The 72,089-nt window shown below is 37.7% G+C and overlaps 3 protein-coding genes and 1 pseudogene across 3 annotated transcripts; 2 read left to right on the top strand and 2 right to left on the bottom strand.

Moving 5' to 3' along the window:
* Positions 1–1,127: 1,127 nt before the first annotated feature.
* LOC143587272 (uncharacterized) lies at positions 1,128–3,754 on the top strand. The gene is made up of 2 exons (XM_077068607.1): positions 1,128–1,249; positions 2,555–3,754. The coding sequence occupies exon 2, from the start codon at positions 2,592–2,594 to the stop codon at positions 3,600–3,602; it is 1,011 nt and encodes a 336-aa protein (XP_076924722.1). The 5' UTR covers positions 1,128–1,249; positions 2,555–2,591; the 3' UTR covers positions 3,603–3,754.
* A 4,365-nt stretch (positions 3,755–8,119) lies between these two features.
* On the top strand, positions 8,120–17,464 carry LOC143587271 (vesicle-associated protein 1-2-like). Its single transcript, XM_077068606.1, has 8 exons — positions 8,120–8,326; positions 8,397–8,467; positions 9,587–9,668; positions 9,748–9,863; positions 9,949–10,113; positions 10,199–10,240; positions 10,312–10,389; positions 17,154–17,464. Exons 1-8 carry the CDS (start codon positions 8,275–8,277, stop codon positions 17,256–17,258), a joined length of 711 nt encoding a protein of 236 aa, XP_076924721.1. The 5' UTR covers positions 8,120–8,274; the 3' UTR covers positions 17,259–17,464.
* Positions 17,465–28,623: 11,159 nt separating this feature from the next.
* Positions 28,624–30,775, bottom strand: LOC143587270 (scarecrow-like protein 6 pseudogene; annotated as a pseudogene).
* Positions 30,776–57,004: 26,229 nt separating this feature from the next.
* LOC143587281 (protein RGF1 INDUCIBLE TRANSCRIPTION FACTOR 1-like) lies at positions 57,005–71,428 on the bottom strand. The gene is made up of 5 exons (XM_077068611.1): positions 71,414–71,428; positions 70,447–70,626; positions 70,118–70,192; positions 69,873–70,013; positions 57,005–57,346 (listed from the first exon to the last, which is right to left on the bottom strand). The coding sequence occupies exons 1-5, from the start codon at positions 71,426–71,428 to the stop codon at positions 57,155–57,157; spliced, it is 603 nt and encodes a 200-aa protein (XP_076924726.1). The 3' UTR covers positions 57,005–57,154.
* Positions 71,429–72,089: the final 661 nt, after the last annotated feature.

Below are 72,089 nucleotides of genomic sequence, written 5' to 3'. Positions count from 1 at the left end.
ATTTATAGCCGAAGGTAGGTTTCCAAGCAGGTACGGCCAGCTGTTTAATATTCCTTTTCCACCAACTATAGGCTATGTTCGTGCCACGATGGGAGTTGGTGGGTAGGCAACGGCTGATATTGACATTTTGTACTGGAGCGTACTCCTCCTCGTACTATTGTCGGTGAGCTGTCACCCTGTGATTGGTTCATGGGTCGCTTTCGTCAGATCTTGTCCATTTGTCCATACCTTGGTAGGTTATAGTACAAAAGATCCTCTAGAAGCGTACGGACTGGCTCTTTTGGGCGGGAATATTCCCGCCCTGCTCATTCCTTCTTCAGGTGACATTACTGAAGTATTAAGAGTTAGTGCCTTATGCGTGTAGCCTTACTGTTAATGCGGGTAGCCTTCCTTCTTGGCTTGTACCCACAGCTGCGGGGACAGGCAGGGTACTGTACCAAGGGAGGCTTTCCTGCGGGAACAGCTGGCTTACTGCGTGTAAGGTCTTCATCTCTCTGAGCATGGTGGGTCCTGTGGATCCAGTTGGTCTTTGCGCAGACGTACCTCTTCCAGGTGAGTCTTGCGGGTCCAACTGGGCTTTGCGGGGACCTACCTCTTCAACGGGGCAAATGAGCCAAGCTTCTCGCTAGCTAGTTAAGCTCGGACTGATAAAATGCTCGAAACAAGCCCTATTTTTTGAACCCGAACCTTAAATGAAGCTTGTTTAGTTATCGAGCCCAAACATTGTACATGAAGCTCGTTTAGGCTCGCCAAGCCTTAACGAACCTTGTGCACTTATAAGTTTTACCTCCTTCCGGCTTCTCTTTACTATTTCACATTCCATAGTCGTTGTTTAAGGTATTACATGGGCTCGATTCGAGTTTAGGCTCGTTTAAGGTTTTTAATTTATATATTAAAAATAAAGGAAAAAACTTTTATTTATAAGTAAATTTATATATAATGAACGAATCGAGTTATAAATTAATAAATAAATAATAATAATAATAACTCACGAGCCTAACTCGAGTTATAAAAAAAGACTCGAAACAAGCTCAAGCTCTCATAAGTCAAAACGAGCCGATCTCGGACCTAGAGGATAAACTCTGTACTTTATATTATTATTATTATTATTATTATTATTATTATTATTCTCTCGATTGTCTTCTCTGCATCAAACTGAATTAAACAGAGGCGAGTTTATGCGCTGAGGCTGCATAGTAAACTATTAACGCATAAACTCAAATTCCTTTAGTTCTAATCGATTTACCAGGTAATTAATTTCATCTGTTATTCAAAACCCTAATTTTATTATTATTATTATTATTATTATTATTATTTGAATAATATTGAAAACGAATAGATATATAAGTTAATCAGACTCTGGAATCTGTTTGTGGGTTTGATTTGATTTGATTTAATTTAATTTGGTTCAGATTTAGGGTTTATTGGACATGTTTTAGCTTCAAAATTAATAGTATCATTTCTGAAACTATTAACAAGATTATAACACTACATATGAAACTGATGGTGTTTAATATTGCCAATTTAATATCAATATTGTATTTGATTACCTAGTTGTGTTATGTTTGATCTCATGATTCATAGCTTTTTTAAGTGATTATTATTCTCATCTGAAAAATCAAAGCAGACCATCACTTCTACTCGTAAAAGTCCCTTAACAGTTTTTTGCGCGTAAAAGTCCCTTAACATTATTATTATTATTATTATTATTATTATTATTATTATTATTATTATTATCTTGCACATAAAAGTCACGCCACGTGTTAAATTTGAACAAAATTGTGATCTTTTTAAACTTATTATAGCCGAGCTAAGCTCATTTTGATTTACAGAGCTTGAGCTCGGCTCGTTTCGAACTCTTTTTATCAAGGTTGCAAAAGTCGTTAGGCGGACCCCAGGCAGCCGACTGTGGAGTTGGGAGTACTCGACCTTGGTCGGTGAATACTCGGGGATGGCTAACCGAGAACTCGGCTTAGGCGGGGATTACTCGTTGAGTACTCAGCGTCTAGGCGCGAATTTTACAACCATGTTTTTTATAAAGCTCGTTTCGAGGTCCTTTTCTAAAGCTCGAGCTTGGCTCGTTTCAAGATCTTTTTCTAAAGTTTGAGCTCGGCTTATGAGTCGTATTTTCAAGCTCAAGCTCAGCACGGGTTCAACTTGTTATTAAGTTATATACAAATGATATCTATTGTTATTATAATGTAGTTTGTAAATTAACGAGTTCATGATTTTATCTAAGCATAACTAAGAAATGTTAACATGTTAAGGGACTTTTATGATACAAATAGTAAGCATGTTGATTATTTATGCGCAGAATATTGTTAAGAGACTTTTACGGTTAAAAATAGAATGTATGTTGGTTTTTCATCTGAAAGAAGTTGTTAACGGACGTTTACGAGAAAAAATAGAAAGTATGTTGGTTTTATATGGTATTTAGCCTGCTATAATTTGATCAATGTTGGCCTAACAAATCAGAAAATCATGATCGCCGCCGCCTTTTAATTCTTTTGTGTTTCAATGTGTTGACATATCGTTTAAATCTTTTGTTTTTCAGTTTTCTGATAAGTTTTTACATTCAATCAAACCATAAAATGGCTTCGGTTGTACGACCTCCATCTACAATGGCATCAATGGTTCTTTCAAAAAGTCACTCTACAAACCATAAATTTTATAAACCTACAAACTACAGGCTTACCTTTCCTCATTTAGCCACAAAACACCATACTATTTGTTGCACAAATGCGACACCATGGGACCCACCTCCCGTGACGTATGCACTAAAAGACGACACCACCAAAGGCGAGTTTTTAACTGGCCCCACCACTTTATTCGAAACCATTGATTCCGATGAAACCAAGTCAGCCTCAGCCGAATCTTTAACAACAGATACGAAACGAGTCTCGAAACTCGGCTACATTAGATGGCCTATGTGGCTCATGGGCCCGTTGGTACTTTTAGCCACGGGAATGGTTCCGACTCTTTGGTTACCAATTTCTTCAGTCTTTTTAGGACCGAATATAGCGAGCCTGTTGTCGTTGACTGGGCTCGACTGCATATTCAACCTCGGTGCATCACTGTTCCTGTTAATGGCTGATGCATGCTCACGTCCAAACACCCCGGATCAAGACCCGTGTCTTAGCCAACCACCTTTGGGCTACAGGTTCTGGAACATGGTTGGAACGGTATCCGGTTTCATCATTCCTTTAATCATGTTTTTCGGTTCTGAAAATGGTCTTTTTCAACCTCAACTCGCGCCAATTTCTTTCGCGATTCTTTTGGGCCCGTATCTTTTGCTTCTTGCAGTGCAGATGCTGACGGAGATGCTGACGTGGCACTGGGAGTCGCCTGTGTGGCTTGTGACACCGGTTGTGTACGAAACGTACCGTGTGTTGCAGTTGATGAGGGGTTTGAAGCTTGGGGCGGAGCTTGGTGCACCGGCTTGGACGGTTCATGTGATTAGGGGTCTGGTGTGTTGGTGGGTGCTGGTTCTCGGTGTGCAGGTTATGAGGGTTGCTTGGTATGCAGGTTTTACAGCTCAACTTTATCAAAACGGTTCGTCGAATGATGCTAGTGAAGTTGAAGTTGAAGTTTCTTCTGGTTGATGATGAGATGGTTATATGATATATCAGTTTGAATGTTATATTACTAATTTGGTGTTTGTTTATAAAGTAAAACAATAAGGTATAATTGTACAAACTTTTAGCAGCATTTTGTTAGGGAAAAAAAAGATGATAATTACTGTGTATACATGACTTAGAAGATGGATTTTCATTTGTTATAAGTTTCTCATGTTATATTGTTATATGATGAATTCACCATGTTTTTATACCATTTCATAAGTTAATAACTTTTCTTTTAATATATATAGAGAAAGATGTTGAATATAAAAGCAATGATTTTAAAACAGGATTGACATAAATAATTTAATAATGAAAAATATTTTACAAAACATTAAAATTTCAAATATTCAATGGAAGCTCTAATGTAATCATTTAAATAATAAATACAAACAAATAACCCAAGTTTAAATAAACATAACATAATCCTGACTTAGGTTATGTGTTGTGGTTCAGTAAACAATGGCTACAACGGATAAACTGAGCCACATAACTCGTGAACATCGCTACAGGTGTCAAGCGAACGGTGGCTTCAACGGAATAAGCGAGCTGGTTAGCGGCGATAAGCAAAAAGTGAAGGGAAAGGGGCGCGAATGGCTAGCGGACCGTCGGACCACAACGGGCTCAAGCGAAGGGTGGCGCGAACGATAAGAGGTGACGGCTTGGGTCCAGTCATTGTCATTCGACACAATAATAGGATGAGCCTTAGTGGTGGCTTCAACCACAACACATAGCGTTAAGTGAACCTAACACAGGTTTGAGCATATATAAGTGACTTATAGAACATCCAAAATAAGCACCAGGAACATTCAGATCATCTTGATCTTCATTTATATCTTTGTCTACAGTTTTAAAAAATGGCAAATTATAACACAGTAAATAGCAAATTGCATGCTCACTATGTGAGTACACGTCACTTAGAAAACATAAGATTATTTCACATATTCGCTTGGCTATTTCGTAAACGGGCTACTGGGACCTTGTTAGCGTCTTGTCCGATCGTTTAAAACATTGTATAAACCAATTTTAAGTAAACAACCACTATAACCTTTGTACATTTTATTTTAACTGTAATTGCTATCGTAGTATCGTGTTTTCGTAACCGCTCATTATATGATCATTTCAATTCTCATTATATTTGTAAACCAATGCATACACGTATATTATATGATTGCTTGAAGTCTACCAGTTCTTTTTAACTCTCATTATCTCTAGAAGTTATTACATATAAATGTATTTTACGATTCTTTTTCTTTAGAATTAATTTTTATATTTGTGCGTGCGCGCATATGATCAACCTATTTTTTATTTATAAACGAAAAAAAATTCCCCTCGAGTTTTTTTTTTCACATGTAAACACATGGTACATCACCAACCACTTATTTATTTAGTGATAATGTCCATTTAATCCAATAAATTAAAGCAAGTAGTCTTTAAAGGTGAATAAAAAAAATAAGAAAGCAAGATAAACAGTTAAATAACTTTATTGTATTTTACCAATAAAATTGAAGGTGTATGCATTTATATGATTTTAGTGAAATTAATAACGCTTTATACTATCATCATATAAGTTAATCATTAAAAGATGGAAATATGTTCCTTTTTTCAAATAAAAAGGTGGAAACATTTTTTCAATAGCCCACCCCTAAGGAAAAACAAGCCCACTAAATAATTGTTTTTAAACATGTGAAAGGCAAATAAAAGTATAAAACTTAATAATCGCATATTCAAATCTTGCTAATTAAGATTAAGTATAGATATCTTAAATATATATAAACGAAACAATCCTACATTCCCTCAACCAATCGGATTGTTTTTATTTTTAAATGAATGTTTCGTACGCATTTGACCCGAATTCACGGGCATGCCGTATGAGTCTCACCAAACCCAGATAACCCTTAAACCGGTTATAACATCTTATTAACTAAAAAATTAATATCACCAAATATTTGATATGAATATCCATATAAAACAGAAATATACTAAAAATTAGTATCCGAATTTAAAAAATATTATTTATAATTAAGATAGAATTTTATAGTAAAAAAATAATAGGGTCATTGGTCTCACCAAAACCAAATAGCTTTTAAACTGGGTTATAACATCTCATCAATTTGTGAAACCATTTCATCAATTTGTGAAACCATTTCATTATTAAATCCTAAGTATATTATTAACTTTCTAACAATAAATAAAATTGAAGTCCCAAAAAATATATAAATATTAGAAAAAAAATAATGTAAAACAAAACCGTAATACGGGAGTTAAAAACTAGTGTGTATTTACGATAAATTGTCTTAAGTATTAAAAATTTTATTATAATATTTGATATCTTTAAAACTTTGTATTTAGTTATCTAATCAACCTTTTTAAAATTGGTTTTTAGCACATAAAAGTATCTATCTATCTATCTATCTATCTATCCTCATATATAATTGCCTACTGACACTCTCAGGTTGCTCTCCCTCTCTTTCGAAGCCACCACATTAATTAACCCGCTTTGAAACCATTAACCCATATATATGATAATGAGTTATAAACATGTTATATATTTGTTAAATAACACTTTAATCATCAAACAATATTATGCGGGTCATGGGACAAATCGATGTTTGTCTTAGAAGAGTCAAAAACAAATTTACAAATATGAAAACCTTTAAATATACTCAACGTCAAGCCGAAAAGTGAATATGTTTAATTGATTAACAAGTTGATTCTACTTTGAAGAGGCAGATTGGTTATTTGTCTTAAAGCTGAAAAGACAAAGATACCTTCTATCTAAAGAGGCTGAACAAAATGATTTTACTCTGAAAAGATAAATATGTTATTTGTCTAAAAGCTGAAAAGACAAATATATTGTTTATCACCAAAGAGTCAGAAAACGTTTATAAAAAATGTTATAGCACAAGATAGAAAATAAAAGTACTCAGACTGAGTACACATGTGTATGGATCAAAACATAACTGACAAATAGCAAACATGTTATGCGTCACTCTCAAACCATATTTCCAATTGGCACAGTTCCCGAAAACATTGTTGACTTATGTGTGTATGTTAGTGGTACGCCCCAGAGCAGAAGCCCTACTGAGTTGTTCAGAAAATTATATTTGTGTTTTAACAATGTTTCATAATATATTTTAGAGTCAACGATTCACCAGCATATCGTTGACGTATTTTTCAACCCATTTTACAGGAAATCAGACAGGTTAGACCAGACAAACAAGACATAATAGAAGATTGGAGATATAATCATAAGATGTTATTTGATGACTCAGATATCTGAAATTAAAATTAATGTAAATTGTATGTTTCTCATATATGTTTTGTATTATCAAACGGGTATTTATATCCCGACATTTTTATAAAATAATACTTTATAAGACTTCCACTAAAAGAATGCAACTTTGATATATTTACAAAACGGTACCAACTATTGGTCATATGTCTTGGTCACCATGGCCGGGTGTAACAAGTCGCTACGAGCCATGTTCAGTGAAAATAATGGCGACACTTTTCAAACGAACAAATGGAATCCCAAACAAACAAATGATGACCATAACAAGTAAATGAAGACTAGAATGATGAACTCGACCCCTTAATCAAACTAGCAAGATCATGATAGCCCTGTTCATTGAAAACAAAGGCCCACGAGTCAGTGCTAGCCCCGTTCAATGAAAACATAATCAACACTTTTCAAACGAACAAATGGAATCCCAAACGAACAAATGATGACCACGACGAGTAAATGAATACTAGAATGAGGGACTCGCCCCTTTAATCAGCCCATGTGACCATGACAACCATATTCAGTGAAAACAAAAGCCCACGTGATGATACGAGCCCTGGTCAATAAAAACATAACCACACTTTTGAAATGAACAAATGAAGCCCAAACGAACAAATGAAGACCATGACAAGAAAAAGAAGACAAGAATAAGAGACTCACCTCCTTAATTAACCCACGAAACCATGATAGCCCCGTTCAGCGAAACAAAGCCCGCGAGTCGTTGCGAGCCTTGTTCAGTGAAAACAAAAGCGACAATTTACCAATGAGCAAATGGAATCCAAAACGAACAAATGATAACCACAACGAGTAAATGAAGACTAGAATGATGGACTCGACCCCTTAATCAAACCACACACACCCTCTCTCTTTCTCTCTCTCTCTCTTTCTCTCTCCCTCACACACACACACACACCCTGGCTCGATAAAGAAAAGGACTCGAGCTCAAGCTAGCTCGTTTAAATTCGAGTTCGAGCTAGCACACACCCTGGCTCAGCTCGATTACATTTTACAACCCTTAAGCCTTGCTTATTTTTAATGGTTAACAAATCTTTTAAACGGACTACTGACTAAATTTATCACATCGAATACACCCGTTTTTGATCCGGAGAAAACTTAAACCTAAAGCCAACGCCCTGTAAAGACTCGTTTAAACCGTAATTAACAAATAAAACCTGATAATAAAAGACCAAACAAACAACACGATAATCTCTCTCTCTCTCTCTCTCTCTCAATCAATCAAAACGCACACATTTCAAAACCGAGATCTCTTTCTGTCATTGACACTTGATTCTCCGTCGCCGTTAAAGGAATATTCCTTATTATTCGCCGGAAACGGTTACTCAGTTAATTAAGTTAAAACAGACAGACAGAATGAGTACCGGCGAACTGCTCAGCATTGAGCCTCAGGAGCTTCAATTTCCATGTACTTACTTACTTACTTGTATTATTATTATTATTATTATTATTCAGATCTGATTTTGTGAATTTGATAGTTGAATTGAAGAAGCAGATCTCGTGTGCCATGCAATTGACGAATAAGACCAACAATCATGTGGCCTTCAAGGTATTAATTGTTATGATTTTCATGTGAAGTTGAATTAGACACTATATGTATGTATGTATGTAGGAATATAAACTTGTTAGGTTATAAATTAAGCAGTTGAAGGTACTGTTATTGTGACTAAGCAGTTAATACGGAAAAATATCGGATATCGATCAGGTGATATTTGAGATATCAGTTTATATCAGTAATTTTAATATTATGCAGAATTTATATAAATAGCACTTTAACACTAACAATTCAGTATAGGAATATAGATTTCTTAGGTTATATATTAACTATTAAGCATTTGAATTAAGGTGGTGTTGTTGTAATTAGTACTAATTTGTTTAATTGTTATGATTTTGATGTGAATTTGAATAGTCGATTTATACACTGTATGTAGAATTATAGGTTTTCTAGGTTATATATTAACTATTACGCGTTTGTATTAAGGTGCTGTTGTAATTAGTACCAATTTGTTTATTTGTAATGATTTTGATGTGAGTTTGAATAGTTGAATTAGACCCTGGGCTTAGGTCAGGGTACTGTTATTGTGACTAAGCAGTTAATGGCTTAATGCGGAATAATATTGAATATTGGTCGAGGACCGATATTCGGTTGGATCGCGGCGGGATATCGGTAATTTTAATATCATGCAGAATTTATATAAATTATATAGATATATAGCACTTTAACACTAACAATTCAGTATACTCTTCTACTATTAACAAATTATCCTTTTGCAACTTCCAAAACACTAACATTTGTAGCAAGTTGGAACTTATTAAGACTTAAAACACAAGCATTTAACACTAAAAGTTGAAAATTAAGACTTAAAACACTGATATCGGGAATACAAGTCAATATCGCTGACATTATCGGCACAGATATTTTGACCGAAATTAAGACACTGTATGTAGGAATATAAACTTGTTAGGTTAGAAATTAAGCATTAAAATCAGGCTGTTTTGGTTTGGTGATGCAGTTTTCAATGTTTGGATCGATCTTATTATGAAAATTTGCAGGTTTAAGTTCAAATAATCAAAATATGGCTTTATTGAAGTAAAATTTAGTAAAGCTTACTAGATGTAACTATCTCAAGTAATCAATCTTCAAGGATTCTAAATCTTGAATTTTCAGGTGAAAACCACGAATCCAAAGAAGTACTGTGTTAGGCCTAACACTGGGGTCGTTTTGCCTCATTCTACTTGCGATGTCACAGGTTCGCATTTTGTATTCAACTTTAAATATTTATCTGTTTTAATTTTTACCAAACTGACATTGGTTTTCTATATGTATAGTTACAATGCAAGCTCAAAAGGAGGCTCCTCCTGACTTGCAATGCAAGGACAAGTTTTTGCTACAAAGTGCAGTTGCAAGTCTGGGAGCCACCACTAAAGATATTACTCCAGAATTGGTATTTGCTTAAGTTATAGAATAATTTTTCAGACTTTTCATGTCGTGAATGGAATTATAAGGTTTAAACATATTATTTTCAACAGTTTAACAAGGAATCTGGAAATCAAGTGGAAGAATGCAAATTAAAAGTTAGTTATGTTGCTCCCGCACAACCGCCTTCACCCGTAAGAGAAGGATCCGAGGAAGGTTCCTCTCCAAGGGCATCAGTTTCAGAAAACGGGACCGTAAACGCAATCGACTCTACTGCTGTGAGTTTGTTTTTGTTTTTTTAATTTTTAATAGTTTTTTGTTGTTTTTATGGTACTTATAAAAGTGTGAAATTTATTTCTGCAGGTTCCGAGAGCACATGTTGAATCTAATGAGAAACCTTCAGAGGTTATTTTTTGAGCTATTGTATTTATCGTTTATCTGTTATATATATTGTTCATGTGTTTGTGTGTTTTCAGACTAGGGCTCTTGTTGCTAAGCTAACAGAGGAGAAGAATTTTGCTGTTCAACAATCTAACAAGCTTCACCAAGAACTGGTACTTAAACCTTTACTTAAACTTAATTATGCATTATTAATACTTCATTAATTTGTATCTAGCTTGATAGCATTTAGTTAGATCATAACATTGATATGATTCAAACCTGACTACGTTCAGAATTTATAATCAGTTATTACATAGCTTAGTAACCACCAGTCATTAGCAGAACTTGAAAGTTGAAATCCGAGCTAAAAAAACCGCAATTCCTGCTGCTCTTGACCCCATATGCCAATCTGAGCTTTGATTTTAGACAAATCAGTTCTAACTCTTCTATTGGCTATATGGACCATTTGAAGTTCACATGGATTTGAAAACCAGTAGGATCACAACATTTTGAAATTTTTTGCCATCGAAATTCATTTGAACATCCCATGTGATGTTCTGAAAAAAGATTCGGTCCGCTATTTTACTCATGGAACAAAAGTGATATTCTTCCCCTGCTCCATATAAGATATGCTACCGATCACAGTCCACACAACCACTTGCCATACTCTTTTGATTCAATAATCAATACGAAGCCCATCTTTGATCTTTATTTCTCATAAGTCATAAGAAATAATATCCATAGCCAAACACAATTTAAGTTGTTTCAACGTCCATCCCCTGAATGCTTTTTCCCATATACTCACTAGGTTGGATCGGATTAAAACGAGGTCTTTAGGGAAAGATTAGGGGTAACTAGTATTTCAAATAAAATTAGGGAAGGGGGTTGAGGTGGTTTGGGCATGTGAAGAGTAGACAAGAGTCTGCACCAGTTAGGGTGGTAGAAACCCTTGCTGTAGAGGGGAAGAGGAGTAGAGATAGACCCAAACTGACTTGGAATGAGCGTATTAGGCATGATTTGATAGAATTAAACCTCTCTGAGGACATGATCCAAGGATAGGAGTTCGTGGAGACGTAGAATTAAGGTTAAGGACTTTTAGGAGGGTATTCGTGGTCTTAGCTTTGTCTAGGGGCCTAGATCTTACTATAGCGTAGGTAACTGCATGCGTTATTGCTCATCTCGTTTCATGTATATATGTTACATATGTTTTACTTAACCCTTTCTATTTTTCTTCAATTGTTGGCAACTTCATATATATATATATATATAAAATATATATATATATATAAGGTTTGCCTGCATCCCGCTCTCCCCATACCCTACTAGTAGTCGGGGGTCTCTCTGGAAGCAGCCTCTCTATCCTCAAGGATAGAGGTAAGGTTTGCCTACATCACACTCTCCCCATACCCTACTAGTAGCTTTGCTATGGGTGGGATTTACTTGGTATGGTTGTTGTTGTACATCTCTTTAAATATCCCAAGTCCCAATATCATGATCAATCGTATGTTTTAAAAAGTGTGAGCGACACCGAGGCGATAACGTCCCTGGAGCAGCAGCGTGAGGCGGAGCGCACGTATCATGTATGTGAGGCGCGATTATTTAGTAAAAGGTTTCTAAATTGTTTAAAACACACATTTCGTATACAAAACACATTTATGTGTCTATAACAACTAAAAACGCTACATAGTGTGCATCACTTTTGTACCAAAATCAATGCAATTAAAAGTACACATGACAAAAAGGATAAGAAGGATAAAAAATTTAGGGTCTAATAACTAATTTAATAATAACTTAGCCTTAAAGGATGAAAGTCTTGGTCATCACTGTTAGGTGTGGGGGCTGCGACCCTAGGGGCATCAGTTAGCAGCCGGCACTAATTATCTTTATTAGGTAACTGTTCACAGTTAGGATGCCCTAATCTTTACTTTATAAATGATGAGTTATTGACACATCACGCATCATGTAATTGTACTCTTTAACACCTCAATAATATTGACTCGCTAGTGCACCCGTGGATGTAGGTCGTATAACCAAACCACGTAAACTTCTTGTATTCTCTTTCGTCTATTTCATTTACTATTTATGTTTTGTGTTTCTTGTGACGCTCCACATCTGAAGACAGCCGTCTTCGATCAACAATAAGCCAATTGTGGTCTGTCTGATTCCGATCAGACCTGCGCAGATCGGCTGCTACCACAAACAACAGCAGCCGATTATCAGCAGATCGCTGCTGCCGTTTCTGTGTTTTAATTGTTCGACCAGATCTGTTCGGTTAATAGTGGAAGCTGTTTTTTGATCAGCCATATAATCATTCCTAACAGTTACACATTCATTTCATCTCCACGTGTGCACCCCTCTTTGCTCACCTTCATCCCTATCTTTGTATACAAACCGCCATTTTCAAGCTTTCAATCTACCCAACTTTCTTGTATTTCGTTTTATTTGTTAATTTAAACAATACTGCCCACATAAAGTTGCCAGAAGTTCATAGTTTCATACACATCGCATATAAGCTCCAGTTATTTTGTAAGATCTAGTTTTGGTCCTTTTTAGATATTCATTACCCATGTAAAAGTGTTCCTAAACTCACGCCGTGTCTAAGGGGCTTCAAGGCAGCCGCCTCCAATACAACTATTGCTTGGACTCTTCGGAAGCGCACTCTCCCTGGCCTGAGGTCGCCTTGTGCATAAGCGCACTTTTTACAACACAAGATCTATCAGTTCAATTGCTTCTTCAACTAGGACAAAGAGACACCTAAGTTACTCAGAACCAAGTAACCAAAATATCAGAATCCTTCCATCCTCAAACCTAGCACCCCTTTGGCTGCTTGAGATGACTTCAGTCACTTCACGAATATCAGTTACACCAGAAACTTTTGAGAACGCTCCATTATTTTTCCTCTATTAAATTGCCGATTAAATGTGATCACCGAACTGATAGTAACAGTCACCCCGACTGTTTGGTTGTTCCAACCAGATTGATTTACACGTCATGGGAACACCCCACTCTCTCAAGAACACATCGTTTTTCTTGATTCTCCTTCAACCGGCTACCAGAAACATGCCTGCAAACACCCCGTGTAGCTACCGTCTTCTCTTGGTACCCTGTCATTTCTCACCTTCTAAGCTACTTAAACAAAACTTCTTTCAATCGCTCGATCTCATCCACAAGCCCTGGTTCGTGTTAGGATTAAACGCACACACGAAACTGAACACACACACGAAAGCAGTAAACGAACACGAGGATTTAACGTGGTTCGGTCTAAACTGACCTACGTCCACGGGTGGCAACTAGGTATATCTTTATTGAGTGACAAATATTACAAGTACATAATGTTGTTTATATAGAGACTGAACTAGGGTTAGTAAATTATTATGCAAGAAATCTAAACCGGGCCGGGCTTGGGCCCGACCGCCCACACCCGTCTCCTCTTTTGACTTCATATAATAAACCGGGCCAACAAGGCCTACGAACCCAACAATCTCCCACTCGGAGGCCTTGAGTACTCTCGTCTGCACTCCTGATTGTACTTCTGTAATCTGAACATTAAACTTCTTCTAGTTGCCACCGCCTTCTCATCAATTAACCTGAAGGCCCGTTGAAGCTCCCCGGAACTCCAACACGTCAGTCACGGCTGAAACTGCCCCTGACCCATTCTCTGTCCCTACCGGCTCCCACTGTAACGAACTACCGGATCCTGAGATAACCTGAGAACAAACACTCTCCATATTCAGCAAGTAATTCATTGGAGAGACTTTTACAGCTGGAATACTGGTTTTCTTAATCCACTGTCGACCTGGAACTGTAACTGAAACACGACCTGTGCTCCCACTGTCACGATGTCCCCCAACTGATTTAACCTTCCTAGCTCGTTCATCCTGAATCTTCACTTTGGCTCTGGGTTTGTTACTTGCAAAACGAACCTTCTTCTGCCCACGAGATTCTGTGAACCGGATTTTGTCTTTCACCAAAACTGGATCCACTCCTTTCGATGACATGCCGACCATATACAATGAACCCATTTTCGTGCCACGAGCAACCACAAGATTCCCTTTGACTACTTTCCACTGCCCATTCCCGAACTTAACATCGTGCCCTTGGTCATCCAACTGCCCAACTGAAATCAAACGTTTCTTCAAACTTGGAATAACCCTCACGTCTTTCAAAGTCCAAGAAGTACCGGCTGAAGTTATCAAATCAACGTCTCCCATACCCGTAACCTCTAAAATATAATCATTCGCTAGTCGAACCTTTCCAAAATCCCCAAATTTAAGATTCTTCATCGTTTCACTACAGTGAGTGGCATGAAACAATGCACCAGAATCCATCACCCAAGCATCAACGCTACTCTCAACACTACAAACCAAAGCCTCATCACTACTGACCCCGTCATCTGTGTCGTCTTCTGTAACGTTCACCTCTTTCTTACCATTCAGACACTGATTCCTGAAGTGTCCTTTCTCTTTACAACCCCAACATTCAATATCCTTACGAGTCTTAGACTGACTCCTCTTCCTGCTCCCACTGCCTCGCTGTTTTCCCCTACCTCTACCTTCTGTGACTAGCATATTGCCTGATGATTCACCTGAACTTCTGCGTCTTGAATCTTCTCCCAGAATCAGATCTCGAATCCCATCGAAAGTAATATTTGTAGACGAACTACAAACTGCAGTCACTGTTTGCGACCAACTGTCGGGCAAAGAGGATAATAACAAGAGGCCTTGAACTTCATCATCAAACTTAATGTCAACTGACACTAAGCGGGACAAGATCGAATTAAGATTATTGATATGAGTTGTAACTGACCCACCCTCTTTCATTCTTGTTGTCACTAGCTCTCGGATAAGATAGACTTTATTCGCTGCCGAAGGCTTCTCATACATGTTGGATAGCGCCTCCATCATACCACGTGCTGTGGTTTCTTTCATGATGTTAAAAGCCACATCTTCCGACAACGACAATGTAATACAAGCCCTAGCTTTCTTGTCTAACTTCTTCCAATCTGCTTCTGACATCTTTTCTGGTTTTTCATCCTCAAGCACTACATCCAAGTCTTTCTGACAAAGTAGTGCCTCAATCTGCATCTTCCACCAACCGAACTTCTGTTCGTCAAACTTCTGTATCGAAACCTTTCCGTCTTCTGCCATGACAATGACTAAAACGAAAAACTGGATAAAAACAGAGACAGACACAACAATGGCACGAGCCTGAACTTAACGGCTGTTCAACTGAACTCTGTTAGATAATCAACCTATTTTAAACCGCAGCGGAATACGAACTGTAAATCAGAAAACTGAAACTTTAAATACTGAAACGATAAAACCTGACAAACACGGTTGGCACTGGTTTTGATTTCTTTAACGCTTCTTCTGATTGACACAGTTCTTCAACAAAAAATAGGATCTTGATTTATTGTTCTTGGCTCATTCTTGCACCAAAGCTCTTTAATTTATTCAATGACCTCAACTTAAAAAAAACTCTAATTGTGCTACTGCTCAATTTTGGTTTGCTAGCACAAAAAGAAAATATCTCAGCCAAATAAATAAAAAGAAACTGATCTTGATATCCAACAATTATTTGTAGCCCATAGCACAACTGTATTGTGCACAAATATTGTAAAGAAACCCCTCCTGGTCAAACCTCCATTCACGATCAGAAAAGAAAAAAATAAAGAAATAAATTTGGTCTCCTTCCTCACCAAAACCTCAACCCCACGTCTTCTGGTCTCAAAAAACAATAATACGCAGAAAAAACCAATCGAGACACTTGGTAATATCGGCCTAACTGCCGGTATTTACCCTGTTCGATTTTTGTTGCTGGCGAGAAAATCTCTTGTCGGCGGCGGCGGAACCCTAGCAACTGCTAGCGGTGACGCGGCGGCGTAAGAGACGACGTGTTCTTCGTGTGATCCGAACCTAAGCTCTAGATACCACTTGTTAGGATTAAACGCACACACGAAACTGAACACACACACGAAAGCAGTAAACGGATTGCGAGGATTTAACGTGGTTCGGTCTAAACTGACCTACGTCCACGGGTGGCAACTAGGTATATCTTTATTGAGTGACAAATATTACAAGTACATAATGTTGTTTATATAGAGACTGAACTAGGGTTAGTAAATTATTATGCAAGAAATCTAAACCGGGCCGGGCTTGGGCCCGACCGCCCACACCCGTCTCCTCTTTTGACTTCATATAATAAACCGGGCCAACAAGGCCTACGAACCCAACAGTTCGTTCTTGATCAGCCCCATGCGAACCTTTCAATCATTAAACTCGACCTCAACAGTTCCTTAGTAGGTTTATAACCAAAAACCAACTTATGTGTGTTTACCTCGCAATCCGATTGCGTAGATCCTTTGTCAACTCAACCAAATCCACTGTTCTTTTCTGGAGAGTGAAACCTCGACCTCTGGTACTATAAATCGCGAAACCAGGGATTTGGTTCACCTATGTGTTCAATATCAGGGAAATCGAACTTCTCTGCTGCTAGGTCTCTCAGAAACAGAATTTCTCAACTTCCTCTCCTTTACTCTTCGCTATTCGGCTGGATTTAATCAGTCCACATGTTTCTTCTTTAGATGATTCAGCCATTGTTTCCTCTTCTCTGATACTAATTGCTGGCAAAACAATGTATAAAACGGTGAACAGGAAAACGCAGGAGAGTTTTGAAGCTAAAACCGGCTTCGACTCTTTAATATCAAACTTAACTACTCAAGAACCGCATAAAAATGTGTACAAAGGTGAATATATATATTAACAAAGCTTGAACGACACGGTAACTCTAAAAAGACAAGATATATCAAATCTTCACTATAAACTAAAAAACAATAAACTTTAACTCGAAATTATCCCCTCCAAATCGTGATTAAAAAATATAATTATCTTTCCATCTTCATTGACATTTGTGTAATTTATTTTTACTCCTATTGTAGGAACTGCTGAGGCGTCAAGGCAACAAAAGCCGTGGTGGTGTCCCGTTCCTATATGTTGTTCTTATCGGTTTGCTCGGGATTCTGTTGGGTTATTTGATGAAATAAACATTGAATTCAAATCCATGGAAGACCCTGTTTTAGTTGTGATATGAGAAGACTATGGTCAGAGTGAGAAATGGTTTTTCTTTTCTTAATTTTATTTTATTTTACATGTTGTGTAATTTTGGGTAACATAACATTCATTTCTGTGTCCAATGATTTGTTAAGGTCATATGTTGGGTTTCTTATATTTGGTACAAAGTTGTGTCTAATTTGTTTTTCATTTTTTATTTCCTTAGAATTTGCCTGTTTTTCCTTTTAATTTTGATTTTATCATATTTGAATTGCATAACAAATTACATTCTTCATACACACAATGTGTATTGATCAAATACAAATGACTTTCATCGCGAGAAATATATAAATTACCAGAATAATTATGTTAGTGTAATAATTATTACTATGTAACTTTTAAACTAGAGTAATTATTATTACACAATTTTATTTTTATAACATAATTACTTTAGTTTAATAATGTAATTACACTAGTAAATTTTATTTGTATTGGATCTCAATCATTTTCTAACGTCTTTGCTATTTTAAAGGAAAAAAAAACAAATGTTATCGTTATAATAGGCCTCAAGAAAATATTATAACTGCAAAAAATATATAAAAACTTAAATGTAGAGGTAAGTATTATTTTTGTCTCAAAGTTCATGCAATTGAGTTATTGTTAATGTTTCAAAAACTGGTTTATACTTGCTGGTAATACTGGTTAAACCGGACGCCGGGCAAGTGGCCAATACGTTATGGCTCGGTAAATTGGATGAACGGCGTATAAATTGCACTGGCGGTTTTAGCAGTCATACCGGTTCATACCAGCGTACCGGTTTGATTCAAAATGAAAACTTCTGGTATAGGTATAGAGTTCTGATTAAAAGCTTTAACCTAGCAGTCAATCCATAAACGATTTACCCGGTTCTTACCTCGATCCGTAAGCCCCAAAAACATTGGTTCTTGTCTTCATTCTTCAATTTTTATAGGTTTGTATGATTGTAGGCCCCCCAAAACCAATAATTGTCTTTGTTTCTTTCTCAAACAACCATAGATCCGATATTCCAATACATCGTTTTGACTATTCCTACGAAAGAACTAATGAGTAATGAACATCGTGTTTTGTTTGCTAGTGCATATAAATACATAATCTTTTGATCATTTGAATGCCAATCTTTGCTGTGGATGATTTGGAATTTCATGCACGTAAAAAGTGATCAAAGATCTGTTCAGATATTGAATCTTAGATCCACCATGTGCAAACACATGGCTTTTGTGGCAAGAATTAATTTTCAATTTATCATATAGACATGTTTAATTAAAGCGCGTAACAATAATATTATCAACAGAGACTAAATTAGGAGTGTTTTCGGTTTGGTTTTAACGATTTTTATATTATTCAGTGAGTCAAATCATTAGTAACAGTTTCTAATCTGTGTAAATCAAGCTGTTAAAATATTGAAACTAAACCAAACCAAACTTCATATTTCATGATTTTGGTATAATGGATCTTCGATCAAAACATGTGTTGAGTTGTTTTTTTTTGAACGGTGATGGCAATTTGGGCTCAATGACATGTCTCTTCATAGCCCAGGTATGTTCCTACCTCAGACGTGATTTCTAACGTCCATAATTAGTTTGACGCTCTAGGATGACGCCAACTCGTCCTAGGAGGAAACGCCCATCAATAGATTGATGTGTATTGATTTTTAGAAGTAAAAATGAAACAACTTTAACTAAAGAAAATATATTTAAGGTCATAAACCATGTAACATTACCAAGTGTCATTGCATTTGTGATTTTAGTATGATTAAATGAAAATTGTTTGATACCAATATTCTTTAAACTAAACAGTTTAATCTGATTTGAAAAATAAAAAAAAAATATTCGAAAAACTAATCAATGTTCGGTTTAGCTGATTTCACCGGTTTAAACTGAATCATTAAACACCTTTGCCACAAGATATGTGGCAATTACACTCCATTACTCAAGTAGGCAAAATCTTTTTGTGTGACAACAAAATGTGAAGAGGTGCTAAAAGAGCATAGAGATAAACTTGATGGACTAAATCATATTATGAAAGAAATCAAAGAATGATGATGAAAAGAAGTTTAGGTATTAATGGGGTTGACCTTCAAGAAACCCTAAATCCAATGACAAATAGGGTCTCTTTGAATTATTGTATGGTGGTTGATAACTTGATAAGAAACAACATATCATGGGTTTGTGGGCATCACCATTCACCTCCATGCATGGTGGACTATAGAGATATGACCATCAAAGTTTGTATGCATGGACAGTATTAGTACACATGTGATATATCTATGGTATTATAATATATGTTATATAATATCTTAAGTAAATGTGAAAGAATATAACATATCAGTCAATTTTAGAGTTGGAATAAAAATATGATACGTAAATTACTAGAATAAAAACTTAAAAAGTGTGGGGGGTGAGTGAGACCATGGAATACTCAACTTTTTTCTTTTTAGGGGTATTTTTTTTAAGGATAGAAAGTATGTGGACAATAAAGAAAGCGTTGTTATGAAGCGGACTTAAATAAAACTTTTACGTTTAATTGACGAATCTATTTAGAATAAGAGGTGTAAACAATATGTGTTTGGTGGAAAAATGAATAGTAATAATATGCATATATAGTTTTGTATATTATAAAAAAAATAATCAAATTTTAGCATATACTATATAGAAACTTTATAACATTGAAATCTAAGGCTTTAATACCATATTATATCAAGCAAATTCTAATATTAGTCAACATGTTATCAGTTTTCATAAGAACAAAACATTGGAAAATTTTCAAACACTTGGAAAAACTTTTTTTTTAACGGCCAACTAAGTAACGTCGGGTACTCCGTACGCGGCCCCCATTGGCTAAAGGTAGCCCAAGCCGGCCACTAGTCCGGACGGACGGAGCCCCTAGCGGTCCACCTATTGAGGGATTCACCGGATAAAACCCGACCCCCACGCCCGCCAAACGGCACGACAGCGAGGAGCCGGTAAAACCGGGTGAGATCAGAACTCGAACCCTGGCAAACCAGGGTCATCCCTCATATCTCCCATATAAATTGGTGGTCGTGAGGTTTGAACCCCTTACCTCTCACTAGTAAAGTGAGTGATCTACCACTTTGACTTAACTTAATAAGTGATTAAATAAGCAATTTGAAAATTAAGTTATAAAAATGTTTATTTAAACCCACTTAATAAATATTCAATTCATATGCTTAAAATTAATATTATATCAAAACACAGTTAGAATCGATAATGAACACTCCTAAGAGTTATAATCTGAAGAAAATTGTAGCAAGTTTGTATATACTTTTCAAACTGTTTCAATTAGTTCACTCAGAACTTTTCCCCCCGAATTTTGTTACTCAACATTTAGGAAGGTACGTAGTTTATAAATTTATATATATGTAAATCAAGTCAAGTAATTTCTCAAGTGGTGATTGGTGAGCAAGCATCTACAGAAGTGTTGCATGGGTGAAACCTTTTTTTGCACACTCACACCCATGTCGATATCCAACCCCCTTTCTTTTTCTATTTAACTTTTTAATGCTCTTTTAGTCCCACATATATGCTTTTGTTACTCACATGCTTTGTGGCTTTTATATTCTTTCTTTCTTTCTTTAGTTAGTTAGTAATTTAGTATACACATATGCATATATGAAAGAAATTGTGTATTCATGTATCATGATTGATTAGTTCTTTTAAATCTAAATACCAATTATATGTTAGAGCATCTTCAACTCAGTAATTAGAGAGACATGTGCTGTTTGTTTTTTAATACAAAATATGTTTGTAATCTGATTTCATCTGATTTATTGTCTGCAACTGAAGATGTGGTCTGAAGGTCTACAATCTGAAAATATAATACTGTTTGTTTTATAAACTGAAAATCGTCTGCATAAGCTGAAAATTAGTTACCTATCATATATATTACAGTAGATAAAGTCATTTAACGTTTGTAGACTGCTATAAATAATTGATAGTGGTGTACGAACTATGGAAATGGGTGGTGGTAGACGATTGTGGTAGGCGGTGAATGGTGGGTAGTGGTGGTAGACGGTGATGGTGGCCGACAATGGGTGGTGGTGGTGATGAACGGTGGTGGTGGGTGGTGGATGGTTGTGGCGGGTGGTGGCGGTGGCGGGTGGTGGTGGGGGACGATGGGTGGTGGTGGTGGTGGACGGTGGCGGCGGGTGGTGGTAGCGGCGGAAGGTGGTGGTGGGTGGGTGGTGGTGGCGGCAGATGGTGGATGGTGGTGGTGGTGGCGGACGGTGGGTGGTGGTGGTGTTGGACATTGGGTGTTAGTACTTGGTATGATGTTAAGAAGTGTGAAGATGTGTGAGGATGGTGAAAAAAACTTATTTTTTAAGACAATAAAAGCAGTTTTCAGATTTTATTTTTAAAAACAAACAGTCTTCAAGAGCTTATGTTTGCGCGCCCTCAGACATAGGCTCCTTACAGACCTTATAAGCAAAAACAAACACAACCTAAACATGACCAGAACAACAAGTAATTAGGTGTTACGTACATTGAAAATTTATTCCTTCTTAAAACTGTATGTTTTTTTTTTCAATAATCCGTCATTCAGAAATATCCTTACATTTTCAAATCATTAATGTTATTCAGTTTAAAGTATAGTTTATAATGTCATGTTTTTTTTAATATAATGTAATGTACTTAAATATAAAATAAAATAAAATGTATCTAAATATTATAGATGCGGGGATTATAAAATTTGGAATTCAAACATTACATGAATAGAAAGCATATAATATAATTAAAGGATTAATTTCATATTATGACAAAAATATCGACTAACATATGTTTCAAACTTAAATAGTATAGCTTATTAATAAAGTAAATTATTTATTTTAGGACAAACACAAGTTCAAATTTATGCAACTCACTCCACACTTGTTAGGACATATAATGTTCAAAAATATCGACCAACATATGTTCATAAAAGGCGAATTTTATTTAGCATCGGACTTGTTGATCCTTTGGATGCCCTCTCTTTCGACAAAGCAATTTCAAATTCCTTTTTTTATTACTATTTTTTTCTTATTTTGACATTGTGATGGAGTTAAAGCCACTTTCAAATTAAATAAATAAAGGATGCTATTTAAATATCAAGCTATATTACTCTTTTTGTTGAAAATAAAGTTTAACAAAGTGGTCTTTTTAATAAGGCAATATGTCTCCGGAAAATATGTCTCTAACTGGTTCAAAGTGACCTACATCCCAATGCTGGGGTGATGGTTCATTAATAATGGTAAAATCTTTAAACACATAAGTTTGAAATGAATTAAAAGTGGTTTAAAATGTATTAAATGAAATTCGTCAATAAAAAAAGTGGTTTAAAGTGTATATTTCAATTCCATTAAGAGACTACCTCCTAATCGGTCAGAGGTAGATCGTGTTTGATTATTGGCTCATGTAGTTTCTTAATGATTAAGTTTCAGAGACATGCTGTGATTCAGTACTATCTTATTAATTCAACACTTAATTGTGCAAACAACCCTAATCAAAAAAAAAAAACGTGAGAAACATTTTAAAATTTTTAATTCTTGCGAAAACATGTTGAAATTTTAAAAAGTTTAATTTCCTTTATCAATTATTCACATTCTTCTAACTTTTTGCAAGACTTTTTAATTTTATACTTCTCACACGTATAGTTAAAGAATCATTAAACCTATAATTTGTTCTGATATTAACATTTGTGGGTTATATATATACTTATTATATGTGAACAAAGAATGGGTGAAACCAAATTAACATTAGCATTTCATTTATTTTTAAATACTTCAATATAAAATAAATATAAAATAAAATTTGAATGACTCATTTTGTTTTGCATGATATTGCAATATTTTCTGTCAGCTTATAAATCATCCCTCTTGTCTCATTGAAAAATGTCACGTTGAGAAAGTGACTCTTCATTCTTGCTTTTATAAAGGCTCCTTGTAAAATATGAAATTCCCTTTGTTCTTGGACCATATGTATACATTGTAGAGTGTGTTGTGTCTACTTTCTATCTCGATCGTGGTTACATATGGATTCACTTTATTTCAACTTTGTCCAATTACTTCAGTCCCGGTCCCGATATTCTTACTCTCACGCTAAAGATCGATCAATGAAATATCAGTAGTGTCAAAATCCTAACATCAATGTATACAATATGAGGTAGAGCACATTGAATGGATTGGATCTTAATTAGGGGCTATTCAAGTTGACATGAAAACCCTAATGTGAATATATCGTTTTCGAACATGATAACATGTCAAGGCTGAAATGATCATAAAAAGGTTTATGGGTATGGTTAACATTATAACACTAATAGGATATGGTATTTTGCCTGTTAATTAACAAAGATCTACCAAAAAGACAACATTCTATGTTAGGTATAAGGAGATTGGAATCTCGTATCATATATAGTCACAAGACAAATATTTCTTAAGCAGATCAAACAACTATTTGTGTGTATATGAGTGTAGAACATACACATGAAATCAAGACACATGACATTGGTGTCTTAAGTTCTAACGCATTAACAATATGCTAACGTTATGTGAACAAATAAAATAAATTATGACACCATAATATAAAAAAATGACAATAGGTATCATGTATGTATCAGTGTAGGAGATTAGCCACCAAAAATTTAATTTGGACAAAACCTAATTATAACAGTAGTAAACTTGGTTAGTATTCTATAAAATTTTCCATTTTTCATAGGTATTTTAAATTGGGTCTTAAATCGGGTCTCATTAGAAGAATATGTTTAAAATTTTAAATGTTACTAGGGGTACTGTAGACGGACCGAACCGGACAGGATGAGAGCATGCACGTGTCCGTCCATTAAGCTTTTGACGGACAAACGAGCGGTTTACGAACACTCTACCGAACGAAATTCATGTCCGTGACCGTCCATTAAGAAATTGAGTTTGTTCGTTTCCGTCTGTTAATATTGTAAACGGACGTTAACGGACAATAATGGACACACGAACACCAATGGGCAATAAGGAACAAACAAAAATGTGAACATTAATGGACAACAAACACTAATGGACAAATATAAACGGTTACATATTAATTCCAAACATAAATCCAAACTTCACATACAAATTTGGAATTCCACCACATAACATTCAAATATACTTACACTTAATATATGAACATAAGGTGGATCACACTATAAGAGACATTAGACATATGTAGTAATAAAAAAGTGTGATTAATAACACTAGAAATTCCCCAATTAAATTACAATACTAGATAGATCGAAACACTTACAATACCGGACGGACGTAATCGGACGAACATTACCGGACGTTCACGAACACTGTCGAACGGACTTGGCCATTGTCCATGTTCGTCCGTTAAGCTTACCGAACGAAACTTTTTGTCCATGTCCAGTTCATTTATTAAACGGACGAACATAAACAAACTTGGCCTAGCTGTACATGTTACTGTTGTATATTCCTTTTGAGTGAATTAATAGTTTAATACAGGTAGAAATAACCGATGAGTAATCAATTCAAAGACATTGTATGAGTACTAAACAAAATCTTTGTGGGGTTCATTGGTTCAGTTCATGTGGGGACCTTGATTAGTCAATCAATGTTTCCAAGATCTAATGGCATTCAACGTTGTATTCACTTGATTTATAAAAAAGTACTGCAATGTTAAGTTAAAAAGTAAATGTGATATTTTGTTTTTTAAGATGCATCGTTAATTATTATACATTTTTGTTTAAACTAATTTGTTTTTCAATTATAAAATTAAAATTAATTAAATTATAATAATATATAGTCGGTATAGACGGCCCACTTTCCTATAATGAGATACCATTTGTATTCTAATCATTCGATAATTTGAGAAGGGTATGTGTTTTAGCTCCGCTAGGAGGCGCCAAGACCAGGCCACACCAAACACTACAAGAAAGCGGCGTTAAACGGGATGTGGTGCACCATTGCGAAGATGATTACAGACATTAGAGCTATTATTATTATTATTATTATTATTATTATTATTATTTCACATTTCATCACATCATATAACTATTGCCCATTCACATCTCACACCTCCCATAACACATAACCTAATAATAGATAACAACACTAGATAGTCTTATTTACAAACTAATCATATAGAATGATTGATCCGATTATCACAAAACCGTCTATATACGTATGTGTTTCAATGATTTATGTATTAGTGCTTTGTACGTGTCTAAAGCTTATGCATTAAACATATATATTAATAACTAGATACGTGAATAAAATGGTCACTACATAAATCTTGAACTTGCGATCTAAATGTCTGTTTTGTTGATGTTGCATGAACAAAAGGTGACACATGTTAGGGTGGTTATTCATGTAGAATTTGATTTTTAGTTGATGATAGCAGAATAAAGTGGGATACACAATTCAAAGTGGATATGTGGCATGATTTCGTGTAGCTCTTGATTATTGACAGCATTAACCTCAACATATTACACATTAAGATGTTGAAGTGATTTATACCAGGTGTCACTAAAGTATAATCTAGGGTGTCACTCGTGTCGGTTTGATCATTTAACAGATTGAAAGATTTTGGGTTCAATGGCGAAGGTTGGTTAGGGCCCGGGTGGCCCTGGCTCTGGCCCTCAGGGGAGGCTCGGAGGTTGTGCGAGTCGCACCATCGACCGAGGCACATAATTTTCGGAGGCACAAACTTTTTTTATACATATTACATATATATGTTTTTTGGTGTTAAAAATAAGGTTATTTGCAATGGTTTATGAGATAATGCCATGCTTAGAATGGTTTCTACTTATAATGAATTGGTCGATAAAAGTTTTATCCACGTATGCTAGCGAATACAATTTTTTTGTTAAGGCCTACGGGCCTTTTAGTTTTGGCTTGGCCGAGGTATTTAAATTCTCGGAGACGGCCTTGCGCCCCCCCCCCCCTGTTTTTTTATGTATTACTGTAAATTTACTCGTTTTCGTCATAAATTTGTTATACGTAGTGTAAATATAGCCGTTTTTTGCCGAAATTTTTTATATGTAGTGTAAAATTTAGCCGTTTTCGTTTGAAATTATTAATACGTAGTGTAAAATTAGCCGTTTTCGGCCGAAATTTTTTATACGTAGTGTAAAATTTAGCCGTTTTCGGCAGAATTTTTTATACGTAGCGTAAATTAGCCGTTTTCGGCCGAAAATTTGAACTCGGCCCCCTTTGTTGGTGAAATTTTGTATACATATTGAGTCCCCCGGTATCTTAGTCCAAGCTTCACCACTATTTGGATTTACATGTTGATGAGTTGAGTATGTGAACTTGATTATTCGTGTTTATTTATTTAGTTAATCGAATGGAATTTCTTATGTATGTTCATTTATTTATTAAGCGAACGAGCATAAGCAACCTTTCGGTTGAACTGTTTATGAACACTAACAAACACATTATTTTTTTGGCCAGAAGAACCAAACTTGATGACCTGACCGGTGTTTGGTTGATTTTATGGTTTATTTGGAGCCCTGGATTGTCGATTCACTTTAATGAAGACAAGGCCCATCAATGCCGTACACGTGTGGGTCTAGTGATATAGACAACTCTCTTATGTTTCACTTAGGCCCACTGTCTCAAACACTGTCTTTGCCTTCCCATGTTTTAACCAAAATGAAACAGCCAGAAGATAAAATCACATTTAATTTAAAGTGAAATATTAAATTATGAAAGTAGCATTTTATATTTATTTTTGGTGATCACATTATGTAACCGTTACAAATGGGGTTGGCGGCCCATAGACAAAACCAAAGCATTTAAATTACCAATACGTCGGATGATTTTGAGTTCAAGTTTTCTGGATAACAGAAATTCGTCATTAAAAAACATAATGTATTAGTTATGTGATGGTAGTAAACTTATGAACAAAGTTTAAGGATGTATATGACTAGAATATTATTTAAATAGCAAATACCATTCTATGTTTATAGCGGAATAAAAATTGGTTAATTAAGAAAGTGGGGTACTTAATCATACAAATCATTTGACAATAGTGTTATTTAATCTAATAAAAAAACCCTGAGAATTTATAATTGCCACTAGTAATGATTTGAATAAAAAATGTAGTAAAAATGTATATAGATCTTTATCTTCTTCTTACATTGAATTAGAAACACAACATGTAATAAATTATTTGGTGTAATATGATTGGGGCTCCACTAAAAAAGGAAAATTAAATGATAACAACATATGTTTTGTTCAATTTTCATTCTAGGTAAGATAGTTTATGTGAATTAAGTCAATAGCACAATATTTCTGATTTACTTATATTTACACAACCATTATTATTAATTTATTATTGATTATTTAAATTTTATTAGTGGATAATAAGTAAGATGTTATTATATAATTAATCAGCTATATCACATAAAAAGATTTATTAATAAAATAAGTACATATGCATTTTGCCTGAAAAATACTTAAAAGGAATATTGAAATGCTTCTAGGAAACTAAAGGCTTAATATTGTTTGTGTAGGGTCCAACAGGGAAAAGTCCCATGTGATTTGGGTTATAAATTTTGGTCATAGCTACTAAAATATTTAGATACTAATAAAGTATTGTATCAAATGAATATATTAATGATAGTACAAATGCATCACCTTTAGGCCTAACAATGATTAAAATCTTAAAATAATGTAAATATATTCATAGAAAATCATTATATAATTGAGTAAAATACATATATATATATATATATATACATACATATATATATATATAGGAGGGATATTTTGAGAACTTGATAAGTTGAAAGAATTTAAGAACTCAATTTTGGACCATACATTTAATTAAATGAGTTTAAATATGTGATTGAGATTAAATTTGATTAAAAAATGAATCAAGAGAGAGAATAAGTATTTTTGATAATTACTCAAGTTTAAATGTTAGTTACACATGTGTAATAAGTCGATTCGGTGTGTAAAAAAATACTGTAATTTTTTATACATTACTTAAACTTACGTATTATACATGTGTAAATAAAATTCAAAAAAAAATTGTTATATTGAGTTCTTTCGAGTTCTTAAAGCTCAAAGCGGTTCTCAAAAGAAATCAAATCATATATATATATATATATATATATATATATATATAATCATGTATATGTTTGTATGGACAAGCAAACATCTTCCATCTCTTCTTCACATCAGCGTCAGTCACAATGAGCAACCACTTTCAAGCGGCTCACGATGGATGAGCGTCGGACGGAGGTGGCTAAAAACAATGTTTGTGTCAAATAAAGAGTCTAGAAAAGAAATTAAAAAACAAAAGGACAAGCTTCAACACAATGCTAAAAACAGCAAAGAGAACAAACACCATAAACATTAAACAACAATGCATATTCATATACTAAGAACACCACCATCCCTAAAATGTCTGGTTCCTTCTGTTTGTTCACATAGAAACAAAATTAAACATTACAATACAAGTACTCAAATGACAAAAATAAACCACCTAAAAACAAAGTGTTATTACACCACAATCCATCTTCCAAGACTCCCTTCAATCTTTCAACATCTCCAAGCCGAAGCCGAAACGAGCTCCCGATGTTGCCAGCAAAGCACAAGCGCCGATTGCCTCCTTTCGATATGAAATCCCCGAATCGGTGTCCTCTTAATCACACACAAAGCTTGACTTTCCGTGAAATTGCTAAACGTCAACGGAGAAAACCCGCTTGAAACAAACTGTGACCGCCAATGCTGAGTCTTTTCGGGAAAAGAAAACCGTCCGGTTATTATCTTTTCGACACTCGGTTGGATCAAAAACCGTTCAATCTTCTGTGACGAGTCGGGATTCATGTTCACAGCATCAAGTGACTCAAGCAGGTTCGAGACAGACTGAAGGGCGTGAATTAGATGGTTCGGGAAGGGCAAATCCGTCCTTTCACACCCTTGATCAACGGAAACCACATTCTTCGGAGCAAGATTCTTAACAAAACGGAGAACCAACGGTAAAGGGATTTGGTAGTTGGAAACCGTGCTGATCGGGAGATTCACAGCCACGGCTTCATTATCAGAACCACGAAAGGGTAAAGACCACGAAACCGAAGCAAGAACATCAATGCTGACTATCTCAAAGTCAAACCCGATGTTCAATTCAGTAGCGAAATGAACCAAATTGTCACGAGTTAACCCGAGTTGGACATGATCATTTCCGGGCGAGGCAAAAGTAGTGATTTTTAAAAATGGGGCTCTATTAATATTATTATTATTACTTCTTAATGCAAGTTCTTGCATAAAAGAAGCCCATTGATCACCAAACCTAATATCAAAGTCAACTACATGAACCCGGTCAAACCCGTCTAACACTTCAAGTAAAGCTTGATTACAAGTGAAATTAGTAAACTGAACTAACGGTGACACCTCTGAGAATGACTTATAAGCACCAATTTTGAAGATTAAATTAAAAGGTGACACAATTGGGTTCATATTATTAATAACCGAATGTAACAACAACTGTAAACCTTCCTTGAAGTAAAATGCAGCCCGTTCGAACGGCTTACCGATCGGAGAAAGCTGATGATTGAGCCGCGCCAATATCGACTGCGCGAGTATCGGGTTGTCACCCGAGTGAATACACTCGGATGCCTTAAAAAGCTGATCAACAACCCCTTGTTCTTGTTCATCAAAAGTAGTTAGTTTCTTAATATTCATAACTTGTGATGGGAATTGAAGGCCGTGCATTGGGAAGTTGTTCTGTGTGCTTCCCGAGTTGTACCTCTTAGGGTTTGGTTCATAGAAAGCTGGATTTGGGTTAATTAGCAAGTGGGGTTTCACATCCACCTGGTGGTGGTGGTCGGAGAACATGACGGCAGACGGCGACGGCGGCGCCGCCGTGGTCTCCGGCCAAACAGAAAACAACCCATTTTTGTCGGCGGAGTGAAACCCAACAAGCCCTTGCCGTGGATGAATTTATTTAAATTTAAATTTAAACCCATTGATGGGTCTTCAACATCACCCATAATCCACCGGAGAATGGACTGCTCTTGGCCGGATTCTGATAACACAGTCTCCCAGTCTTCCATTTCACCGCCGGAGATGTTTAAAACATTTTCCGGCAGCGGCGCCACCGCAACACCACCACCGCCTGTTGACGTGGAAGTTGGTGGGCTTGGACTGCTTATTATGCTGACGTTATCCAGTACAGACTTTGGTTCTTCAAAGTACTTATTACACTTCTTACCTTTATTAATAATAATATTATTAGTAACCAAATCTTGAAAATGTACAACTTTATTTGCACAAGGTACACCTTTCATCTAACGCCGGTCACCGGAGTTTGAAGAAAACAAAAACCCACATTAAAGATTGGATTTTTATGTGAAATAATTGCTAGAAATTGGGTTTTTGGGTGTGAAAATGAAAACCCATTTCAGCAAAGATAATAATAATAATCTTTTGAGGGGAAAATAATATTGGAATAAGTAAATGGTTTTGATGATATGTTATGTGTTGTGTGTGATGGCAAGGTGAGTTTACTTCTATTTTCTGCCATGGATGCGTGCAACATAAAAAAGTGGTAAAGTTACTCTGTACATAGTGGGGCCCACAGTAGGCTCTTGATTTTTTTTTGAATCAGTTTGTGAAATGGTCCTTGTAATATAAGCTTATCTTCAGTTTTATAAACTTTTTTGAAACGATGATTTTCTTTAAGATAGGATATCGCGCACTTTAAATTTGTAAAGTCGGTTATATTATGCTTTCTTAACTGGGCATACGTTGACATCAGAGCTTGACTTAAGTGCCCCCCCTAGGATGACCAATCCCGATAGTTGACGCTTAATAGTCGTTGTGTCATAATAAAAAGGGAATGAGCACTCATGGGTACTACCCATTTACCGGCCAATCATACGTTGTTATTTCATTTCTACACTCAAGTACCTACAAACCATAAAATAGCTGGAAACACCTACTCACAAGTACCCTAAAACTTTTTGATTATTAATGGACTTTTTAATTTCTTCAAAAGTCTCCAATAGTAATATACACGCACGGTAAACCTTTGCTACATATTGTAAATTAGCAAACTAAGGGTGGGTTTGTCATATGGTAAAGTACTAATGAACCTTACCCACACTAGTGTCCCGGCCCCTCCACCGTGTCACGCCAGCGCCACATAAGCACCGGGGGCATCGAGGCCTCATCCAATAATGACGCGCTATGGTAAGGGCACCCATTATATATACATGTACATATGTATGTATGTATGTATGTATGTGTGTGTGTGTGTGAGAGAGAGAGAGATAGAGAGAGATGGCCCACTAAAATACCCCACTATTCCTCACTTCCGTGCCGGCATTCCAACCACCTACAACACCAGCGCCCCACCACTCAGAACGTCACTTGGTGGTGTTAAGCGTCCAATGACGCCGGCCATCTCAGCCAACCCCACTCCATAGCGAGGGGTCTAAGAATATAACTCTCTGGTGGCGTAATGCGTAAAGTTACTCGGTACATAGTGGGGCCCATCTTAGTGTCTTGATTTTTTTTAATAGTTTTATGAAATGGTCCTTGCAGTATGAGACTATATTCAGTTTTAGTTCATTTGCTTTAAGCTCTGACAAAGAAATGACTTGACGTTGTTTATATCTAGTCAATCTAGATTTATTAGATGTTATTTGGTATTTGGCAATATTATGCTTTGTTTTTGTCTTAACTTTGGTAATGTAAATTATGTGACACATATTAATGCGGCTGATAAGCATAGGTTATTTCCTATCATATATGTATCTGGACATTAGGTACGTTTATATGGCTCGTATAGATGTAAAATTCTGTCATTTTGTGTCGGGAAGTGTAATATCTGGACATTAGGTACGTTTATATGGCTCGTATAGATGTAAAATTCTGTCATTTTGTGTCGGGAAGTGTAATGTGTTAAAAGCCTATATGGCTTGTATAGGTGTAAAATTCTGTCATTTTGTGTCGGGAAGTGTAATGTGTTAAAAGCCTATATGGCTTGTATAGGGGTTATATGACATATATAAACTGAAAAGGCTGTCATCATGTCTCCTTTGTACGTTAATCAGTCATGAAAGGGTTATACGACTCGTATAGCCCAGCCACTATACATACCGTATATGTTAACACACCCGAAGATGGTGTTTGAATATAACGACCCGGCTAATATTTATATATAAAATAATAGATAAACGTCTGTTTAAATAGAATATGTGAAGGACGTTACATGTATAAACTTCTAGTTTAAATAGGATATTTGAAGGACATCACATAAGATTGAAAATTTGCTCAATAAAACCTCGGACATTAGAAATGTGATTGATATTGAAGAAACACGGATCCGATCCCCGGGTATGGGTCCTGGATCTAATGAGTCCACAGGGTAACATATGATAATTACGACCAATGATATGAGTATAACTCCCCAAAGTACACTGACCAGAACCTGCAAAACAGACACTGTGAGCCTCGTTACAGGAAGGACAAGAGGGGGGGTCTTCCTGTAACCACTCTCTGGCGTGAGAATCTGTAACGTTCGTAGATAGAGAAAGTACAGAAGTAAACAGACTAAGTGTAGTTAGAATGCAAGTGAGTGGGTGAATACCTCATACCGTTTGACAAGGTATTTATAGCCGAATGATGTAGGAAGATGATTGGGCCAGCTGTCCTCTTCTAGAAGATTTTCAATAACCGCCTGGACGCGTGTCCTTTTATGATAGGTTGAGCTAAACGTCTTATGTGCATGGGTATAACAACCCGGACACGTGTTGCCCAATGATAGGACGGATTGCACCCTGGCCATGTGCACGGTTATAACAACCTGGCCAGATGTCCTTTGTTCATTGGCTGGTAGGTCACATATTCCTCACGTAACAATCGTGGATATTCTTATAGATGGAAATTGGTTGGTGACAGCTGTCCTGCTGGCACTTCCTCTCGATCGTTTGGGCGGACTGATGTCCTATCATGCGGACGACTTTTGAGGGTGCAAGAATGCTTCCGCGCGTGATATGAGGACATTCTTCCTCTATCGTGATATGCGGGTGATCCGAATGCCCCGCGGGTGTCCTATTAGAAGTTCCTCTGTGACCCGCGGGTGGTGCTTAAGAGTATTTGGGTCTTTTTGATACCCTATATCTATAGATATTAAATTTTTCTAAATTATATTGTATTGAAAAATTGCTCAATAAAACCTAGGACAGTAGAAAATGACTTAACTAACTAAAATAAAGTGATATAATTAAAAATTTTTGAAAATCATTAAATGTAAAGAACTATACGATTTCATTTCATGTCAAAAGGAAAACTATGTTTATTGAAGCCAACTGCTTGTTGGATATGAATACCAATCTGAAAAGTAATCAGAAACAAATAACTTAAACATGTAAGTCGGGACATAAACGTTAAGGTTGTTCCACAATCAACCCTCTTAATTATCGACAATGAGACTTCTGTACAGTTTATAAAATTTATTTTTTCGAAATTCATTGAATTCATATAGTACAAAGTGGAAGTCCTTCTATGATCAATTGTTGTTATGAACATGCATCTTTTTCTGCGAATGGTTATACTGTAATATATAGTCCATCTTTATTAATAAACTAATCGCTTTTGTTTCATATTAAAAAGGAAAATTGGTTTTAAATAATCCCAACTATGCCCTATTGGCAAATAAAAGTCCCAACTTTACATTTGGCTGGTGACGGTCCCAACTAAACATGTGTTTGTTTTCAACGGTCCGCGACTAACGGAATGTTAACTCCGTTAGTTTGATGCTTATGTGTCACGCTTAGTTGTCAAAAAACTGCTTATGTGGCTGCTTACATGGCATGTCTCTCTCCCACACTCTCTTCTATAATTCACCCACCACTACTCGCCGCCACCAACCTCCAAAACTTCAAATAATTAAAGCCTAACTAAAATTGAAGCTCCATAACTTCAAATAATCGAACCATGACATCGGAGCAACAACCTTCATCTTCGTCGCATTTATTAGCAGCAGCGATACAATGATTCGTTCATGTTTTTCCAGCTTCGACACTCGTCAACTCTTATGTATCATGTGTTTAATCAATGTTTATGAACAAAAAAACAATGCAATTACAAAAACTCGTTAAGCTAGGGTTTGATTTGTCGTAACAGTTAGGGTTTGTTGGTGATTTTGTTAAATTAGGGTTCAATGGCGCAAACTGGCCCAGGAATGGACCTTGCCGTACTGGATGATATTACTAATAAGCTTTTATAATTTCCGGCAAGCGAGGGTTGTGCGACAGGTTCATTTTCAGAGGCGGAGATCCGGCAGTTTGGGATTTCGAAGCTCTTTCGATAAAGTGGTCGTGGACATAGATGCAAACAGAAGAAGAATAATTTGGGAGGGGGTGGTCGGAAAAAATGGAGGTGATGTGTGGTGGTGGTGGTGGGTGAATTATAGAAGAAAGAGATAAAGAGGGAGGAAGATTGAGAGAGAGAGTGAATGGTGGGCCCTGTTTAAATTAAATTTGTAACTCTAATTTTTTTTTTATTTTTTTAATAACAATGGCAATATAGTAATTAATTGGTGCCACATAATGAGACAGATGCCACATAATGCTGCCACATAAGCGATTTTCTGCAACTAAGCGTGACACATAAGCATCAAACTAACGGAGTTAACATTCCGTTAGTCACGGACCGTTGAAAACTAATACATGTTTAGTTGGGACCGTCCTCAGCCAAGTGTAAGGTTAAGACTGTTCTTTGCCAATAGGGCATAGTTGAGATTATTTAAAACCAATTTTCCTATTAAAAAAACACTTTGATTCATATTTCATATATCATTACACAAAGTTTTAATTTATACGTTTGAATCTTTCTTGTTATTGGATACTTTGTTCAATAAAAACACCTCACTTTCGTAAAGGAATTTAATAAATAATAACCCGTTACCAAATCCACTCACTAACCAAATGTCACATTTGGTAAACTACCTTAAAGCATTTGTTTTTAACCATTTATATAAATACAAAGTTAATTATAGTTTAGTTGATAAAGACTTGTTTTTATATAATAATAATAATAACTGGTTGTTCATCTTAAGTTTATGGTTAAAAACCTACAAATCCTACAATAAACTAACTTAACAAATCCTACACCGATGATACCAAGTAGGTTCGATAGAAACATATGCAAGGTAAACTTCTCAACATGCTTAACATAGTATCACAAACCAACAACAACAGTTGAGTCTTATCATCACAACGCCAATCGTATATAGTGAACACCAATACGAATATTACTTTGACAGAGACACGACACGCACCGTCGGTGGAACAACATTACTAAATAATTCATAATTTTTGGTCATGTCAACTCATTTCCAATATTATTTGTTGCATATTCACACAAGTCTGTTCTGTGGCCCATTGCAACTATACAAAACCATTCATGCAACTATGCAAGTGGTATGGAACTATGGATGTTAATGAAAGTGATTTTATCTATGGGCTCAATTGGTTATATGTATTGTCACTTTCTTTAAACTTCAAATAACTAAAAGAGTTGGTAAACGAAAACATAGGACATAATTGGAAAAAACCTAAAATTAAGGAATTTAAATAGTCAAATTAAATAACAACATAATTATTTGTTTTCATGTCTAAATGATTATAGGCTAACAAGAATTATATATTTTTATGAACGGAAAGGTTGATGCATTAAACACGATGAACATGGGAGCAAAACCCTACTTAAAGAAGTTTGCATGACGCGGGTAGAAGAAGAATACAAGTAATCGCAATAACCACATTGCCTGGGTACTCGCACACACCAAAACGTTACATGTATAGTCCCTATAGGAGTATATGACTATATTATCACTATTGTAACTAATGGTCTAATAAACATAGTATACTACGACACAGGATACTCGATTTGACCTTAGTACGCTAGAAAATGATCATAAAGAAAAGCATCCATGACTCAAATACAATACATATTTGATTTTAGTATCCATTTCATTTGCAATATTCATTTCAAGTGTGAAGTGTTTTAAACGTTATAAATTGGATGTGGCTCAATGATAGAGCACTCACTTTATATGGGAGATATGAGGGATGACCCTAGCTTGCCAGGGTTCGAGTCCTGATCTTATCCGGTTTTACCGGCTCCTCATTATCGCGCCATTTGGCGGGCGTGGGGGTCGGGTTTTATCCGGTGAATCCCTCAATAGGTGGATCACTAGGGGCTCCGTCCGTCCGGACTAGTGGCCGGCTCGGGCTACCTTTAGCCAATGGAGACCGCGTACGAAATACCTGACGTTACTTAGTTGTTCGTTCAATAAAAAAAAGTGTTTTAAACGTTATAAATGAAAATATTGTCAGGTTGTCATCATTCATTCTCATAAAAATTGACAATAAAAGCATTAGTAACATGGATATCCCTATACTACCCCTCCATCACCCTACCACATAAAAACGTCAAAGGTTATGTTGGTCAACTTCAATCACCGTCCATTAAATTGTATGTATATATATTATTTTGTTTCATGTTATACACAATGATACAAATGATTAATGTACCAACCACCAACATATGAATAATTTGCTTTTAAAATACTACAAAACGGTACAAAAGTTTTTAGCTAGTTCTATAAGTTAGTCACATGATGATGAATCAATAATTTCATTTTAACGCGTTGTTAAATAAACATTTAAATTATTAACAAAAAAACAATAAATTATTACAACTAAAACGTATAAATACACATCTTATGTTTAACCCTAAATTAATTATAAATTAGCATATTAAAATACTAGTCAAATGATTATAAACTTTATATTGCGCAATATTTTTCATAATTCTTGGTCTAATAATTCAATCCATTGGCGTTGAACATTATAAAAAATTGGTATAATCCTTTTTTTATATTACCAAAATCTTTGTATGTTCCCCTATAAGATTTGTTTTTTAATCGACCAACATTGATAATGTTGTTTGGGTCATACAATACAATGCACCTATCTCCATTTTTAATGGTCAACCTTTTAATTTACAGTTATTGTTAAAAATGGTTCTACTGAATTTATAAATAATAATAATAATCATAATATTCGTTAAGGTTGAAACTTTAGAAGAAAAAAAAAGAATAACCATATGCATTTATATATATATGATGTAAGGTACACACATCGCTAAGACCGTGCGTAGTGAGACATTTTCTCACCCAAAACGCCGGGCACAACCCCCCTCGGGGCGTGTTGGGGTGTTTTGATGTGGGGGAGCCTCCCATAAAGCGCCAGGTTGAGAGAATATGAACCACTCCTATTGGTTACATGCTTTATTTATTTAAAAATAAAAAATAACAACGGAGTAATTTTTCTGGTGGCTATCCACTACACCCCTTTTTGTGTATAATGCCCTTGTGGTGACAATTGACTGGCGTACGGTCTACATAAATATACACCTGACCATCTTAGCCTCCGACAGAGCATTCCCAGTACGTCCTTCATCATCGTCTCTATAATTAAACTAAAAAACACTATCTATCTTTTATTGAATTATATAATAATTTTTTTATATATTTAGCATTACAGTTTCTTTCTTCTCTACTCACAACTCCAATTTCAACAAATACTAAAAAATAATTACAGACAAACAAGCTTTCCATAAATTTACAAAAAAAAAAAAACACTAACTTTCTTTCTCCATCATGACAAACACTTTTAATCCTATCATATAATTTACCAAACCTCTCAAAAAATTTAAAAAATGGGTTGAAAATACTCTCAAAACTACTTAAACAGTTAAACCCATCATCTCATAGACCCATGCTCAATACTCAATAGTCATGTCCTCACCAGCTAACTTTTTTTAGCTTACGTTCATCGAAACTTAAAAGCCATGACCATAATGAAAGCCAACCACCTAATCTCTAACTTCAAATCAATGACCATGACCATAAGGCTATGTGTAGTGGAGGGGTTACAAATTGGGACGTTTTGTGTCATGTGGCGCCCAGTCAGCAATGGGTGAGTTTTTGTTTTTGGGGTGTAATGGTGTAGGGGCTACAATAATAATATAATATATATATATATATATATAACACACACATATTAATATAATAATAATAAAATCAATGTGATGCCAGGCGACAAATTCACCTCGCCACCACCCCTTTTCGCCCCAAATTCGCCCAGGGGGCGGTGTACACCACAAAAATCGCCCATTTTCGCCCAAATCGTCGCCCCACTACACTAAGCCTAATAAAAACAACCATTCATTACATCTCACCCACTCCACTCAAAGCAATCTTCTTCTTTACTTGCATGTAATGTAAACCACCTATTGCTCACATAACCTTAATTTGGCCGACCACCAAGATTTCAGACGGCTGGTTGTTACTGCCGGTGATGTTTCGGGTCGGTCAAACGAGTCAACTAACAAACAAACGGACGAGTGGTAAGTAACAACTAACAACAATTCACACCTACAACCGTTTATATACGTATATGTTTAATAAAATGGTGAACGGAAATCTTGGTTAAGTGGTTAAACATAAGAGTTTTCTTGTAACTTTGTTAGTATAACTTAGAAATCATATAAAGATGGCTTTTAAAACTTTATATTATGACAAAATATAATGATAATTTTTTGATATGCTTCGTGGTTTTGTTAATTGGGAATGAATACCATGATTATTTATGTTTTTGTGTTGCATTTACGTTGTGTTCCTGAGTGTTAATAACGGAGAGAAAGGAAAAGAAATGAATGAAAAGTAAAGAATTAATGTGTTCAAGGAAGATAAAGATAAAAAGAATGTGTTTCTAAGTTTTATTAATGGAAATAAAGGAAAAGAAACAGAGAGAAATAAAGAAGAAAAGTGGGTGGAAAACTTTCTTTTTAAGATGGAAAGAATTGAAAAGAAAGGGAAAGATACAGAGAAAGAAGATGAAAATCATGAAAGGGAAAAGAAAGGAAATGAAAACTTTCTTCTCTTTTTCTTTCCTTTCTCTCGTTAAGTAAACTCGGGAACACAGCGTTACTAATTGTGCAAAATTGTTATGAGAGTTGATTTTGATAGTCATGTAGAACATGTTACAAGGATGTACACCGGACCTTTGGATGAAGATGATTAATTTAAAGCAATGATTTTGGTTAAAAAATATTACAACAGTTTAATACAAGATCATACATTTTATATATTTTTATAAAAAAGATATATATCATAAACGAACTAATACAACATTTCGAGAATAATTATGTGGAAATATAGTTATAATATTTTTTTTATGAATAACAGGTCGTATTAAAATTAAAAATGCATTCTCTAAAATAAGTATATGTTTTTTTTAATATAATTTATTTATCAAAGACGAAATATGTTAGGGAAGAAAAAATCATAATTTATAGAACATCGACACAAACTTTCATATAAGATAAACATGAAATATATACTTCAATGAATCATGAAAGCACATCTTCAATGAGATGTCGAGTCAACGTTCATAGCATGTAGAGGTGCACAAATCGGTTTTTTTTAAAAAACCGGTTCGGTTATTAACCGGACCGGTTTTTTTTGGCCCGAAAAAAAAACCGGTTCGGTTAATAACCGGACCGGTTAATAACCGGTTTTTGTATGTCAAAACCCTAACCGGTCTAACCGGTTAGGACCGGTTTAGAAACCGGTTAGAACCGGTTAATAACCGGTTAACCGGTTTTTTTTTAAAATAACCGGTTAATAACCGGTTTTTTTCATAATAACCGGTTTTAAAAAAAAACCGGTTTTTCCATTAACCGGTTTGTTAACCGGTTTTGGCTCTAAAACTTGTAACCGAAATACGAACCGGCGGTTTGTAAACCGGTCAAACCGGTTTTTAAAAAACCGGTTTTCGTAAAAACCGGTTTCCGGTTTAAACCGGCAAACCGGTTCCCGGACCGGTTTTTTTGACCATCTCTAATAGCATGCGATTAAAACGAGTGTAGCTAGTCGGTATTAGTATTTTAGGTACTAGTAAAATACCAATCTCATTCCTAGTATAGTGAGCGAGACCACATAATAAAAAACATATAAATGAGTCCATCTTAGCATCCTTCCCAAAATTTTACAGTGAAGTTGTCCATATACATTAACTATATTTGTTTTAAAATCAATGAAAAAAAAAACATATATTTTATATCATTCAACTTTTCTTAAAAAGCCCAATACAAACTCACTCATGGTCATATACTCATATTTCATTACTTAGGGTTTAAAGTTTTGACTTTTGAAAGTGTATTCATTCATTAAGCCATCACTTATCTCCTATTCTCATCTTTGTATTCTTTCAAACAACTTATCCATATGTAAATGCAAACTAGGAAATATGAAGGCTTTGGTTATATTAAATGTTGGTTCGAAAGCAGCCCACTTTGGAGAAGAACAAATTGATGGTAAGAAAAAACACAAAAAATTCGTAATATTCTAAAAATCCCGGTCAAGTTATTCGGTTATGGTTTATTCGTGTCTCGGGAGTCTACGAAACACACCCCTTGGTCTTGTCACTTTCACTTCACAAGTAGAGTTGTCACTATCGTTGTCAACAAATTCAAATTAGTGATTAAAAATAGTGTGTTTTATTAAACCGTACTATTTTGTTTACGACTTTACTCTCTCTCAAATTCGTTCTTTCATTACACATACAAAAAGCAATCGACCTCCATTTCAGTCCATTAGTGGTGTTGAGTAGAAGTTAACGGCAGAGGTTGGTCTTAAGGTGAGTGGTGTCGGTTGTGTGTCATACTAAATCTACGAAATATGCAACCAATCAAACTTCATTTCAGTCCAGGTTTATTTCTTTAGATTTACATATTCCAACGGTTTTTAGTTTGTTTAAAAAAAATTTAGTTGATGAATATGTAGGTTAATTAAACTTTATAATTATAATAGGTCTTGTACAAGGTTGTCAGTTCAAATTTAAAGAGCACAATAGCCTAAATACAAGAAAATTACGGTTCTAAAACAAAATTAAACTTTAAAATAAGTTTAATTAAAAAAAAATTAGTTTTATAGTTTACTTGATATTACAACTTATATGTATATCAATTTACGGGTATTGACCTAAAAGAAACAAACATGTCACGTTAGGAAAGAGTTAGGTTAGCGATCAACCGATCGGTACTGAACTTGTTATGTATCGGAAAAGTGTAAAAGTGAAACTGATTTGTCCGGTTACAAATAACTTTAATTCTTTCACTGTATTGCCTTTTAACATGATTTCGTGTTTCCAGTGTATAGCATGATTGGAGTTTCACATGTGGGCATGTTGAAATCAGTGGTCGGCTATACATGTTCCGATGCAAGTCAGTTTATGTTGGAATTGGTGGACTCGGATTTAACACAATTTACATTTATGATGTTGCATGACTTACTAACAACATCAAGTAGCAATACAAACAACCATTGAGAATATTGGCAAAATTGGCGAATTGGATGTCACAAATTCGTTGGTTAAAAAAAATCGCCATGTTTAAAAGTTCAATAAGGTCTTTTATCCGGCAACAACACAAGGTTTGATCTTCTAGAATCTTTTTGTAAGTTATGTGAAAATTTTTAGTTTTATATAAAACTATGTTTCTCGCAGAGGAAGATTTTGAAGAACTAAACCGCTCATTCGCTCGATGTTGGATGGATATAACGTATGCGTCTTTGCGTACAGTCAAATGGGCTTCGAGAAGACCTATACTATGGTTAGTTTTGTTTACGTTGAACTAGAACATGTCACATTATAGTTGTGATAAATATATCATCTTAATATGAACGCTCGTTTAACCCAGACATGGCTGATTTAACGAGACGATTTAAATGGGTTGTGACATGTTTAACTAAACGGGTTAGGCTTCGGCCTGTTTAATTGAACTTGATTGTTTTCTTTCGGTGTGTTCATAGACCGGGCCTAATGCATCATCTCCAGAAGATTGGGGGTCATCTATCGCGCCTTAAATGATCTATTTCATTCCTCTCAAATCAGGAGAATTTATTATATGTTATTTTATCTTCATAGTTTTGCCTTGACTTACACCACCTTAATATACGTAAAGTGGCCAAGCCGGGGGATTTAGTGGTCCGTGATGCCAGCTTGCACCCGGTTACATCAACCGCAGATGTTGTTGAGCTAATTGACGTTGGGATAATGAACCGGGCTGGAGGTGCCCCCGCATTAAATGAAAGGAGTAATTGGTCCCATAGGTTATGCTTTCATGGCATTTTAAGTAAATGTTATTTTCTTTATTCAATTTTGTTTAAACGCATCTAACGCTTATTTAAATGTTTATTATTCAGTGTCTTTACCGTTCATGCCCGTGGAATCTATCTTCAAAGCAATGAGGTATTGTGCGGTGACTTGATGTCACACCCCCAATCTAGGCCTAGGAGTATGAACCATAGTTGATACCATATTTGTAAATAAATCAGAGTTATGGTTATTAGCGGAAGACTTTAAAATATAAGGATCGATGTTATAATATTTACTATACAAAATACGAGACAAGAGTCTCGTTTGGTTTTACTTGTTTATATGTTTTACAAAACCACCAAGTTTTAATATTAACATAAAACTATCCGAGCCATCGGATACGTGAGCTTCTTCATTCTCTCAAGCTCTAATCTTGATTACCTGCACAATGTTAAATAAAATACGTCAGCAACGCATGCTGGTGAATATGCTGACGCAAAAATATTTTCTTTACTTAATTACCCCTCGAGACCACGTAAGCCTCGGCCCATCTTGGCTTAGGAATAATCAAGTTAAAACAACAATCATTATAAACTCGAGTCTCTGCACTAGGTCACCTCAGCGAAACACCGCAGCGTTTATGACATAACTTAGGTACCATAAATATACACATGGCCATTACCCACTCGGACGTAACTTAGGTCCGGCCCATCGTGGCTGGAGGTCGTGACCAAGCGTGGTGCGATGTGCCCACCGCGTTCCACATATGAAAGTATCCAGACAAACGTATACCATAGCCTGAGGGCTGGCTTATACTCTTATTTACAATGTTTTTAGAGACACGTAGCCTCATGTAAAGTTTTACACATAACACGTTTGTTTGTTTGAAATCAAGTTTGTAAAAGTGGGCGTATTCATCTTTCAATGGGATCGGCTTCCAACACCGTCCGTTAGTTCTTCCTTCGCTATCTCGCACCTATAGTACGAGTATAACATTCATTAGTCGGATACACGATCCGGCTTAACACCTTTAGTCTTATCATCTCGATGAACCTTTAGTTCATTCTTTTATTTACTTTAAAACCTTTAGTTTTAATAGTAATTTATAAACCTTTAGTTTATATTGAAAACCCGACGTTTCTTCTTCTTTAAGAAACGTATTTCTTTTATTATTTAAGTATATTCATAATACTTAAATAATATATTTCTATAACAAAGAATAATCTTATCTTTATATATATTCATATATATATATATATATTTTATCTTTCTTTTCTTTCTTTTCTTTGTTATATATTTCTTTCGTTTATCGAGAATAATATTGACTTAGGGTATTAAGCCCTTTCAATATTTTATTATTATTTTAGTCGGGCATTATGCTTACCTTGCTTGGCTTGGCAACACCCTAGACACTTGGGCAGTACTTCGACGCCGCTTGCTTATCAACTTCTACTTGATCAACACCTTCTTACACTTGGCACGCCTTTCGAGACGTCAACACCTTTGGCACGTATTTCGAGAAAATCACTGGGTCGTCGGGCAGTACTTCCTTCTTCTTCGGGATGTCGGGGAGTGGCACGTATATCGAGATAACGGGCACGAAAAAACGAGGCTCGGGGCACGTTTATCAAGACGGAGCGTTGGCACGCTTTACGAGGTAGTGAGAGAAAGCTAGAAAGAGAGTAAGTGTGTGAAATTGAGGTGTGAGAGGGCTGAGCTCGTGGCTGCCCTATTTATAGCCCAAATTGGATCCCATCGCGGTACGCGATGGGCTCCCTGACTCCCACATCGCGTACCGCAATATAGGGTTGTCGAGTCACGGGGTAGGCCTGCCACGTGTTGACACGTGGCAGGCGCCGTCACACGTGTCAACACGCACGTGGCAGCAGACGCTTCCACCGTGAGCCACGTGGCACACGTGTCATGGTGTGTCAGACACCCCATCGCGGTACGCGATGGGTGTCTTTCTTGACCCTGTCGCGTAGCGCGATAGGTCCAGAAGGCAGATTTTTCATTTTAGTCCCTGGGGTTTGGAAATTGGTAGAATTGGTCCTTTGACTTTGGAAACTTGACATTTTTGGCCCGAAATTTACGTGATGTTACATCCTCCCCACCTTGAAATAAATCTCGTCCTCGAGATTGCTTACGAGAATAAGTGGGGATATTTCCTTCTCATTTCGGACTCGAGTTCCCACGTATACTCGGGTCCTCTTCGGGAATCCCATCTTACTTTCACAATCTTCAAGGTTCGTCTTTTAAGTTTCTTAGTTTTCGAATCTTCGATTTGGATGGGACGTTCTATGAATTTTAAATTTTCATTGATTTCTACATCTTTTAGGGGCATTGAAAGAGATTCATCGGCTAGACACTTTCTTAGATTCGAAACATGAAATACATCGTGTATTCCTTGCATTTCCTCGGGTAGTCGCAAACGGTATGCGACAGTACCAATTCGTTCGAGTATCTCGAAGGGTCCAACGAATTAAGGACTTAGTTTGCCTTTCTTGCCGAATCGGACTACGCCTTTCCATGGCGAGACTTTTAAAAGGACTTTGTCACTGGCATTAAACTCTAACGGCTTACGACGGACATCGGCGTAACTCTTTTGGCGATCACGTGCCGTCTTAAGTCGTTCACGAATTTGAAGAACCTTGTCGGTAGTTTCTTGGACTATCCCGGGTCCAGATAATTGATTATCTCCGGTTTCAGACCAGCACACGGGCGTTCTACATTTTCGACCATATAACGCCTCGAACGGTGCGGTTTGAATGCTCGTGTGATAACTATTGTTATATGAAAATTCCATTAGAGGTAGATGGTCATCCCAACTTCCTCCTAAGTCTATTACACATGCACGGAGCATATCTTTCAACGTTTGGATTGTCCTTTCGCTTTGCCCATCAGTTTGTGGATGATAGGCGGTGCTAAGGTTTAACTTTGTGCCGAGAGCTTGTTGGAAGCTTTTCCAAAAGTGAGACGTAAAACGACTGTCTCGATCGGAGATTATAGACAGCGGTACTCCATGCAACACAACGATGTTGTTTACATAGAGATGTGCTAATCTATTCATTGAATACGACTCGTTAATAGGTATAAAATGTGCGGATTTAGTTAGACGATCCACAATCACCCATATAGCATTATGTTGTCGAGTCGTCCTTGGGAGTTTGGTTATGAAGTCCATAGTTATTAATTTGCACTTCCACACGGGAAGTTCGGGTTGCTGAAGCAATCCCGAAGGCCGTTGGTGTTCAGCCTTGACCTTTAAACAAGTGAGACATTTCTCCACATGCGAAGCCACATCCTTCTTCATTCCGTTCCACCAATAATTTGCTTTAAGATTTTGGTACATTTTGTCACTTCCGGGATGCATCATATACTTGGACTTATGGGCTTCGTTTAAGATCTTTTCGCGCAATCCTCCAACGATTGGTACCCAAATTCTATTATCAAGTCTTAGGATACCATCGTCACCCTTGACTAGTGAGTCAATGGTTTCGTTTCGTTTTTCGTCGAAGATTTGGTTTTCGTTAATCGCTTGAGTTTGCGCGGATTTGATTTGGTCAATAAGTCGATTTAAAGTTCTAGCCTTAACGCTCGAACTCTTTTTGGCTTTTCGTGCTCTTTACGACTTAAAGCGTCGGCCACAACGTTGGTCTTACCTTCGTGATAGACAATTTCGCAGTCATTGTCGTTTAGAGTTTCCATCCAGTGTCGTTGGCGCATATAGTGCCTCCATATCTTACGTGCAAAGATTATGGCGCCTAACTCTAGATCGTGAGTTGTGTAATTCTTTTCGTGCACCTTAAGTTGTCGAGAGGCATAAGCTATAACTTTCTTGCGTTGCATCAACACATCCCAATCCGGAATGTGACTCATCGCAAAAGACTACGAAGTCTTCAATACCTTCGGGCAAGGCCAGTATAGGAGCTTGGGTAAGCTTTTGTTTTAGTATATCGAACGCCTCTTGTTGCTTTGTTCCCCATTCGTATTTAATGTTTTTACAAGTCAAAGAAGTTAGGGGAACAGAGATTCGAGAAAAGTTCTCAATGAACCTCCGATAGTAGCCGGCCAATCCCAAGATACTTCGGATCTCGGTTGGCGACTTTGGAACTTCTCACTTTGAGATAGCTTCAATTTTAGCGGGATCTACTTGAATTCCGTTAACGTTTATTATGTGACCAAGAAATTGCACTTCGTGTAACCAAAACTCGCATTTCGAGAACTTGGCGTACAACTTCTCGGTTTTAAGGATTTCAAGTAAGGTTCGAAGGTGATTCTCGTGATTATCTTTAGATTTAGAGTAAATAAGTATGTCATCGATGAAAACGATTACAAATTTATCTAAATAAGCTTGCAGATACGGTTCATCATATCCATAAATGCGGCTGGCGCATTAGTAAGTCCAAATGGCATAACGGTGAACTCATAATGGCCATACCTCGTTCGGAAGGCGGTTTTAGGAATGTCTTCAGTTTGAACCTTGAGTTGGTGATAGCCGGAACGAAGATCAATCTTGGAAAAATAGCTAGCACCTTGAAGCTGATCGAACAAGTCATCGATACGCGGAAGTGGATAACGATTTTTGATGGTAACTTTATTAAGAGCTCGGTAATCAATGCACATCCGCATGGATCCATCTTTCTTCTTTACGAATAGTATCGGCACTCCCCACGGTGATGAACTTGGTCGTATAAAGCCTTTCTCGAGTAGTTCGTCAAGTTGTTTCTTCAATTCCTTCATCTCGGTTGGCGCGAGGCGATAAGGAGCTTTAGCGATCGGAGCAGTTCCAGGAATAAGATCAATTCTAAACTCTACTTCACGATCGGGTGGAATGCCGGGGAGTTCATCGGGAAATACATCGGCATAATCATAAACAACAAGAACGTCTTTGATTTCTTTGGGTTTTGATTCTTCGGTGACGTAGGCCATGAATGCTAAGCATCCTTGATTCAAACATTTGTTTGCTCTTATCATGGAGATTAGGCTAACTTGGCCAGCGTCCTTGTCCCCTTCAATTCGTATAGTACGTTTATCGGGGGCTTGGAGTTCAACAGTCTTGGTATTGCAAAGGATACGTGCATGGTTGTCGGATAACCAATCCATACCCAATACAACATCAAAACCAGCAAGAGTCATGGGTTACATTTGAATAGGCAAAACATAACCGGCTAACAAGATTTTTCCGTTTTCTAAAGCTTCGGAGATTTTAACAATGTCGCCATTAGCGGTTTCGACGCTTAGAGTTTTATTAAGTTTGATTAAAGGTTCGTTTAATAGACTACAAAATTTATAATCTATAAAACTTAAATTGGCTCCTGAATCAAACAATTCTCTAGCATAGGCAAGAAACGTACCGGTTATAGTTTCCGGCATGTCAGTCGCTTTCTTTGTGTCAAGGACAAAAACTCTCGCATTGCCCTTCTTGGGCTCATTCTTTTGACCGCTACCACCCGCACCACCAGTCGCGGGTTTATTTTTAGGACATTCGAAGCTAAGATGTCCCATCTCTTTGCAGTTATAGCAGGTCATCTTCTTTTTCCAGCAATAGGTCGTGGCGTGGCCGGGTCTATTACACGATTCACAGACTCGGGTAGCGAAGTTGCATCTAGCTCGATGATGCTTCTTGCAAATTTTGCATTGAGGTACGCCGAAATTGGAGCTAGACCTTCGTTGGTCAAACCCTTTACCCTTGAAGCGGGTATCTCCACCTTTTCTTGAGTCATGTGCTGGTACAACCTTCCTATCTTCCTCCTTATTGCGGATCATTCCGCCCATCAAGTATCTTGCTAACTCCATCGCGGAATCAGCAGTTTGTGGCAAATGCGATCTTACCATATCACGAATTTCGCGAGGTAGTCCCCATATGTAACGTGTAACTTTGCTAGACTCGGGCGTGACTAGCTGGGGCACTTGTGACATTCGTCAATTTCGGGTCACTTTTTTTATGTAAACCCGACCCGTTTGTAACCCGAACATTTCAAATATATAAAATATTGGATCTTGTCATTTAAAATATATAAAATATATAAAATATTGGTTTTTTTATATTATGCATTGTTTGACCATTTAAACATACCCATTTTTATGCAAACCATAAAAGAATCTTTATACCCAACCCTTCACTCCTTCCCTATATATACACACCCATCTTCTTCATTTTACTCTTGCTACATCTCCAAAAACTCTCTCAAAACTCCATAGATTCAAGGTTGTTATTTCTTATGTATTCTTGAAGTTTTGACTTCTCAAGTCAAACTAACTATAGTCTTTCATTCTAACATGTTCATCTAACATTACTAACTCTTGAATATGGTGGTACAACATATATATAATACACACCCCTTGTTTCCTTTATTTGTTATTCACCGACTCTGGTTGGTTAAGTTTCGAATGTCATAGGCAAGGCTTCATGGAGGACTTCGTGTTCTTGATATATATTTACACACACATAACTTATTATACATATCACTTATGACTAACTTCTAACCCTTTAGTTTGTTCATCTTATTTACAAGTTCCATGGTGTGGGTTTGTATAAGACTAACCTCGGTTTAACCGAAACTAGTCCAAACCGGAAACCGAACTTTTGTTTACTAGTTTTGTTAAAATAGTTGTTTAAACATGTTTGTTGCTAGATTTGAGTTTCAAAAATCATTTTTACAAGTTCTTTGATATTAAGCATATGGAATCCATCTATGAACTCGTTGGGAGATGGAAACCAAACTAAACCGAAACTTTTGCTTAAAAAACTTGTAGTTAACTTTTTTTGTTGTAAAATTTAAGTTTTCTTCATTTATAAACCAATATACAAGTTCTATGATATTTGGGCATGTAGAAACCATCTATGAACTATTTGTGAGATGGAGACCGAACCAAACTGAACCATACCGACTTTTACTCGCTTAAGACACACAAGTGTGTTTTTAGCTATCAAGACTTGTATATTTCTTTAAAAAATAGTTTATAAACTGATTTTAATTATTTTCTTAAGTACTTGGAATAGTTGGATCCAAATTGATCTCATAACATAGTTTGGACCGACAAAACCGAACACTCGCTTAACGTGCGTCGTTAATTCTAAACAATAGATCTACATACTTGGTTAAGTGTTAGTATGTTTTAATGAGTTATCTCATAACAATTAATATTTTGGAAAGTTGACTTTAGGTTCGACCATTTGTCAAGACCCGAACCGACAACCCGAACACTCGTTAAAAACCCGTTTTAGTATCTTTAGCCTAATGGAACTTGCATTTTAGCATTTTCCCCACCTTATTACTTAACATTGGTTAAGTAAATATTAAGGTTAGATACTTTAACCCGGTTTTGAGCAAACTTACATTTTTTAAAAGGGTTATTATTATAAATTCTTAAATAGTTATATTTTAAACCTTGAACTTTAATTGATTAGTTTTTACAACAATTATTTTATTTAAAGATCTTCAAGACAACCTTTCTAAATACAAGACTTTCTTTTATTTAGGCTTCATACGTTAAACTCGTCGTTCCGGCCAATCTCCAAATAATCAATCTTTCAAGTTTATTACTTGAACGTGAGTAACTTCATACCCCGTTTTCTATCTTTTATTTTGGGGGTGACATTTCAACTTATCTAAACTAAATGTTTTATACTTGGGTCTTAAACCACAAACGTTGTTGTATACCTTACTTGAATAATTGCTCGATTTGGTGTTCTATGCTTATTTGACTATGTGTTTATCGCTTTTGGATGGTGGAACTATAAATCCTAGACCATTTGGCAACCCCTCATGGCAAGGTGTCGTTAACGTAATGCAATTAACGATAACTATAAAATCCTAAATTATTTGGCAACCCCTTATAGTTGGGTGTCGCTAACTTGTTAGCGATAACTATTTATCCAAGTTTATAGCTATTATTTATGGTTTTGTATACTAGTTTTGTGGCTTTTCATACTATATATCTATTGTTCAAACTTATGAATTGCTCACCAACCTTTGTGTTGATAAACTTTATTTTATGAAATGTTACAGGTTTACATCTAGGTTGATTACGGAGTTCGGTGAAGAAAACGTCACAAATACTGTTAGGATATTAGCAAAAATGAACAATATTTGATTTGCTATATTTTGTTATATTTTGTTGTATTAGAGTTATGAATATTTGGTTATGTGACATTTTCGATGTTGTAAAATGAAATGAGTTTGTTAAATATTGTCGCTTTAAATAGTGTCATGCGCTTATGAGCAATCGTTGCACCCCGGCATGTTCCGCCGTCTTTGGTCGGGGTGTGACAGCACTAAACGGCAATACTCGTGGAATTTTGTGTTATACTCACGAAGGTTTGTTCCGACAACCTTGTGAGCTAAGATCTTGGTTTGGATCTGGTCTGTCTCATGCATCGGACAGAATTTTGACATCATCAACTCCTTGAATTCATTCCAGGTCAAACTATACATTGCTTCTCTTCCCCTACTTAGGAGTAACGCGTTCCACCATTCGTGTGCTTCGCCTTTGAACATCAAGGCGGAGTATTGGATCTTTTCCTCCTCCGTAAACTTGCTCGTGATCACTATTGTCTCCGTTTCTTCGAGCCACCGTACGGTATTGATGGCTCCTTTGTCGCCGTAAAATTCTTTTGGTCCGTAATATTTAAAGTCTTTTAACGAGCATCCCCCGATTTTCAGTTTCTTAAATTCTTGTCTTATGCCTCCATCAGCATTTGATTCGTGCGTGCTTTCGTCCATGCGAGAGGGTCTAGATCAGGGTTTGGAAACAGACTTTCGAGAAGGATTTTCAGAATGAGAATGTTTCGTTTATGATCTATTTTCAGATGCTTCTCTAACAGCCTTATCAATCATTTGTTATATTTGATTCATGTATTTTTCGGGAATCGGATCCTCTTGTGCTTTCTCGGGACCTTTCCCTTTCGCTTCTCGTTTCTCGGATTCCTTTCGGGAAACCTCACGATTATCGCTTTGTCTAGACATTTTCTTTAAAATCTTTTTATCTTTTATTTTCCTTGATCTGAAATTTAACACATTTCTTTTCTTATTATACAAGTTTTATTTATTTCACATCCATATACATATCATAAATTATATGTATATTATTTTACAACATACATTATATATTGTTAAAACAATATATAAGATCCTATCCTTATTACATATGGTACATATTATACACATATAATACAAACTATTTTATGCACATAAACTTTTTCTTCTCATGTCATTCTCTTCTCAATCTTTTATAAACTTCTTCACAACTTTAGTGAGCTTGTTGCATTTGCGAAGAAGTTTGTCTCCCATTTTCTTTTTCTTCTTTCTATCAACATCAATCTTCTTTCTCAACTCAGCAGTTTCTTGTAAGTCTCGATCCATATGCTCCTCCAGGAACTGCGGTATGTCGGTAGGATACCCATATCTTGGAGGTGGGTCGCGGTAACCCATCATAACAATGTCGTAGTGATTCTTGGGATCTGGGTATGGTGATGCAGTCACATCGGAGGGATAATTGAAAAATGCATCGGCTGCTTTATTTTGCTCACGAATTTTATTGGCCTGTTCTTCAATGGATGGAATCTCGCCTTGATATGGTGGGAAACTTGTTGACGCCTTTCCCTTGAGTTCATGGAGGAATTGCATGTATGGGTCCACCGATCTATAGCTTGGGGTTGATTGTTGCTCCTCCATTGGTGTGGTTATTTCTTTTGGATTGTCCGGATATTCCTCTTCAGGGTCGGTTTCCTCGTTTGATTCCTTTTCGGTTATTTCCGGATCAGTTTCCTTTTCTGGTTCTTCCTCTAGTTCTTCTTCCGTCATTGCCAGCATGTGAATCTTTTCGTATGACATAATAACCCTCATCTTGGGCTTGTGGGATTGCCCTTGAGAATTGGCAGTATCCATGGTTGAAGTGCCGGTATGTCACCTCCTTTGGTCGGAGTGACATTTCATCCATTCGGAAGATGGAGATTTGGGTTCCTCCTTGATTGGTAAGTTTGCGAGAAAATAATATGACGGGTGTGGATTTAGTGGCACATATATTGGATCTGCGTAACGGGGTGGAGTCTTCATGGGTTGATAAGTCGGAATTTCGGAAGGATAATATGTCTGTACCTCCGATGGTTGATACATAGGTAGGCTTGTGGAATGATAACTCGAGTGTCTCGGAGGTTGGTACACTTCATGTGGTGTATTATCCAAATGATAGATAGGACTTGGTTCCATGTTAGGATGTTGGCTAGGTCCTTCGATGGAGTTGAAAAATGACTCAAAGTAATCCTTTCTCATGATGTCCTTGGGGAATTTATAATACTTCCTTGCTCTTCTTGCTTCATTATCATAATACTTCATTAATTCTTTATACGACATCTTTTTGGGTGGTTTAGAATGTAGAGAGGGAAAGAAAGGGTTACCAACCAATCTTATCCCTATTCAAATAAACAAATAAATATTTCCTATGCTTGAATCGAAGCTTGGGTATTGTTTTATGATACCCAATTCGCTAAGATCGATGGCTCTGATACCAACCTGTCACACCCCCAATCTAGGCCTAGGAGTATGAACCATAGTTGGTACCATATTTGTAAATAAATCAGAGTTATGGTTATTAGCGGAAGACTTTAAAATATAAGTATCGATATTATAAATATTTACAATACAAAAGACCTTAGTCTTATCATCTCGATGAACCTTTAGTTCATTCTTTTATTTACTTTAAAACCTTTAGTTTTAATAGTAATTTATAAACCTTTAGTTTATATTGAAAACCCGACGTTTCTTCTTCTTTAAGAAACGTATTTCTTTTATTATTTAAGTATATTCATAACACTTAAATAATATATTTCTATAACAAAGAATAATCTTATCTTTATATATATTCATATATATATATTTTATCTTTCTTTTCTTTCTTTTCTTTGTTATATATTTCTTTCGTTTATCGAGAATAATATTGACTTAGGGTATTAAGCCCTTTCAATATTTTATTATTATTTTAGTCGGGCATTATGCCTACCTTGCTTGGCTTGGCAACACCCTAGACACTTGAGCAGTACTTCGACGCCGCTTGCTTATCAACTTCTACTTGATCAACACCTTCTTACACTTGGCACGCCTTTCGAGACGTCAACACCTTTGGCACGTATTTCGAGAAAATCACTGGGTCGTCGGGCAGTACTTCCTTCTTGTTCGGGATGTCGGGGAGTGGCACGTATATCGAGATAACGGGCACGAAAAAACGAGGCTCGGGGCACGTTTATCAAGACGGAGCGTGGGCACGCTTTACGAGGTAGTGAGAGAAAGCTAGAAATAGAGTAAGTGTGTGAAATTGAGGTGTGAGAGGGCTGAGCTCGTGGCTGCCCTATTTATTGCCCAAATTGGATCTAATCGCGGTACGCGATGGGCTCCCTGACTCCCTCATCGCGTACCGCGATATAGGGTTGTCGAGTCACGGGGTAGGCCTGCCACGTGTTAACACGTGGTAACACGTGGCAGCAGACGCTGCCACCGTGAGCCACGTGGCACACGTGTCATGGTGTGTCAGACACCCCATCGCGGTACGCGTTGGGTGTCTTTCTTGACCCTGTCGCGTAGCGCGATAGGTCCAGAAGGATGATTTTTCATTTTAGTCCCTGGGGTTTGGAAATTGGTAGAATTGGTCCTTTGACTTTGGAAACTTGACATTTTTGGCCCGAAATTTACTTGATGTTACACTTGAATTTGGTTGATCTTGCGGGAAATGAACAGACTGGTCAATCTAAAGCAACCGGTGAAAGATTGGAGGAAGCTAAATGTATTAACACATCTTTGTCAGCTCTCGGTAACGTTATTTTTGCACTCGCAACAAAAACTGCACTCGGACATGTAACCTACATAAACAGTAAACTTACTCGAGTTTTGAAAAGCTCTTTAGGTATTTTGCAATGTTTTATAATTGGTCCATTTAATGTTTATTTGCCCTTGGCCCATTTTAATATATTTATTATTGTTATCCTTTTTTATGCATGTTTAAGATCTTAGAGCATTTTCAATAGGTTGTCCATATGCATCTTTATTTCTAAAATTTAGAAAAAAATATCTAAATAAGCACTCTAAGAGCATTCCCATTTCATTCGCCAAATAATGTGAGGGGAGACTTCATTTTCTAGAGATGGTTAAAAGTTGTTGTGAGAGTGGGAGAGAGAAAATGTTATTGTTAATGGTTAAATTTGGAGAAACACACTGTTCATCTTTATAATTTTTTTAATGTTAAGTGGTTGTGAGTGAAAGAGAGATAAAAGGTAATGATATAAGTATAAAAAAGTATTATTTAATTGAAAATGAAAGAGAAAGGATGATGTTTTTAGTGTAATTATAGAGATGAAGATGAAGAATGGAATGAGAATGCTCTAACCCATTCCCTATCTCTAAACTCCATCTCTAAATTTTAGTGAAATGATATATGAAGCCTTCAAATTTAGAGATTTGTCACAATACTCCATTTCCAACTACCCTTCTATAAATGTATATTAGAAATCAATTTATATTGAAAATGACAATAAGACAAAATAGTTATGAGCTAAGATTCTAAATAGGGGTGGCAATCTTGACCAAAACCCTTTCAAATGGGTCAATTTAAGTTATTTTAAAAATTGAATGAGTTGATTTGGGTAAAAGGTTTTAACTAAATGAGTCAATATGAGTCATTTTAAATTCCATCATTTTATTTTTGGGTCAAAATGAGTTTATAATTTCAAAGAATTGGGTCGATGTGGGTTAGCGTCCTAAGGAAACGTGACAGGTCTCGAATCGGAACGGGTTTTTATACAAGACAGGTTTCGACACGAAACGGGTTTCAGATTGGAATTTGTTCGGTTCATGTTTCAAGCCAACACGAGTTTTCACCCGTGACGGGTTGGGTTTTGGTTTCTTTTTGGTCGATTCGGGACTCATTTTTGTCCGTTTTTCGGTTTCGGTTCAATTCTCGGTTTATTTATTTATTTATTAATTTTTTCTTGGAACGAGGTCAACGTAGGAAACATTTTAGTGTTTTTACTTTTTATGTTTATGCTTTCTATTTTGAGTTATAATTTTTTTATTATTATTTTTGAATATTTTTTTGAGGGTTTTTGTTCTTTATAGAAAACCCTTAAAAAAATTAAAAAAAAATCATAACTTAAAATATAAATAAAAAACAAAATTTAAAAAAAAAACTAAAATGTTTCCGTCATTATTCCCGTTCAAAAAAAAAACCTCGAAACCCGGTTCGACCCTAACCTATTCCGACCCAAATCAAAACAACCCTTTTTTTACTTGACCCGTTCTGACCCAAACTCCATCTGACCCAAACTCGTTTTGACCCATGACTCATTTCCACCCATGACTCGTTCGACCCGACCCAACCCATTTGCCACCTCTAATTCTAAATGAAAGAAAGAAAAAAAAAAGAATATAGAGATGGTAATGGAGAATGAGTTGGGGAAGATTATTAGAAAATGACTTATAAATAAAAAAATTATATTTTTTAGTTAAATTTTAAAAATAGAGATAGAGCCAATTGGGAATGCTCTTAGAACATTCACATCCAATCTTATATCTTTAGATCCATAATTACATTAAAAATCACAACATTTTCTCTTTTATTTTCAATTAAACAATACTTTTTTATACCTTCATCAATATATTTTATCTCTCCTTCATTCACAACTACTTTCAATAAATGTTAAAAAATTTATAAAGTGCTACAAGAACTTTTCAAATATCCAGAAAGATCGTTGCATTTTCTCTGTATTCCACTCACAACACTTTAAACCATTCTTTAAATCATAAAAACCTTTCTATCAAAATTTGATGGATTGAATGAGAATGCTCTTAGTGAGAAACAATAGTTTTCTGGTAGCTCTACACTTAATTCCCAGGGAAGGTCAAAACACTCTTGGCCTGACTGTAACCGGAGATAGTTTAGCATCGCTTATCTTGTTCATGAACATGAAAATACCATTGTATTTTGTGAATTAATCTAAATATAGATCAAAACTGTGTATAGCGTACGTCTAAATTAGGTCTTGACCAAATGTCGAACTTGGGAATGTTTGTCATTGCATATATTCCACGATTACACGACAAAACATATAATATGCAAGGGCAAACAAGAGGCTAATCGAAGCAAAAAATAAAATAAAAAATACAAGTGTATAGGTTCAAAAGCCACTCAACCCAACTAATGTGAATCTTACTGTTTCTATAGGCATACCACAACATGTAAAAAAAATTAATGAGTGACAATAAATAGTTTCCTTTGCAAAACAGTGTCTTTGTTGTCAACAAATTTTTAAAGAGATGAAATGACCATGAAATCATGAATCCCATACTTGTTGAAATCTTCGATGGGTGAAGTAAACATCGATGTAGTGAGTTTCATGGTTGACTTACCAACATATCAAACGAACTTGAACGGTTTAAGGTAACATTGATATGTAGGCAAGTTGCCTTTCCAATTACTTGTTCCATATTTTTCGTTTATTTCTTTTTTAAACGAAGAAGACAAATAAAATAAAGGGTGTATATGTAATAAAACAAAACTATGAGGTAAACACATGTATCATCCACCATTCTCAAGGGACCTATAAGTAAATAATAATAATATTTTGTTTGTAATATCACTGTCCCTTAGCCACCATGCATTGTACTCGCACCAAACGTACGGAAACGAACCATCAAATAAAAGGTGACCGACGGGGCATACCCTTTCGTCGGTTTGCGGACGACGTCGTTAGAGAAACAAACGGATCGATATCAGAGTCCGGTGTCATTAACCAGTCGTCCGAACTCAATTCCTGCGGTGTTAGAACCTCACACTCGTGTAGGTATCCGGACATTAATCCTTCACTTGTCATAATATGATGAATCTATGCACATAAATAAAATAAATAAATGAATTTAAAAGGGTTGTTTTAAAGAATTCAAATTGAACAAAAAGATGTAAACTTGTACGATTATTTCAAGTTGTGTGAAAAAATTTATACAAGCCCAAGATTGTAACAAAACATTTGTATATTTTTTGTAACTGAAGAAACACTAAGTGACCCCGGCAGATTAAGGATAATCTCAGGGTTAAGTAAATGTTCCCCACGAGGGTTAGGTCCGGCAAAGATGGTTATTCTTCTCAAACTGCAAAACAGACACCGTGAGCTCGTCACTGAGAAGGGGGGGGGGGTTCCTCCTTGTGACCACCCTCCGGCGTGAGAATCAGACTAGATTGCTCTGAATATAAGTGTATATTAAGAGAAATAACTAGAGACGATAAGATAATATCAGATGATATATGATGATGATACCGTTCCAAGGTGTTGGAGTATTTATAGCCGAAGGTAGGTTTCCAAGCAGGTACAGCCAGCTGTATAATATTCTTTTTCCACCAACTGTGGGCTATGTACGTGCCATGCTGGTGGTTGGTGGGTAGGCAGCGGCTGATAGTGACATTTTGTACTGGAGCATGCTCCTCCTCGTACTATTGTCGGTGAGCTGTCACCATGTGATTGGTTCATGGGCTGCTTTGGTCAGATCTTGTCTATTTTGTCCATACCTTGGCAGGTATAGTACAAAAGATCTTCCAGAAGCGTACGGACTGGCTCATTTGGGCGGGAGTATTCCCGCCTTGCTCATTCCTTCCTCAGGTGACATTGCTGAAGTGTAAGAGTTAGTGCCTTATGCGTGTAGCCTTACCGTTAGTGCGGGTAGCCTTCCTTCTTGGTATGTACCCACAGCTGCGGGAACAGGTAGGTACTGTACCAAGGGAGGCTTTCCTGCTGGAACAGCTGGCTTACTGCGTGTAAGGTCTTCATCTCTCTGAGCATGGTGGGTCCTGCGGAACCAGTTGGTCTTTGCGCAGACGTACCTTTTCAAGGTGTGTCTTGCGGGTCCAACTGGACTTTGCTGGGACCTACCTCTTCAAGTCCCCCCAGTCCATTGTTCTTCTCATGAGTTGTTAATAAGTGAGGTGAACTTTTGGACTTTAAGCAAGGGTTTTAAAGAGGGTTTTTGTTTTATAAGGTTTTCCGTGGGGATTCTTCCCGCAGTTTTCCTAATGTCACTTGCAGAAATTCCCGACTTTTCTGCCTGATCATTGGTTATGATGCGGGTAGGTGTTTAATCCCTTCGCACGTCGGGAGCGTTGAGTTTCACTTGCATAGATTCTTCACGAGGTTTTGGTAGTTTTGGACATATTGATCAGTTATGTTAAACTACCAATTCCATCTTGAAGCTTCAAATAATCTAATTCTCAACGTTCCCGTCACGCGGAGGTGTTATTTCTCTTTCCGCAAGCATGGTCCATAAGATCCTTCTTGGCTTCAATTCCCTGCAAGTGCTAAGTATGTGAAAGGTTTCGTCTTGACACTGTACCCACACTTGTCTTACGGTTTCTTGTTTCCCAAGGTATCTTGTTAGCTTCGATTCCCTGCAAGTGCTAAGTATGTGAAGGGTTTCGCCTTGACACTGTACCCGCACTCATCTTATGGTTTATCGCTTTCCAAGGTAAGGGGGTATATTCCCTCTTATTTTTGAATCTTTGAATCTTTTTGAATCTTTTTGAAATTCGAAGAGTTGGTGAAAGAATAAGAACAGTCCAAACGAGTGAAGTGACGTTGGCGTCTCCTGACGGTTTCAGGACGTGCAGGAAGTTATGGCGACGTGACAGTATATGGTCATTCCAGACGCTTTTCCAGGCGCGTGGGCGCGAGTTTTCGGGCGCGTAGGCGCGAATTTTACGGCACGCGTCCTTTCAACAACTGTTTTCCACGTGTCATAGTTTCATTGCACCTGCGCTTTCTCTCTCCTCCGCATTAAATTCATCGCATTCATTGCGATGAGTATATAAAGGGGGAGAGGGTGCATCTTAATTCACACCTTCACTTTACTCTTCTTCTAAACGATTTCCGGCGAATACTCTAACTTTTCCGTCGAGCATTCTCCTGAAATCGTTCTCTTTCATACCTCAAAAATGTCTTCTACTCATGATCCCGAGGTTACTGCCGAGGAGTCCGATGTATACCTCGAGAATCCGTCGTCCACGTCTGATAAGGACGATAAGAGTACTGCTGGCGAGTGCCAGTGTACTCTTTCTGTTGACTTGTATCACTACATCGTCAAGAAGTTCATGCTCGAGCCCTACGAGCCTGAGTTTCCAGAGCCTCACCAGACGGTGTATGATGCCCCTAAGGGAAAAATAGGGGTTTATGCCTCATTCTTCATATATGGGAATCTCATATTCCCATTAACGAAGTTGGTATACCGTGTTCTGGAGAAACACGGTGTACATTTGACGGAGGTGCACCCGATGGCGATCGCTAAGGTTCGCCACTTTGAATGGGTGTGCCACATTCTGGGCGTTGAGCCCCGCGTCGACCGCCTGATGACCTTCTACTCCTGGAGGTGCATCCAGGGCTGGTATACCTTGGTCACTCGGATCAAGGGTTTGAAGATCTGCGCTACCGAGCGCAGTCTTCGGTCTTGGAAGCGGGAGTTTTTCTACATCTCCAATCGCGTCGTCCCCATTGCGATGACGTTCAAGAACGGGAGGGCGCTCCCTAGCCTTCACGCCTCCAATTACCAAGAGGCGGAATGGTTCGCTAAGATCTCCCAGATCTAGACTCCGGTTTACCGCTTTGCGGAGTCTGGGATGGTGATGCTTGGGATGAGCCGGGTATGGAAGGATGCCGGTTCTGAGACCCCGCAAGTACCCATCATCCTCGAATACGGTTTGAACTCTATCCCTTACGGTATGCTTCATATTATTTGCTAATTTAGGGTTTTTGCTCTAACCATTTCTTTCTTTTTATTCTCAGAGGGAAACAACTTGCAGTCGCTTCTGCAAACCGCGTGAGAGCGGTGGTCCCGCTCGGCTGGGTACTCGTGCTCTTGATGAGAACGAGTTGCCCATCCTGGAGTAAACGGGGGATCGGTTTGTGGAGGTCTACCCGCCAGGCCACGAGATTCTGAGCGCCACGCGGCCAGGTAAGGGTTTCTTTAACCCCCGCCCTCTCCATGCTCAAACCTCTGCTGGAATTCCTCTAATTTTGTCATCTTCTGATGAGGAATCCGCAGATGGGCCTTTCTTCGTGAGGAAGAAGAAAGCTGCCGCCGTGAAGGGCAAGGCGAAGGTTACCTCCGCCGTCGACCTAGGAAATCAGTCTGACTCCGAGACTGAAAGCGAGGAGACGGCGGGGAACCCTGGTGGTGGTGAGACAATTGTCTCGGAGGTTGAGACAGCTGTCACCTCCGAGCAACCAAGTTCTACGACGGTGACTGGCGTGAAGAGGCCAATTCCATCGGGTTCGTCCCCGCCTGTCAGAACCTTCAAGCTCAAGAAAACTCGTAAGTAAAATTATATTCAGCTTAACTGCATATCTTTCCGCCATCATACTTATATATCTTGTCTTCGTGCAGGCGTGGATGCAACCGCATTACAGAGTGGAGCGGGAAGGAGCATCTCTGGACCCATGACGGTAGGTTTGGTCAACCTACCCGAGGCAATGACCCAGGCAGCTGCGCCTGTTTGCAGCATTGGTTCAGTTGCTCACGCCGTTGAGGCAACTGTTCCAACTGTAACATCATCTCCGCCGGCTGTCAGTTCCATCTTCACGGAATCCTTCACTGAGCCGGCGGTGGTTTTTCCTACGGGTTCTTCCGCAGCGACGGCCACGGTTGTGAGTTCACCTCCAGTGAGTTCACATCCGTTGGTTTCTACCGCAGGGGCCTCTACAATGCCTCCTCTGGCGCCGCCGACTACGGCCGGTCCCTCAGGTACGTTCAGGGTTGGGGCTTCTAGCCCATCTTTGCCTCCTTCCCATCTCCTTGACCTTTTGGATGGATATCCTTTGGGTTCAGGTGATGGGTTTGGTGCCTATCGACCTGTTGTCGACCCTACAGGTGCGTGGGGATATTTTGGCCTTATCCCTTTTATCATCTTTTTTTTTTAACTATTATTTTTTTTATTGCAGTTCGTGATTCCAACGAGGTGTACGCTCCTCGGTGGAGTATCCGCCGAGGAACGACCCTCCGGACTGCTGCGGATTGTGTCGAATGGGCACGCCACGCCGCCCCAAGTGGTGCGTTGGGGGAAGCCATGTCTAGCTACCAGGAGGGTAGGCTGACGAATGAGCTTCGGATTCTCCTTGCCCGGATGCAGCCGCACGTCGAGTTGCTTTGTCGTGAAAACGACAAGTTAAAGACGGCGCGTAGCCAGGAAGTGGCTCAGGCGCAGGCTATCCGGGAGGAGAACAGGAGACTTGCCACCATTGCTGCGGAGAAGGAAAAGGCCTTCAAGGCCCTCGAGGTTGAAGTTCAGCCCCGGCTCGAGGCCCGTTCCAAGGCTACCCAAGCTGTTAACGAACAGCTTAGGTTGGCTAAGGAAACTGCGCGGAACGCGACCGAGAGGGCCACCAAAGCTGAAGCCATTGCTGAGCCTCTGCACGCCGAGAATGAGGAGCTTAAAGCCAAACTAGAGAGGCTTCAGCAGGCTCATGATGCTTTGGCTTTAGAAGATGCCAAGAAACTCCAAGAGCTCCTGGACCAGAAGGGTATGCTTGACCGCACTGAGCGTAAGCTGAAGGGCGTTGAAGAGGCTGCTGCTAAGGAAGTGTTGCTTGCCAACCTTAACAAAAATGAAGCCGAACGCGCCCGTGACCAAGCTCAAGCTGCCCTCCAGGAAGCTCTGATCACCAAGGGATGGCTTCTACGAGAAGCGTTGTCGCAGGTATGCTTAGCTTCATAATATCTTTACGCTTTTCTTTATACTTAGAAAAGTTTTTGATACATATATTTTTTTTTGTAGGTTGTGCATCGGATCTTCACGAACACATCTTATGACGATGCCATGAGCGCAGCCCTCAACGCTTCCCATGAGGATGGGGAAAAGGCTGGTTTCCTGCTTGGTCTGGGGTTTGTTGAGAAGGGCATCCCGCCTTCCAACTTCCCTCTTTATGACGTGGAAACTGAAGCTGCTTACGACCAAGCAGTGAACCAGTATACTGCCTTCCCGCATCCGGTGGTGGAGAAGGTGAACGAAATTGCTGTTGCTGATGATGGGCTAACTATTCTCAAGGCTTTCCTTGAACCGCCACACTCAACTGATGGTGCGGGTTCAAGCGGGAGTGGTCCTGAAGCTTGATCCTTTAGATCCCTTCCCACTGTTAGAATAGATTTATATTTTTGTATGTGGGTATATGCCCAGCAATTCTTGTAATATTTGAATTTTGATGGAATATAAATTATTTGTTAATGCCTTGCCTTGTAAACCTTATATGTTTTGTTTCACGCATATTTTGGTTTAACTTAGCAATTTCTTGAGTACTTTGGATAAGTTAATCTTTCAACGTGGTAGATAATAGGTTAAAGTTTTGCTTCCTCTTTCGTGATTGTGCGGGTAAGACCATCACTTTCACTTAATAGGATGGCTAAACTTTACCTATATCTGACCTGCGTGAAGATTTTCCTCATCTTTTCCTTAGAAATTTTTACCGTTTTTATGCTTGTGGGTTTTCCCGCCTTTCACACGCAATGACTTACTTCTTTTCACACTTATTTATGCTGTGAATACCGGCATATCAGTGTGGAAAGTTCATAAGTATAAAGGTAAGGTTATCAACACAATGTGATAAAGGAGAATCATTTCCATTAGAAGTGGCTCTAGGCCTTTTCTTTACAAGTTTGGAATTGATCTACATGTAACATTTGCGAAATTGAGCTCCATTCCATGTTCTTAGGATGGGGGTGCCATCGAGCCTTTCGAGCCGGTATGCGCCATTTCCCAAAACTTCTTTGATTATGTATGGTTCTTCCCAGACCGGGGCCAGCTTTCCTGGGCGCTCTTGGTTCGAAGCCTCGTTGTTACGTAATATGTAGTCTCCTACATTGAAGTTGCAGAGTTTTACCCGCGTGTTGTAGTATTTTTGCATTTGTCGCTTGTAATTCTCTTCACGCGCTGCGGCTAAGTCTCTGCGTTCTTCGGTTAGCATAAGGTCTAACCGTCTTTCTGCATCATTGTCTTCTGGCTGAGTCAAGACCCTTGGTGAGGGTAGACCAATTTCGACTGGGACCATGGCTTCAGTGCCATAAGTGAGGCTGAACGGGGTTTCTCCCGTACTTGCCTTTTTCAGCGTTCTGTTTGCCCAAAGGACGTGTGGAACTTCGTCCACCCAGCTGGATCTGTGTTCCAAGAGTCTTTTCTTTATGCCATCGACGATGCTCTTATTTGCTCTTTCCACCTCACCATTACCCTGCGGGTGAGCCACTGAGGTAAAGGTGTGGGTGATTTGAAGTTCTTCCAGCCACTTTTGTAGCTTATTGTCAGCAAAGTTGGTGCCGTTATCGCTCACCAAATTCTGTGGAACTCCAAAACGACAAATAATAAATTCCCAAATAAATTTTTTGATATGTTTTCCGGTTGTTTGGGCTAAGGGTTTTGCTTCTATCCACCTGGTGAAGTAGTCGATGGCTACCACTAGAAACTGAACGTTCCCTGCTGCTGTGGAAAATGGGCCTGTCACATCGATGGCCCACTTCTGAAATAGCCATGAAGAGGTGACTGGAACAAGTTCATTCTTCGGGCGATGCGTGTTGGGTGCGTAGAGTTGGCAAGACCTACACTTTCTGATGTATGCCAGCGCATCCGTATGCATCCCCGGCCAAAAGTATCCCGCGTTGTTTAGCTTAGCTACAACAGCGCGTGGACCTGCGTGTACTCCACAGATGCCCTCGTGCACTTCCCTTGGGAGGTAGCCAGCATCTTGGTTGTCCACGCATCTTAGTAGTGGGCCAAGAAAATTACGTCTGTAAAGGATGTCATCGATGAGTTGATAGTTCAGTGCTTTACAGCGTATTTTTCTTGCCTGTGTTTTTGACTCTGGTAGTATACCCGCCGCAAGGTAATTTATTATTGGTGTCATCCACGTTTCTGTGCCGGTTTGGATGACACAGATTTCCTTGTGCGGGACTGATGGTGCTCCAAGGAGTTCAATGCGGATGTTCTTTCCCAAGTGGGTGAAGGCTAATGATGCAAGCTTGCTTAACGCATCCGCAGATTTGTTTTCGCTACGCTTGACGTGTATGACTTTACAATCGTTAAAATCGCGCATAAGGGTTTTTGCTTGTGCGAGGTACAGGGACATTGTGTCGTTCACGGCCGTGTACGTCCCGTTTATTTGGTTGGCTACTAACATGGAATCCACGTGGGCTTCCAAGTTTTTCACTCCCATCTTACGCGCAATTCTCAGCCCGGCCAAGAATGCTTCATACTCCGCTTCGTTATTCGTACCTGGAAAATCCAGTCGAATAGCGTAAGTGTATTCTTGGCCTGCTGGGTTGGTTAGTTTCAACCCTGCGCCTGAACCCTCGTTGTTGGCTGCTCCATCAGTGTAGAGTCGCCAGACATCATCGATCTCCCGTGCTGGAGAGGGTTGAGCCTCCTCCTGGCACTCTTTCTCCCGCGAAGCGGGGACTTCTGCAATAAAGTCGGCTAAGACCTGGCCTTTTATGGCTGGTCTTGGCTTGTACTTTATCGCGTATTCTCCCAATTCTATTGCCCATTTGGCTAGGCGTCCTGACAATTCGGGTTTGCCTAGAACGTTTGCAAGTTTGAAGTTGGTGAGAATGGTGATTGGGTGACCTTGGAAATATCGTCTTAGCCTGCGTGAAGCCTGTACAAGTGCCAAGACTAATTTTTCCAGGATAGAGTACCGGGTTTCTACGTCTGTTAGGACACGACTAACATAGTAGATTGGCATCTGGATGCCTTTTTGCTTTACTAGCAGGACTGCCCCGGTTGCTCTATCTGTGGTGAAAAGGTATAGGATTAATTCCTCCCCCGCTTCTGGTGTTGTGAGCGTTGGGAGTTCGATCAAGCGTGACCGAATTTCCTGAAAAGCTGCTTCCGCTTCTGGTGTCCAGCGGAAGTGCGTTTTCTTTAAACAGTTTCTCAATGTTGACACGAATGGGAACGACCTATCCACATGGTTTGCCAAAAAGCGGTTAAGTGCGACTAGTCGTCCATTCAGTGTCTGAGCTTGCTTGATGGTAGTAGGTGATTCCATTTTGATAATGGCTTCGACCTTTTCAGGGTTCGCTCTGAAGCCATCTTTAGTGACAGTGACTCCTAAGAACTTCCCTTCTTCCATCCCAAATGAACACTTGCTTGGATTGAGCTTCATGTTTATCTTTCTGAGCGTGTTGAAAGTTTCTTCGATGTCTTTCAACATCGCTTCTGGTTCAGGGCTTTTGATGACCAAGTCATCCATGTAGACTTCCAAGTTCCTCCCAATTTGGGCATGAAACTCTTTGTCCATCAGGCGTTGGTATGTGGACCCGACATTCTTAAGTCCGAATGGCATCATTTGATAACAAAATGTGCCATCGGGCGTCCGAAATGCGGTTTTGTCCTGATCGTCAACGGCCATGTGGATTTGATGGTACCCCTTATACGCATCAAGGAAGCATTTAAGACGAAACGGTGCTAACGAATCTACCTTAAGGTCAATTTCGGGTAACGGGTAACAATCTTTGGGGCATGCTTTGTTTAAGTCCTTGAAATCTATGCACATGCGCCATTGTTTGTTAGATTTCGGTACCATGACGGGATTTGCAACCCATGTTTGATATCTGCTAACGCGTACGATACCCGCGTCCAGGAGTTCCTTGACTTGGGTTCTACACGCGTTAGCTTGTTCCGCCCCTATTACTCTGCGCTTTTGTATGACTGGCGTAAAAGCCGGGTCACACTTGAGCTTATTCTCTGCCTTACTTCGAGGTACACCAGTCATGTCAGCTGGTGTCCACGCGAAGATGTCAGCGTTTTTCTGTAGTAAGCGTTTGAGTAAGGTGCGCGTAGGATCAGTGACTGTTGGGCCAATGGTAACAGCCTGGTCAGGGTATTTGCCATTGAAGGCCCATTGTTCTGGTTCGGTGATGGTTGATGGTTGGTTTAGCCATCTTTGGTTTGGGTTCAAATGAGACAGATGCGATGCATACCTGGGGAATACCGGTGATCATCGCTACACCCTCAGCTGTTGGCCATCCCATCATGCCGTGGACTGAAGATACCACGGCATTGAATCTTGCCATCCCGTCTCTCTCGAAGAGAATGTCGTATGTGTGGTGTGGCTTCCTCATTACGACAAAGTCCACGTCTTCGGTGCGGGAGTGTTTCCCGTCCGTGAGAATGACGGGGAAAGATAAGATACCCAGGGGGTGTTTGTGCTGCCGTCGAACCCTTCTATCGAGGCGTAGACCGTTTCCAGGCGTTCCTTGTCTTCGTCGTCTAGCTTGTTGAAGAACTGCCTGTACATAACCGTTGACGAGGCCGCCGTTGTCAGCAAGAGTGCGGGAAGTGATGTAGTGCCCCAGCTGGCTTTTGATGACGATAGGGCCTTCTTTGCTGGGTCCTCCTGGCACTCGCGGGAAGCGCACCTCAGCTTCCTTCCACGCGCATGGTTCTGTCGTTCATCTTTTTCTTCCTCTGACGTTACTATGAACCATGTGGATGCTGATGTCAACGGGCTTTCGTTCGTTGCCTTTGTATCAGTTATCATTCCTCCCTCCATTCTTGATTGATGCCACAAGGTGTGTAAGTTTTCCATCCTTGACGAATGTTTCAACAATATCCTTCAAGGATGTACACTCCTCGGTGGTGTGACCCTTTGTCCCGTGGAAGTCACAGGATTTGCTCTGATCCGCGTTATGTCGCTGCCGGATCATTGGAGCTTTTGGCCATGGGAGTTTTTCGGTGGCAAATATCTCCGTGACGCTTTTGGTGAGTGGCGTCCACCGGGGTTTTCGGCTTGATGGGTGCGTGTTATCCCTTCCGCCTACTAGAGGGCGAGAGCTGGATAAGGTGTCAAAGTTTACCCTTGACTGCCAAATACCTAGCTTCCTCTTTTTGTTTTGCCGGGCGGTCCGGACGTTGTTTTCTCTAGTCCTCTGCGTGTAGAGGTTTGTACTCTGGGGAAGATTCCTACCCAGTTGCTTCTCCGTTTCGGCAAAGCGCTTGGCCGCCGTCATGATGGCATCCCATGTGGATGGCATGCCGTCTTTACCCGTCAATGTGTGGATAAGCTCTGGGTATTCGGCGCCCTGGATGAAAGCGGCGCGAACAAGATCTTCGCTTATGGTGCCCAGACTCAGCTTTTTCGAGTTGAAGCGAGTGATGAAGTCTAGTAAAGATTCATCCTCCTCTCTAACACAGTTGAGGATCGTCCACTACTCTTCAGTATATTTCCTCTGTTGACTGAAGTGCTGGCTGAACTTGTGTTGGAAATCCGCCCAATCATAGATGTGGTGAACCGGTAAACGATCAAACCACGCCCTGGCCGCTCCAACCAGCGTCATCTGGAACATATAACACCACGTGGGTTCCGTCCAGTTGCTGACGGTTGCCCCCGCTATGAATCTGTTCAAGTGATTGTCTGGGTCAGATATACCATCATAAGTGCCGATGTTGGACATCTATTTGGCACTCTTCGGGGCAATTGCTTCCGCAATGTCCCTTGCAAACTTGGACGTTCCCGCATTTGTAACAGTTGGTCTAAAGGTTTTGGAGAAGTCACGTGGGTTTCCCCCCGCGTTCCTTGGTTTGAAGGTTTCTCCAAAATTCCTTCTTGGTTGGAAGTCCGTTTCCTTGCGCTTCCCTTTCGCCCTATGAAGAGGGTTTGCGTCACTGTCGGACTCCTCCCAATCATCGTCCAAGTACTCGCACTCATTGCTCATGTTGAGCTGTTGTCGAGTGCTTCCGAATTCGTCAGCCTGTTGGAGTGAACGTAAGCGTTCTTCCAACTCAGCTTGGAATTCCTTCTGACGTGCTTCCGCCCACGCTTTAACTTGATCAAGTGTTTGGCGGGAGAGCCTCGTCTGTTGTCTCTCCAACTAGGTATCGGCGAATCCCAGTGAAGGATTGTTTACTGCACTTGCCCCGGCTTGGGTAACCGGGGTAGTGTTCGTAAAAATTGTGTACTCGCCGGTGTTCCCCCCAGTAGCTGGGGTTGTGGTTACCGGAGTTTCTTGGTCACTCGTTGGCCTTGGCATCGGAGTAACCTTAACCATCTTTCCAGAGGTTTTGAAAAAACTGAAAAAGAAGTAGTTCTAGCTTTTATGCACGGATGGCGCCAATGAAGAAACACTAAGTGAACCCGGCAGATTAAGGATAATCTCAGGGTTAAGTAGATGTTCCCCACGAGGGTTAGGTCCGGCAAAGATGGTTATTCTTCTCAAACTGCAAAACGGACACCGTGAGCTCGTCACTGAGAAGGGGGGGGGGGGTTCCTCCTTGTGACCACCCTCCGGCATGAGAATCAGACTAGATTGCTCTGAATATAAGTGTATATTAAGAGAAATAACTAGAGACGATAAGATAATATCAGATGATATATGATGATGATACCGTTCCAAGGTGTTGGAGTATTTATAGCCGAAGGTAGGTTTCCAAGCAGGTACAGCCAGCTGTATAATATTCCTTTTCCACCAACTGTGGGCTATGTACGTGCCATGCTGGTGGTTGGTGGGTAGGCAGCGGCTGATAGTGACATTTTGTACTGGAGCATGCTCCTCCTCGTACTATTGTCGGTGAGCTGTCACCCTGTGATTGGTTCATGGGCTGCTTTGGTCAGATCTTGTCTATTTTGTCCATACCTTGGCAGGTATAGTACAAAAGATCTTCCAGAAGCGTACGGACTGGCTCATTTGGGCGGGAGTATTCCCGCCTTGCTCATTCCTTCCTCAGGTGACATTGCTGAAGTGTAAGAGTTAGTGCCTTATGCGTATAGCCTTACCGTTAGTGCAGGTAGCCTTCCTTCTTGGTATGTACCCACAGCTGCGGGAACAGGTAGGGTACTGTACCAAGGGTAGCTTTCCTGCTGGAACAGCTGGCTTACTGCGTGTAAGGTCTTCATCTCTCTGAGCATGGTGGGTCCTGCGGAACCAGTTGGTCTTTGCGCAGACGTACCTTTTCAAGGTGTGTCTTGCGGGTCCAACTAGACTTTGCTGGGACCTACCTCTTCAATTACAAAAACTTGTGTGATTTTTTTTAACAGAATCAAGAAATTCAAAATTTGTAACAAAAAAGTTTGCATGTTTTTTTTTATATATAAAAAATAAGAGATCCAAGACTGTAATAAAAAAATTTGTATGGTTTTTATTTAAAACAAGAAATTCAAGAATGTAACAAAAAATTTGTATGTGATTTTTCTTTAAATAAGAAATTAAAGATTGCACATTGTTTCAAGAGTTTGAGGTCTGAAAAATGTGCCACAGTAGAATAATCCATTATAGAGTTAATGAAAACACAATTTACTATAAAATCTTGGAAATCAATTCTAGAAAACAAGAATTGTTTATAAACATTTTTATACCTCAAGAATTAAATTTACATGTATAGAGTTGTTATAATACCTTGCATGAAATTGAGCAGAAGAGATATGGATCTTGCAAGCCTCTTTCACAACTTATGCAATTGTTACTTAAATTCCCACAAGCTCTTGTTTGTGGCCTTGATTTCAAGAACACAACTTTTGCACTATTTGTAGTGTATGCCTAATACAATTCAACCAAAAAAAAAAACAATTTAACTAAACAATACTCAAATAATTCAATCCAAAATTAATAAAATAAATAAATTAAATCCAGTTAAAACTCACTTGAACACAAGAACAATCCATTAATTTCTCAGCATCTTCAACCCTGATTACATCATTATACACATATCTCCTTATCTGCAAATCAATTTCAATTACAAGTATCCAATTACAATAGAGAGTCAGGTAAACGAAAAACAAGTTGTATAAATAAAATAATTATTCTTATTATTATGTATACTTAAATAAGCATGTATAAAATTTTGAATATTCTAGGAATAGCATCAATATATAACAACAGCACCAGCAGCAACAATAATTATAAAAATGAATTAAAACCTATAATAATAATAATAATAATAATAATAATAATAATAATAATGAACTAAAACCTGTAGCAAACGATGAGAATTATGAAGATGAAGACAATGATTGCAAATAGCTTCACAACACTCAACACAAAACATGTTCTTTTCATTCTTTTTTGCATCTTCATGAACCAAACAAGAGTTAAAGAATTTTTCAGATAATAAACATTCAAGCCACGTAGGCAATGTTTCTTCTGATTCCACCTGCAAGATTGGTTGAATTCATGAGCAAAATTTGAACTTGAATAATAATAAAATGATTGTGAAACTAAAAATAATTGAGCCCACCATTTTTGTTTTTGAAAAATTTGATGGAATTTGGAATAATATAAAGAATGAATGTATAGTAGAGTTATGACGTCATGGTGGCCGGAAAGATTTAACGGTGGGTGGTGGGGGTGTGTAAGCTAGTGGAGTACTGGAGTGCAGTGGTGTTACTATTTGTACGGTGGATTTATATAATTTATAGTAGGTTAATAAATATAAAAAAATGATTTTTGATTGAAAATATTTGGAAAAATGATACCTTAAACATGATCAAATTTTTGTATGATTTGTATTATGGGAATGATGAAATATTAATTTATTTACAAATATGTACCACTTTATTATCTTTTTTACGACGAACTTCAGTATGGATTTATTCATTAGTTTGGGTGTTGACGGGGGAAATTTTAGGCGGCATAAAAGGTTTTGGACAAACTTGGGGGCTTCCAAATATGTAATGTTTTACTACCTTTCTTATGATGGATTTTGATATTGATTTATTTATTATTTTGGGTGTTGACGCGGGAACTTTTGGGCGGCATAAAGGTTTTGAGCGGAATTAAAGGATTTGGTAATTAATTTTAAATAAATTTGATTAGTTAACTATTTTTGGTGTGTTATATTTATATCATTGTCCAATAGTTTTAACCTTTAAGTGTAATAAATATTTATTCACTAATCTACTTTTTAAGTGTATCTTATTTTAGGGTGTTGCTAAACGTACCCCCCTCTCCATCATTTTTACTAATCGTACCCCCTTCCTCAAGTTTTACATTTATACGATTTAAACATTTATGTTTATTCTTTGTCGTTGTGTCATCTTTTATTATTATTAATTAATTTAAAAAAAGTTTTTTTATTATATAATAGTTTTTCTTTTCCTTTTATTTTTTTATTTTGTTATTTTGCATATTATAATTATTTTTTTGTTTTTTTAAATTATAAAAATTGTTTATGTAAAAAAACGTTTTTTTTACATAAAAAAGGAAAAAAAAAATTCTATAAGTGTTTTAATACTTTTAGGGTGTGTTTTTCTTTATAAACAATTTTAAGAGATAGCTTAATTTAAAAAAGAAACACATTTTTATTCATCAATAAAACACATTAAACAACGTAAGACTTGATTAAAAAGTTTGTTCTTTTCTCATGTGACATTAATTTCATATATTCGAACTTCTCAAAAAATATTAAATGATCTTTTGTCGGGTTTGAGGCAAATGATAAGATAGATATAAACAAAAAGTTTTATCGTTTTTATCAAGGTGTTATATCATTATTCTTTAAATATATTTTATAATGATAAAAAAATATTACTATCATGATATGGAACAATAAACACAAAAAGATAGAAAATAAAACAAAAAAAAACTTTATAGTACTTAATTTGTTATTTTAAAAAA

This window comes from Bidens hawaiensis, unplaced genomic scaffold, assembly GCF_021521415.1.
Source record: "Bidens hawaiensis isolate Kalapana, Puna unplaced genomic scaffold, B.hawaiensis_p1.1 tig00035436_1, whole genome shotgun sequence".
NCBI lineage: Eukaryota > Viridiplantae > Streptophyta > Magnoliopsida > Asterales > Asteraceae > Bidens > Bidens hawaiensis.
Note: the sequence above shows the minus strand (reverse complement) of the source record. Positions and strands in the feature narration are given on the sequence as shown.

What these genes read in the sequence shown, in the direction of transcription:
- LOC143587272 (XM_077068607.1), top strand. Translation starts at nt 2,592, where the DNA reads ATGGCTTCGGTTGTACGACCTCCATCTACAATGGCATCAATGGTTCTT.
- LOC143587271 (XM_077068606.1), top strand. Translation starts at nt 8,275, where the DNA reads ATGAGTACCGGCGAACTGCTCAGCATTGAGCCTCAGGAGCTTCAATTT. An exon ending in CTAATGAGAAACCTTCAGAG is followed by an intron (nt 10,241 to 10,311) that starts GTTATTTTTTGA and finishes GTGTGTTTTCAG; the next exon opens with ACTAGGGCTCTTGTTGCTAA. An exon ending in ACAAGCTTCACCAAGAACTG is followed by an intron (nt 10,390 to 17,153) that starts GTACTTAAACCT and finishes CTCCTATTGTAG; the next exon opens with GAACTGCTGAGGCGTCAAGG.
- LOC143587281 (XM_077068611.1), bottom strand. An exon ending in ATTCTCATCGTTTGCTACAG is followed by an intron (nt 70,193 to 70,446) that starts GTTTTAGTTCAT and finishes ATTGATTTGCAG; the next exon opens with ATAAGGAGATATGTGTATAA. An exon ending in TCTGCTCAATTTCATGCAAG is followed by an intron (nt 57,347 to 69,872) that starts GTATTATAACAA and finishes TTATGTGCATAG; the next exon opens with ATTCATCATATTATGACAAG.